Source organism: Sphaeramia orbicularis, chromosome 10, assembly GCF_902148855.1.
Source record: "Sphaeramia orbicularis chromosome 10, fSphaOr1.1, whole genome shotgun sequence".
In the NCBI taxonomy this organism is placed as follows: domain Eukaryota; kingdom Metazoa; phylum Chordata; class Actinopteri; order Kurtiformes; family Apogonidae; genus Sphaeramia; species Sphaeramia orbicularis.
In genome coordinates this window covers 42,278,424-42,350,512 of record NC_043966.1, presented here as the reverse complement: position 1 = coordinate 42,350,512, position 72,089 = coordinate 42,278,424, and the positions used below count along the sequence as shown (strand labels likewise).

General features: G+C 37.7%; 1 long non-coding RNA gene and 2 other non-coding genes across 3 annotated transcripts; all 3 read left to right on the top strand.

Moving 5' to 3' along the window:
• Positions 1 to 26,980: 26,980 nt before the first annotated feature.
• trnastop-uca (transfer RNA opal suppressor (anticodon UCA)) lies at positions 26,981 to 27,062 on the top strand. The gene has a single exon. It is a non-coding gene; the product is annotated as a tRNA-Sec (tRNA).
• A 325-nt stretch (positions 27,063 to 27,387) lies between these two features.
• On the top strand, positions 27,388 to 27,469 carry trnal-uag (transfer RNA leucine (anticodon UAG)). Its single transcript has one exon. It is a non-coding gene; the product is annotated as a tRNA-Leu (tRNA).
• Positions 27,470 to 30,336: 2,867 nt separating this feature from the next.
• Positions 30,337 to 36,518, top strand: LOC115427720 (uncharacterized). The gene is made up of 3 exons (XR_003936537.1): positions 30,337 to 30,453; positions 32,227 to 32,229; positions 36,507 to 36,518. It is a non-coding gene; the product is annotated as an uncharacterized LOC115427720 (long non-coding RNA).
• The last annotated feature ends 35,571 nt before the right edge of the window (positions 36,519 to 72,089 follow it).

Below are 72,089 nucleotides of genomic sequence, written 5' to 3'. Positions count from 1 at the left end.
AAAACATTTATTATAGGTATGTCAGAATAAGTGGAAATATGCTGTTATTTTAATGGAGTTATATGTAGTATTTCTACTTTAAAATATTAAAAAGTCATTCTCCCAAGGGACTGAAAACAAACACCAAGGCTAAGATGGGGATGATGACAGGTAAGAAATAACTTTCAAAGTGAAGGGAAGTGGAAAAAGTTTAAGAAAAAAAATAATAAAGGCACCTCTGTTTTCTCCACTGGGCATAGCTGTGGTTTTTTTTGTTTTGTTTTTTTTTTTTTGAAATGGCAGTGTTTCTTCTACCCTGGGGAGTCTAAAGTTAATATGTTTGCTTTTGTTTGTTGATCCATGGTTCAGACTAAACTGTGTCAGTTCTGACCTTGTTTGGACGATTCCAAACAGATCTTTTGTGCTGCTATTGACAACACAAACTGTACAGAAAACTGGGGTTTTACTGTGGCTGTTTTGTGTAAAAACAGAGCTAAGCTCACAGAGCTAAGCTAACAGAGCTACAATATAAACTATCAGCTGATGCAGCATGTGAGAGATGTTAAGAGAGTGTTATTTTGACTGATCAATTTTATGTTTAAAAGGGAAAAAAATGATGATACTATAACACAGATGTATACTGTGTGACTTTTGCTCTCTTTTGAGAGTTTGAAAATATGAATACTACATATAACCCAGATTCAGTTACCAAAGAATGGAGGTCCTTTAATCACCTGATTTTATAATTCACTATAAAAACAAGTCATTGTATCAATACAACGCTCTTAGGCTACATTCAGACAGTAGGTCTTAATGCACAATTCAGATCTTTTGGTGAAATACGTTTTTTTGTGTGTGCTCGTTCATATTACACATTAAATGTGACTTTTATTCATTTTGAATACGAACTGAATGCGACCCTTAAGTGACCCACATGTGCAAAAGAGGTCCTGATGTAATACATGACCGTGCAGGCACACACTGTGTTTACCGAAGTAACACTCCAGGGACGCAGAATTGTGACGTTTGTCGCATTTCAATAACATAAAGGTCAGATAAATGCGACGTGGCTGTTCAGACTGAAGCTGCATTGTAAAATATCAGATACATATCGGATTTAGGACCACGCATGAAAGTGGCCTGAGTCGGATTGTAAAAATTGAATTTGTAATTTTCGAACCAAGGTTATTATCGTTAACGAAAACTAACGAAATGATGAAAACTAGAATTGAAAAAACATTTTCGTTAATTGAAATAAATAAAAACTACAATTAAAAAAATATATATATTATAATTAACTGAAACTGTATAGTGTGCTGACAAAACTAACTTAAACATATAAAAATTATGGATAAAATACCCTTCGTTTTCGTCTTTTTATCAGCGTCAGACTGATACGAAAGCGATTTATCATGCTCTAGCAATTTTAGCTAGCGGCCCCATACAGTACTTCACAGTCCATCACTTGTCGTCACTTGTCGTTTAGTCGTCTTCCGGTCCCCACTCTACCTAGAAACATGGAGAAAAAAGTTGGGAGAAAGCAGCAGAGTCCTGTCTGGGATTAGTTTGAATACAACGGTGAAGAAGACAAAAGATACGACAAAACTAAAATTAAACTAAAACTAAGCATTTAGGAAAAAACTAATAAAAACAAGCAAACCTGCTCTAAAACAAATTAAAACTAACTGAATTAGAGAAAAAAAAGTCTAAACTAAATAAAACTAAACTATAATGAAAAAAACAAAACTATTATAACCTTGGTTCAAACTGTCTTTACCTGATCGACTACAGGTCACATACAGGCAAAAAAAATCGAATTTGGGCCACTTTTGCCTGCAGTCTAAATGTAGCCTTAGAAATAGCGACATGAGTGAGAAGTCTTACATTCTTGATATATCCACAAAGCTGCAAAATCTTGAACAGCGATGTATGTGAAATGGTTTTAAAGCTGAATTGCATCATTACATCTTTATACTAATAATAAACTTAAACAACTGTCAAATTAAAAGTTCATCTTGTTTAAGGCAAAGAATAAGAACTCAGCATCAATCACAGGGAAAGGAGCTGCATCATGTTTTTGAACCCTCACACTTTGCCAGGGGCATGTACCTGCTTTTTTCCCTTTAAATCACAGGATTCCTACAAATCAGAGCATTTCTGCTGTCAGACCTGTTGACTTGGTTCTGGTGGTGCTACAGATACATCCGTCTCAGGGCAATGCTTGGAAACCAGTTCCTTTGATGTAGTTTTGTTTAAAGCATAACTCCAAGTGTGAACACAATTTGACTTGTTGAAGGGTGTAGGCAGAGATGACATGTCTACCTTGTGAACCTTTTGTTCCTTTACATTCAAGAACTGTTGTACAGTTACTATACTGATCTACATATTACACATACGATACATATATTACACATACAGGGCGGTGCAGTAGAGTAGCGGTTAGCACTTCCAGCCCAATGCTAGAAGGTGTCACCCATCATTAATAATAGGTACATATGGGTTAATTCTCTTGTCAGTGCCATGGTGCTAACAATAATAATAATAATAACAATAATAATAATAATACATCACACTTATATAGCGCCTTTTTGGACACTCAAAGACGCTTCACAAACAAAACAAAAGAACAAAGGGGCTCAAGAAATGCAAGTTTGAACAGGTGAGTTTTGAGTAGTGATTTTAAGTTTTGAATTGAGTCCGAGTTCCTGATATTTTGTGGGAGTGAGTTCCATTAGGTGGGGGTGGCTGCAGCGAAGGCTCGTAATCTAATGTCTACTAGGTGCTAATGCTAGTTGCTAATGCTAAAGCTAGATAAGTACAAAAATCGCTAAGTATAGAGGGTATGCATGTGACGTCAGCGCTAGCAGAAGTCACCGCCGTTACGTCCACTGAGTGGCAGAAAGAAGGAGATGAGTAGCGGCTTTGGCTTGAATACTGCGAAAACTTCAGAACAGTCTAAAAAATGGGGAAGAGCTGATGTGTCATTGATTGCACAAATAGGTTTAAAAAGCACTCAGAGCTATTGTTTTAGCGGCGACCTAAAGCCAAAGACAGAAGAAGCAGATGGATCGCTGCAATTCGAAGAAACAAGTGGAATCCAGGCAACAAAACCTGGATTTGTGGTTGCCATTTCGTGTCAGGTAACGTTAATTTATGCTGTATTCTTGTGTAAAATCATACCTTAAATTACATATCATTTTGGCTAACGTTACATCTTAGTAAACCTCTTAATGTTAGCATCTGTCATTTAGTTCTACATTTGATGACTGAAACGTTTTTGTCTTCAATTGTGTGATTCTGAACCTTGTGCTCTACATGATTTGTAAACTAGCTTAAACTGAGGCTAACCTAGTTTTCCAAATAAGGGGGTACTCTAGCACAAAGCTTTTGTAGCTGTGTAGTGTCAGGTATTTGATGATAACTCTACTTAAATCTCCACAGTACCAGTAGATCATTCACTCACTTGGGTCAACACTAAGGGTTCAACTCCAGTAAATCAGTAGTGAACTGTTAGCACTACTGCTGGGCCTTTACCTTGGCAATCACCACCAAGAAAATACGTCTGCACTGACATAAAACCTCAAAAACAATAGTATGTTGAATTGAAAGCACTCACAAGCTGTAATCCTCTAATTAACGATGACGAGGATGTCAACAACTCTTTGGCTTTTGTATGTTTTCAGCCTTTGCATTGTGTATTTTCCTGGCGTTGAAATCAGGTTCATATAAATGTCAGGATACGTGATTTCCGGCCACATATCAATGTTGGTAGACCACTTGTTGTTTGGTAGCTTGTATGGATCCATGTCCAGTCCAACTGTCTTTAATTTCATGTTATATTCCACATTTTTCCTGGTCTTACTGTAGATACTGCTATGCTCCACCATGTTGAGCCAGTTTGTTTTTGCCACTCAGTCTGACTGAGAGGGGCGTGGCCCAGGGGGGAAGTGATGTATGTGCATTCCCTCTATTCTGTCCTTGCTACTTCCCTGGTGCAGCTAGACAGATGGCTAACTCCTCAGTGATGACACCTGTTGATGATTTGTTCACATGTATTCATCGTGGAGATCACTCACAGGGATGTAAAACTGAAATAACAAACACATAGAAAATAATTGACATGTTTGCCAAACACGAATAAAACCACCATGTCCCTCTAAGATGACATGCAACCATGAGTAGTTAGCGCTAGCATGCTAACATTCGCGGCTAACGCGCTAATCGCTAGCTTAAATGCTAATTAGAAACGAACATCTTTTTAGCATCTTTCATCACACAAATGCACAAATACAAACCAGAAAGGTCCTTACCAAGCACCAAGTGTGCCTTTTTTGCACAGTTGTGGAATAATGTCAAAAAAAATTTTCATACAGTTTGTTTTTAATTCTTTTACACTTTTTTCTATTTAATCAACTTGAGCCGTAAATAAAAATACCAAATACTCAATAATTGTCACATTTTTTAACCCTTTAAATGCCATGTTTGTAATGTAAACAAACCATTTTTTTGGATGCAAAAAACAACAAAAATTTTTTTTTCAATATATGACATCAAAAGTGGATTACATATTATTTGATTTTTTTTCATCCTGGCATATGTCAGTGATTAACTCCAACAGTGGTTAATTTGCATTATTATTTTTGGCGCTAGGTCAAATGTTCAAAAATACTAGCATCTGTCACCAAGTGTGCGTAAAATGCACACCTATAAATCAAACTATTAAATATTATCTATTGATTGATTTTTCTGCTCTAATTTGATTTTATTTTTGTAAATCAAGGCCAGCCTTAATCATACATATCAAATGGAAGAAATAGTGCGTTTTAGGCACACTTGGGAGACATGCTAGTCTTGTCATTTTCTTTTGTTTACAATGTGCAAATTTTAGTTGGAGGTCAGAATTTTAAAGATCATGCAAAAATGAGCAACTTTTGAATTCTAACCTTATTTAAATTGTGAAAAATAATATGAAGTTTTTTTAAAACTAAGTGCAAAGTGTGCCTAAAAGGCGCACCCAGATACCGGAGGGTTAAACAATTTTTTTATTTTTTTTTTAAAATATCATCTCCATGAAGTGAGTAATAACCAGTATTAGACTATGTTAAAATGTGAGAAAACATCAGATTAGGAGCTTTAAAAATGTTTTTATTTCATAGTTTTCACACAGTATATCAGTAAACGAATGTTTCTTTGCTTCTAAAATTAAACGCATGATGTCCAGCTGAGTGGATATTTTTGCAACTCCATGAAATATGGGTTCATAAAAAAATTCAATCGCATATATATATATATATTTTTTTTTTTTTTTTTTTTTTTTTTTTTTTCGTGCCTAAAGACGAATAAAGACACTCAGGAAAAAAATAAATCTTGATTATGGTTCTCATAATTCATGCATGAAAGGGTTAAATAAGTAAGTAAAAGTCGTTTTTAAACTATTCATACAGTGTATTCACTCATTCACAGTTCAATCACGTGACAATGTATTATAAATTTATTTCTCTTTTCTTAAACTGATGTTAAATGAATTTTCTCCAGCATTAATAATATCTGTATCTGAATCTGACAACTGACTAAATCTGTCTGGTTTTTAGGGACCAGTTTCATCGAAACACCCATATAAAAATGTGTGTATTGTGGCTGTTATCATCATGGATTTAGGCAACCAGACACAGTCATTAACTTCGTCGTGGAGTTAGCTAGTACCCCCAGCTCGCAGCACAAACTTCGCACAAGTACACAAACAAGCATCTATCTTCCACATTGAACCTTTAAGTTACAAACAAACAGGAAACAAAAGGCATGGATGTGTTTGTTCCTCTTGCATCATTTGTACTCTACATAGAGCTTCAGGGTGAAACACATAAATATGAGTTGACAGGGGAAGTGCTGTCTTTTCTTGCTTGAGGTCTGCCTCTGCCTCCTACACCGTTAACCCACCCCACATCATATGTCAGGGAGCTTGTATGTCAAAGGAAATGAAAAAAAGATGAAAGATGATAGCGAGGTGAATTTATGCATGGATATATAGAGCACAGCACATATGCACATAAGCGCTATTATGTCTATAGTGTAGGCAATAAGGGGCAGAAGGGTTTTTGTCCAGTGAGAAAGCAGAACAAATCTGTTACTAAACCAAGGTATTCGCTCCCTTCAAGGACCTTAATGTGCATCTGAAGGAAAGTAAAGTGTTGGTGTAATGGATGGTCAATGTCATGGTGGTCTATTGTGTTTGCCTTGTAGGTGATAGCTACAGTGATGGGGTCAAATGAGATGGGAATAGGCAGTGCAATTCCCCCTCCAAGGAAGAGCGTGTGAGCATTTGTGGATGTGAAGCCAGAGAGTGACCTCTACAGCTCATCGGGTTGAAATAAAGAACATTCAACCCCTAACACAGTGGGAAAATATTACTAGTATTCCACGAGGATTAGGGGGATGGACATGACTGAAAAAAAGGTTTAGAAACCAGTACGATGTTAGGGAAAAACCAGGTAGTAATGAATCAGATGTTCAGTTTTCCCTTTAATTAGCAGAGTTGTATAACCAGGGGAGCTAACCTGATGTGTGGAGGCTCAAATATATACCCCAGCAAGTCTTTCCGACATTTAGAACAGCTGCATTTTTAGTCCTTCTAGCCCGCAAGGTCCAATCAGGTTCCTGTGTTTCCCCACTGATGGGTTTGTCTTCAGCCGGACAGGGGATAAGAGACTGATTAGAGCATTACCTGAAGAGTAAATGAACAAAATATTAAAATAAAAATAGGACCAGTGGCCCTGTAGCTTACCGGCCAAATTAAAAGCTTTGGGAAATGTATCCAGATGCCATTTATTAGCACCCAGTTCTGTGTATTTATTATATTACAGAAATAGCCCATGTTTTGGTCATATTCCAATCAGATCTGTGAAAAATTCAAATTCCAACTTGATATCATTGATACTGATTTATTGGATCAATCCACTTCCTATCTGTTATAATGGGAAAATTTATCAAAGTCGCACCAAATCCAGAATCAGACCCGGATCAAAATAATTTCAGTACCTTGTGTTGACATCATCATACAGAAGCTGTATACCAAGTTTGAAGTCAATCAGAACTGTAGTTTTGGAGAAGAAGACGATTGAAATTTTTTCCCCATAAGAGCCCATGTTAAATTTTCCGTAAATTCCCGGATCCAGAAGAAGATCCTGATCAGCATGTGGCCACTATGTTTTGGTCATCTCCCCATCAGGGCTGGACTGTAGAAATTTACACTGGATATCATTTATATTTACTGAGTTATTGCATCGATCCACTTCCTATCTCTTATAATGAGGAAATTTTTCAAAGTGGCACCAAATCCAGAATCAGATCCGGATCCAAATATTTTCACTAACTTTTGTTGACATCATCATAAAGAAGCTGTATACCAAGTTTGAAGTCAATCGGAATTGTAGTTTCGGAGAAGAAGACAATTGAAATTTTTGAAATGGACGACAGACGACGCCGACGCCGACGGACGCCGCATGACGACAATAGCTTACAGCCAGTCGGCCGGTAAGCTAAAAACAAAAAAAACAGTTCACAATCTTCTTGCAAGAAGTAGTTTTGGTCCTTTTATTATCTAGGATGAGAGAGGTCAGCATCTTTTAGAGCTGTGGTTCTCAAATGGGGGTACACGTACCCCTGGGGGTACGTGAAGGTACTCTAGGGGGTACGTGAGATTTTAAAATATATTTAAAAAGTAGCATCCATGCAAAAGTCCTTAAAAAATTATTATTAAATTAATTAAATATTTCAGGAAAATATATAAGTTCATAAAATGATTTTTTTTATTCAATTTGTTCAATTTCATCGTCCTAAAAACCCAGAGTCTCCCCCATACCAGAATGGTTCCACCCAGCCTGTCATATGCCACCTAGCATCACCTGTCAGTCACTTGAAAACTCAAACAATGGAGTCGTGGTTGAAGCGTAATTCCTTTGAAAACACGGAGGGACAAGTGGCAAAGAAGGCCAAACCAGAGCCGGCAAAATTCCACCTGTATCTTGAAGATTATTATGTTCTGTTATGTTTTTCAGAACAGATCTTTACTATGATCCCAAAGGAGGACACTTTGTTGATAATTATTTTTATGTGCACACATCTTGATTCATAATTAAGTTAGTTATTTCTTTATTTTTTTGGTTATATCTTTTTATTTCCAAATAGTTCAAGAGAGACCACTACAAATGGAGTTCCAAAGTTTAATAAGTCAGACACTGATGGCACAGCACTCTGTTTTAAGTCATTTTTTTCAACCAAAAATGCTTTGCGCTGGTTAGGGGGTACTTGGCTGAAAAAATATTTCACAGGGGGTACGTCAATGAAAAAAGGTTGAGAACCACTGTTTTAGAGAGTCTTGTGCCCTGTTTCCACTACGTGGTATCGGCTCGACTTGACTCGACTCAGCTCGGTCTTTTTTGCGTTTCCATTACAAAAAAGGACCTGGAATCTGGTACCTGGTACTAGTTTTTTGGTATCACCTCCGCCAAGGTTCCAGGACTGGGGACCAGATACGAAACACTGCAGACCACTGATTGGTCAGAGAGTTGTCTCTGTGACCCGCCGTTTTGCAAAAAACAGATGCGGAAGTGGACAGTAAATATGGCGGTACATTAATTCACATAATAACAGCCCAAAACTACACCATGGTTGGTCGAGGAGAATCAGTCTTTGGTGGCCGACGTAAAAATTCAGACGAGACAACATGCAATGAGAGAGTTTATCAGCGACTCTCTGAACAGACGACACGGAAGTATCGCGCCGCATCGCTATGATGTCCAGGTACTGTAAAGTCAGTAATATCTTGTAATGGAAACGGTCTCCAGGAATACCGAGTCGAGCTGAGCTGAGCCGAGTTGACCTGGTTCCATGTAGTGGAAACGCGGCATTGGTTAAATAAGAGTTACCTGATTCTGCCTTGGGTCATGTAGAACTTAGTCTAGTAATAATAAAGTAAGTAATAAGTCCTCCAACTTTAATGATCATAACTCAATGAAGAGTTATTTAAGTTCAGATAAAAACACTGCTTGGTTAGTATTAGGAAAAGATTGTGGCTGGGGACACGTGGGTTATGCAACATCATGGACGTCATGATTAAAAGTAGCGGTGGGCGGCTCAATCCAAATATCGATAGTACTGATACTAAGTTGGTATTGGTATCAGATCGATACTAGCGTGGTGAGATCAATACTTTAGTTTCAGTTTTTCTCTTGTATGCATTGCTGTGGTTTCGTCAAAGATGCGACAGTCAGGGTGCCACACTTGCTGCTTCCGTCTTACCTGAAAAATAGGATTTGTTTTAATTTGTTTTCCAGTGATCATTTTGAGCACTTTGTTAATTCAAGAAAAAAATTCCAGACATGACAATGTGTGGGGAAAACTGTTTTGTTACTGTTCTATTGTTTCTGAAAAGACAAAAAAAAAAAAAAATTGATGATAAATTATTTTCTATTTAATTATAAACTTTGCCCTAATTCTGTCCTGGGTTTTAACTATTTAATAATAAAAAAGAAAAAATATCACAAAACACTTAAAGGTCATGAAAATTAATTGAGATTTAGCAATTTGATGATGCGTCCACCTGAATTATTGAAACATATCAGTATCTGTATGGATATCGGTGATACTGGCCCTGTATTTACTTGGTATCTGATCGATAATAACATATGCAGTATTGCACATGACTAGTTAAGATTAACTGCTCTTTTTTTTTTTTTTTTTTTTTTAAATAGGAGATAAACACAATATCAGTCCTGATATCCTATCCCATTTACGTATAATGGGTGAAATTTCAAATGTCTATAAAAACACCAATTTTATTTCAATTTACTTCCAACTTGGCACATATATAGAGGAAATTGATATGCTGACATCAGCACATGCATAGACATGATGACATCAGCTGGATCGATGCCAAAATAAGCTACAATACATGTGAGGGGTGGGGTGTGTTGTGCCTGGAACCACTTGTTTTATTACTATACAGACATTACTTGATGGAAGAACAGGACAAGGTTAAGCAAAACATGTTTGATGTTTTAAGAAACATCCTATCTGAGTTGTAGTCTTTAATGTCTAGTTAAACACTAGCTAAGAACAAAAGTGGAAGCACCTTGTTCAGTTTGAGCAATCTGTCTCCTTGTGTATGTGTTGACTTTTTTTTATACACTTGTTGGCATCATGACAATTGCTGAAAGCTGTAGCAGACACCAACTGCAGAGGCATGACCCGCTGCAAGCACCCCTCCCAGCAAGGAAGATCGTAGCTTCTGTCAGAACAGCAGTGAAGCTGCAACTCCGACTGCGAGTGTCAGCTGGCCTCGTCTGGACAGCACTGAGCGCTGACTGGCAGCTCAAAGTCGACCTACAAACTAATTCCCAGGAAGCACCACAGCTAATGCAGACATGGTGCTAATGACAGAGACGTTAAGGAAGACGCTTTTGTTGAACAGGATGAGAAAGAAGTAGTGAGGGCAAAACACATCCGCAGAAGGGATGGTGTTCATGACTGTTTAACATAAGGCGATTTATGTGTTTAATCTTAACCCATAAAGACCCAGCGCTACTTTTGTGTCAGTTCCCAAATGAATTTTTTTCTATATTTAACCTTTCTTAACTCTTTCCCCCCCCAGAGCATTTTCCAGTGTGTTGGTAGCCAGCTCCAGCCTTTTTGGTCATTTTCTCTAATCTTTGGAGGCTCACTGAAAATGTTGTGTTAGGAGTATGTGAACACTAAAAACATCAAAAGAAAGAACAGAACTTCAACTTTTAAACACAAAAAACAATTTTATTCTATCTTCATTCGTTCGTGAGATATAAACATTTGAATATTGGTCATTTTTAGGAAAAAACTGAATTTTGAGCAAAAAACTGAGAAAATTGCATTTTTTTTCCCCAAAGATATTGACTTTCAAGATAAAATTGATTTCCTATTTACATTTTTGACTCTTTCTTATTTACCAACAGTAACACTGTATTCAAAATCACAAAATAAAATAATAATACCAACAACAGTAACAAACAGCTCTAAGATATCCCATCATTCCACAAAATGTTAGGGGAATCCACACCAAACTTTAGACAAAACATCTTCTAAAGCACCAGGTTCCTTCTAAACTTTACACATTTACATACATCAGTTATAAGTCTAACACATATTAGTTTAGCTTTTTGATATAAACACTTCAAAATTCCTCATTTTCAAGAAAAAAATAAACAAATGCACTAAATACTGTAGATTTCTGGCCTTTCTTTGGCTGCAACCACATCCTCCTGTTGGACCACCTGCTGTGTTTGATCTGGAAATAATTATATGGACATGTAGTTATTTATCTATGTATGAATATATGTATTTATTTATTTCATACTAAAGCCAAATCAAACAGTGTCTTACCTGTGTCCCCGCTGACATTATACAGCTGAATCTGTTCCACTTTAACTTTAATGTTCAAACATGATTTTTAATCTTTGTGGGGTGAAATATACGCTATTAAAAATCTCCGACACAAACAATTAATTTATGCATATCATCGTCAATCCAGCCGAAAAAAAACAGGCGAGGATAAAAAATTCAAATTTCTCTTTTACTTTGTTACAGTTTACTCAGGCAGAGTAATAGATACAATATTTTAGACAATGGGAATAGATTCTGTGAGGTCTGTAAATGTCCATAGACACCAAGAACATCCATATGAACCTTATTATTATAAGTATTATAAGTAATTCTTCATTTACTTTGGGTATGTCTTTTTAGGCGTTTTTCCCCTGAAAATATGGTCAGGGTTAAACAGGTTAAGGCTTTTGAAACTGCGCGCGGTTCCAGCAGAGTCGGCATTTCTTCATTCACAGTGACTGGCGCTGTTTGCGTTGCCATGGGATACGGTGATTCCAGTGCAAAAACGTTATACCCGGTCCTTCATTTTTCCGGAAAAGCTGTTTAATTGTTTGTTTTTGGACTGAGAAAAGTAATTCACACGATCCACAACAGCTCCAACTACAGTATAGCAGTGAAAACACGGATTGACGGAAAATCTCGTCATTAGCGGGAAAAGAGTTAAGTGATAAATAACCATTTATGATATTATCTTCTGTATATTGCGATTTTCCCCTGTGGAAATCAAGCATTTTTCTTTATTTAATTCATTGATCATGTAAATGTTCATAAAAGCTCAGATTAAAGTTGAGAGATACTATATTAGAAACAGAGAAAACTGAAGAAAAAGTAACTTTTTCAGTAAAATATATCATTAACTGATCATAAAACAAGTGTGTCCATCCACTGTCATTGATCCAACTCCATGGGTTTTACTGGTGAATCAATGTTGTAGAAGATGACGGTGTTTCCACGTTCGCTACGGAGCCTCTGAACGTCCAAATGGGTTATATCTGATGACCATGAAAAGACGACAAACTGTATTTTACACCAGTTATTTAAATGTATTGATAGGATTAGTGGATCAGTAGATGGTTTTGGTCACTGGTGGATGTTTGGGTCTTTCTGGGTTAACGTATGTAGATCTGACAGGACTATTAGTGAGCTCTAATCAACAGAGACATCTTTGTTTTCTTCTAATTGGATCTCATGGTGAACAAATAATTCTTTGAGGAGAACTGTTGTAACACAGAAGGGGGTAGTTTATACATCATCTGAGCAACTTTCTACGAGCAAGATGTGTGAAGATGACATTTTTCGTTGCCTGATCTAGTAAAAGTAACAGCAGCGTTGCACTGCAAAAATCTAAATCTTACCAAGTGTATTTTTCTCATTTTAAATCAAAATATGTCATCACACTTAAAATAAGACATAATCACCTAAGAGGAACTTTCCAGTGAGATATACAAACTTATTTTTAGACAATACATCTTGAAAATCTTATTTCAAGAAATCTTATCAAGATTGTTCCATTGGCAGATTTTTTTTGCTTGAGCCATAAGATTATAAATAAATAAATAAATAAATAATAATAATAATTTAAAAATGACCGCTGTGGCCTCTAGGCAAGAAGGTCCTGGGTTCAATTCCAACCAGGGACCTTGGTGTGTGGAGTGTGCATGTTCTCCCTGTGTCTGTGTGGGTTCTGTCCAGGTTCTCCGGCTTCCTTCCACCATCCAAAGACATGCACTGATGGGTTAATTGGTTTATCTAAAATTGTCCATAGGTGTGAATGTGAGAGTGACTGTTTGCCTCTATGGCTGAATCCCAATTCACCCCTAAAGTACCAAAGCCTTTCTATCATTCATTAAGGCCCATTTTAAATATTCCAATAATTTTCACACATTTATTCACAAACTGGATCAGAACCACAGCCAGTCTTTGCTCCTAAAGGACTAGACCTTTCCCAGATACTAGTTTTGTTCCAAACTTTGATTACAATCATCTGTTCCAAATTACAATATTTAATTACTTCTTACTTCCAAGAATTGCCTCTAGAGTTAATTTATCCTGAAATGCAAATCAAATGAAGTCGACCAAAAACACACGACATATATTACGTTCATACTGTTGTGAAATATGAGCCAAAGTACATTATAACATCATTGATTTTCGTTTTAAATATGATTTTCCAAACCACATTGTCATTTTTCTTCTTCGTTTTATTTGGGATGGAATATTGTCAAGACTGAAAATCGACCTGGAATTGGAGCTCCTCGATCGACCTGGCAGCGAAGTGCCAAGAGGCTGTCTGGAGCGCAAATCCATCATGAGCACAGCTAGCACGCACGTATTCAAGCTACAGGCATGGCCAACAAAAAAAAGAGGGAATGGAGGAAGGCATGCTACTGTTTATGCCTGATGGGAAATGAAAGAGTGTGGGGGTCAATGCGTCACTGGGAGATACTATAAAACACATGTGAACACTGGTACCCAGCTGATGACCCTGGAGCGACGAGTCCAAGTGTAGCCGACCAAAGCTAAAGTAGGACTAACAGCAGTGGCGGCTGGTGAAAGTATTTTTTGGTGGTGCAGTATCCGAGTCGGTTTTCAGCTGCACTATAACCACATATCACTACTGGGATACATGTACATGCACCACTATTTTAAAATATTAAATGAAATTAAAAATAAACAGTGTATGTTTTCAGTCATTTATTTTTTATATGTAAATTTAACCCGTCTATCCTTCAAACATGTACATTTTTTCCATGACAAGTGTTAAAATCAGGCAACTTAAGACACTCTAAAGCAGGGGTCTCAAACTCATTTTCTTTCAGGGGCCACATTCAACCCGATTTAATCTAAAGTGGGCCAGACCAGTAAAATAATAACATAATAACCTACAAATAATGACGACTCCAAATTTTTGTTTTTGTTTTAGTGCAAAAAAACCCCATTAAATTAAGAAAATACTTACTTTTATAAACTATCCAAACAACAAAGATGTGAATAACCTGAAAAAACTGCAATTTCTTTAGAAAAATAAGTGCAATTTTAACAATATTAGGCCTCAACTTATCATTTCTACATGTGCATTATGGATCAGATCTACAAAGACACTAAACACTGAGTAACAGGCAGAAAATTGTTAAAATTGTGCTTAATTTTCTTTAGACATTTCAGGTTGTTCATAATTGTTCAGGTTATTCACATTTTTTTTGTTACAGGATAGTTTCTAAACGTAAATATTTTCAGAATTTAATGTTATTTTTTGCACTAAAACAAAGACAAAACATTTGAAGTCATTCATAGACATAATGTAATTTAAATGTTTTCACATAAAATTGAGAAGAAAATAATGAGTCATTATTTTTTGTAGGTTATGCTGTTATTTTGCTGTAGATCATATTGGTCTGTATATGGAACCTGAACTAAAATGAGTTCCACAAAACACCCCAGCGGACTAATGCAGGGTTAAAAAAGAGAAATCGTCAAATCAATTTCAACTCTCCGAGCTGCGCACCTGCGGGCTACCATAGGCTCCTCCTCCTATTCAAATACAGCTGCATGGGGATCACTCATCGTACGTGTTCCCGCACAGATCTGTACCATACTGTCTTCTTCCGATCCGGGTCCAGGTTGTGGGGTCAGCAGCCTCAGCAGAGTAGCCCAGACAGTCCTCTCCAGCCACATCCACCAGCTCCGGGGATATAACCCCCCAAGTGTGTCCTGAAGATCAAATTCAGACTTTCCTTTTTGATGTGGGTCATTGGTCCAATCCCAATTCACCCCTTGGCCCTCCCCCTTGGCCTTTGCACTTGGCACTACCCTTTACAACTCTGTTTCAAGGGGTAGTGATTGAAACATTTCCTCATAAAATGGGACGACCCTTCCAGACCTGTTACGTCATCAGGAGTCATTGATGCCGCTATGAACAGACGTGACAACTTTTTTTTCCCAAATTCCCCATGTCGTCAGCAGCTGCAACTGCCTCTGTTCCATGGGCTTTGGTCGTCTTTTTGCGGCTATCAAACCACAAAAATGTGATCTATAACATATGAAAACAACATTAAGGTGGACGAAGAAAATACATACATTTGTGTGTTTCTTTCATCACACTGCTGTACTTTTTTGCTGTGTTTATCTCCATCTTGCAGATGATTCAAAAAGAATAATGGGAGATTTCTCCTACCCCTCCGTTTGTAGTGAGCTCCTGAAGATTACTAATACTTAGTCTCAGTTTCGAAGGCCGAACAGCCGTCCACCTTAGCCCTTCTCTTCCGATTCATTGAGAAACGGGACACCCCTGCCAAGGTTGTAATAATTTTGGATTTTTCATTATAGTTTAGTTTTATTTCATTTTGACTTTTTTCCTCTAATTCAGTTAGTTTTAATTCGTTTTTAGCGCAAGTTTGCTAGTTAGCTTACCGGCCAACAGACCATAAGCTATTGTCGTCATGCGGCGTCCAGCGGCGTCGTCATCGTCTGTCAACCATTATAAAAATTTCAATCATCATTCAATCAAACTACAATTTTGATTGACTTCAAACTTGGTATACAGCTTCTTTATGATGATATCAACAAAAGTTAGTGAAATTATTTGGATCCAGATCTGATTCTGGATTTGGTGCGACTTTGAAAAATTTCCCCATTGTAAGAGAAAGGAAGTGGATCGATGCCATAACTCAGTAAATATAAATGATATCAAGTTGAAATTTCTACAGTCCAGCCCTGATGGGGGGATGACCAAAACATAATGTCCACATGCTGATCAGGATCTTCTTCTGGATACGGGAACTTACAGAAAATTTGACATGGGCTCTTTTGGGGAAAACATTACAATCGTCTTCTTCTCTGAAACTCCAGTTCTGATTGACTTCAAACTTGGTATACAGCTTCTGTATGATGATGTCAGCACAAGGTATTGTAATTATTTTGATCCGGATCTGATTCTGGATTTGGTGCAACTTTGAAAAATTTCCCCATTATAAGAGATAGGAAGTGGATTGATCCAATAAATCAGTATCAATGATATCAAGTTGGAATTTGAATTTTTGACAGATCTGATTGGAATATGACCAAAACATGGGCTATTTCTGTAATAGAATGAATACACAGAACTGGGTGATAAGAAATGGCATCTGGATACATTTCCCAAAGCTTTTCATTTGGCCGGTAAACTACAGGGCCATTGATCCTATGTTTTTTTTTTTTATTAGTTTTCATTTTTTTCTAAATGCTTAGTTTTAGTTTAGTTTTAGTATTAATTTTAGTTTTGTCATATCTTTTATCTTCTTCGCTGTCATATTCAAATAAATCCCGTACAGGACTCTGCTACTTTCTCTCAACTTTAGTCTCCATGTTTCCAGGTAGAGTGGGGACCAGAAGACGACTCTAAACGACAAGTGACGGACCGTGAAGTACCATATGGTGCCGCTAGCTGAAATTGCTAGAGCAAAATAAATCGCTTTCGTATCAATCCGACATTGACAAAGACGAAAACAAAGGGAATTTTATCCACAACTTTTATACGTTTTAGTTAGTTTTGTAAACACATAATACACTTTCAGTTATCATTTTGTCTTTTAATTATACTTTTTATTTATTTCAGTTAACGAAAATGTTTTTACAATTCTAGTTTTCGTCACTTTGTTAGTTTTCATTAACAATAATAACCTTGACCCCTACCCCTTCACGTGAATGTGCAAAGTGGAGAGGTAGGGGTAAGGGGGCAGGCCAAGGGGTGAATTGGGATTGGGCCCTAGTGTTGGCTCAGGTGAACTATCCTTTATTCTGCTGGTTGACCTCCCATGATGCACTGAGCCTTGTCCCTCTCTCCTTCTCCATGTATTTATCTGCCACCTTATAAGTCAGTAACTGTGGATAATCTCTCTCTGTCTGGTGTTTGCGTTGCCTAGTTGCTCCCCCCCACCCCACCCCACCCCACCCCCAGCCGGTCAAGGCAGATGGCCACTCACTAGAGGTTTTTCCATCCATTAGGGGAGTTTTTTCCCTCCCCGCTGTCACCAAAGGGCGATTGGTAGATGTACAAAGGTTTAAGGTCTTGACCCTACCATGCCTCGACATGTTTTATTTGTTTGTTTTTTTGATTGAACTAAATAGGTGGGACCCGAAGGCTGATCCGGGTGCGTGAACGTACATCTGCTTAGCCTGGCCAGACCATTTATGTTACATTCCTCAATTCCCCTTCCTTTTTCTCGTATTTCCATCCAATGAATGATAAAATACCTCCAGAAATGTTGTAAAACGTCTATTAATTTAAAAAGTTCCCATGTGCTCAGTTAGTGCTGGATAAAATGTATAATACATAAATTAATGCCAGCCAAGGTTGGCCTTATGTTCTTTCACAAACCGCCAATAGATGAAGCCAAATTCCATAAATTAGAATAAGAGAACATTTAGCAGGAACAGTCATTACCCAGCCATACCTCTCTTTTTTTTGTCGTCACATTAACACTTCTATCCTAATCTACACAGAGACTTTGCAGCTTTACTCTCTGTTAGTCTTAACCCTCTGAAAATTCAATTTATTATTTTGAGCAGCCTGAACAAAACCGCTTTCACGCAGTCTAAAACACCAACAAGCACTATAAAGCATTGTTTTTTGAGATCAGATCAAACTAAAACAACAAAACTAGCTAGGGCGCCTTGCACAAACCTTAGAAGGATCTCATGAGAGCGTTCACTGTTTCATCACCAGCTTCATATAGCCTTTCATGCTAATATGAATAAAACTGGAAGGCTGTTATTCTAGTGACAGACTTTAGAGGTTGATGAGATAACAGAGTTTTGATTTGGAGTCAGGATTGATCTATTAAGCTTTTCCTTCAACGCTGACCAATTTAGAACACAACGTGTACAGTACAGTACAGTATTCATAGCTTCTATTTCAAGCCATTCCTTCCTTTCACCTTCGAAAGTGTCCAACTAATTTCCATGAAACCTTAATTGAAATACTCAGAGTCCCACTGTTTTTAAAGTGCTGAGCTGTGGGAGATCTTTTATCGCAGCTTTCTGATATTATTACCTTATATGAGACTTATTCTGAATTATGTTTCTGACTTTCAAACAAAGTAGACACCACATGGGCCCTGAAATAAAAGTGAATCAAGTGTAGTGCCCAGACTTTCATCATCTTTCCTGAATGAAGATTAAGAGAAGAATCCCCCCTTAATCGCTGCATTGTAATTGGTACAGTTTCGATACGGGGAAGTGCCTGACGGGTGTTGAAAGAGGTGTGAGCTCATCTGCTCTTACAAGACTACTCCTTAGATTAGTGTAACAGGGGAGAAGTGGATTTATTCTTTAAATCTTGACTGTCTGCACCTAAAATAGGGAAGCGGTTGATGGAACCGAAAATGGAACTGTCTGAATGAATTGTAAGATGGGGGGGTGTCCGTGCCTTACCTCACAACAAGTACATGCATACCATACAACCGTAAAAGTGAAACTTGAGACACTTTACTAATTCTTTTAAGAATCATAAGACGGGGTGGGGAGGGGGTGTCTTAATAAAACAGGGAAATAATACATAAGAGCTGGGGCTGGGGGAGGGAGTTCTCCATAAGTACCGGGACGTATCTCTCGCTCTCTGAAATTTCACTCTGTACGTATGAGGTACGCACGAGCACCTGCAGGCGCCAGTAGGGATGGGAATTGAGAACCGGTTCTTTTTGAGAACCGGATCCCAGTAGCTCAATTCCTTGGAATCATTTGCCTGCCTGCTTAACGATTCTGCTTATCGATTCCACCATCGTTGTGCATGCGCGATGACGTCATGTGTGCGCTGCATTGTTTTGGTCAGAACGTGGCCAACATAGTGTTGAGGCAGAAACGGTCTAAAATGATGAAACCAGGTGTGCTTGTAACACTTGCAAAGCTTCCATTTCTTCAAAAGGGTGGAATCCCTCCAATCTGCTCAAAAATTTGTCCACAGCATGTGAATCATTTACAGGAATGTCACATACTTGATACGCTACTTAGCGACGCATGTGAATGTAGCGGCAGAGTGAACGCCGGCCCAGTTCTGGCTCTGGTGTGGGCAACAAACGTTGTACCCAAATACAAGTTTCCAAAGGTAGGGGAAAGGAAATGAGGTGTACAACTACGGGAGACGAGCCAAGTCGAACTGGTTCGATGTAGTGGAAATGCAGCAATAGAGGAATTAGTAAAGCGTCTTTAGTTTCACTTTCACTGCACGCCCCAAACTGGGCCTGGTGTCATCTGTTCTTATTATTTGTACATACTCTATATGCTATATTTTCTGTGCAGAGATGGAAATATAAAAGACAGTTAATGCAAACACACCCGCTTGTACTCTTTTTTCCCTCACCAAATGAGAATCGCTAAGAGAATCGATAAGGAATCGGATTGATAAGCAAAACTGATAATGGAATCGGAATCGTTAAATTCTTAACGATTCCCATCCCTAGGCACCAATGGTGCTGGGTTAACTCCATTACTAATGCCGTGTTTCCACTACGTGGAACCAGCTTGACTCGGCTCAGCTCGACTCGGTATTCCTTGAGACCATTTCCATTACAAGATACTACCCACTTCACAGTACCTTGTCGTCATAGCGATTATTTCCGTGTCGTCTGCTCAGAGAGTTACTGATAAACTCGCTTGTTGCGTGTTGTCTCGTCTGAATTTTTACGTCGGCCACCAAAGACTGAATCTTCTCGACCGACCACGGTGTAGTTTTGGGCTGTTATCATGTGAATTAATGTACTGCTATATTTACTGTCCACTGCTGCATCTTTTTTTTGTAAAACAGCGGGTCACAGAGAAAACTCTCTGACCAATCAGTGGTCTGCAGTGTGTACACGTCACATTTTAGTATCTGGTCCCTGGTCCTGGAACCTCGGCGGAGGTGATACCAAAAAACTAGTACCGGGTACCAGATTCCAGATCATTTTTCATAATGGAAACGCAAAAAGGCCGAACCGAGTCGAGTCGAGCCGATACCACGTAGTGGAAACGGAGCATAAGCTAACACTTGGCTAACATTTTGGTATCTCCCTACTGAACATTAATTACCATTAGCTTAAAAACTGGAGTCAGCTAATGTCACGAAGGACCAGCTCTAAAACAAACTGCATATAAGTACATGAGCATGTACATACTGTCCATATTGACCCTTTAATGCAAAAACAATATAAGTTTTGGTACTTTTTTTTGAAATTTTCTTGGCTAAAGCTAGGCTACTTAAATCATTTTTCATACAGTGCTTCAGTTGTTCAGTTGCTTTCCTGCAAAAGAAGGCTAAGTGCTAGAAATATTTTTTGAAAGGAGTAGACTTGCACCGCTTAATCAGCCATGCTCGGAAATTGGCCAATTTTCACGTTATCGGCCATGACCTGCGACTGACCGGTCAGTCTGAAATTGACCGATTTTGAGCACAGGTCAAATTCCTGCAGTGCCAGACCTGAAACTGGTTCCAGATAATCATATATGAGGTGGCAATCAGGAATGTGATTGGGGCACATGCTGCTGACACAGGCGGCGAAAGGGGGGGCATTGCCTATTCTTGCGCCCCCCCCCAAACCAGCCTGGCCAGATCTATGATAATTATGGTATTTGTACAATAATTTTACCCTCTGTACAATGTATTATCAATAATGTAAAAATCCCATAATGTACAATAATTTGACCCCTTCATTACACAAGTAAATGAATTCATGACCAAACACAAATAGGATACGGATCCGTTGCATAGTGCTGCACTTGTTTGTATTCATCCTCTCACGAGCCTCTACTCGTGAGGCTCAGCCCAAAGTGTGTAGACGTTGTAAATGTATAAATGGTGTTCATCTGGTCCATTCAGTGCAGGGGTTCATCCTGTGCTCCACACATGTAGAGTTCTGTTAGATTATTTAAAAGTAAATCTGAGTTACAGCATGTAATATGTCCAGTCTATGATAATGTGTTACTAAAGCAGATGGTCTGAACCATGTCAGAGTAAAACCTGGGTGTGTATGATAATTTTCCTTCAAATATGATAATTTTCAGCTGCTGGTATAATACAGGACTCACTAAAAACAGGTGTTTCAATCAATGCACCTGTTTTCATACTGAAAACCTGGCACCTTTTTGCACACTTTTCTTCTATTTTGAAAAGAAATGTTCTAATGGGAAAGTTACGTTGCAGCATCTGGTGTGTTGTGTTTGGAAAAAATTTGATCGGAATCGGCCAGAATCGGTATCAGCCATCACATACAGACTCTTGTCATAAATGTAAATAAAAATATGCAGTAGAACACCCACCCCCCCCAAAAAAAAAAAAATACAGCAGATAGAGATGGGATGCATAAATTTGCACCCCGAAATACATGTGGATGGATAGCTCAGTAAGTAACATTACGTTCTGCGATGTTTGAATCCCAGCAGGAATGCTTGCATTTTTTTCAACATTTTAAATGTTCAAAAAGGGGGCGTGGCACCAAGGATCCCAGTAGAAAAATCCACAATTGATAAAGAATTCTAACTAGTCATAGAAACTAGGGCTGGGTATCATGGCCAATTTCCATAATCGATTTGATTTCGATTCATAAGTTTCTGAATCGATTAATCACGATTCAATTCGACTCAATATCGATTTGATTCAGTATTAATTGACTGATTCAGAGTAATTTAATGATACCAAAGTACAATTTTGAGTTGTAACCTGTTTATTTAAGTACCGCAGTCACGCAACACATCAATACTGGTATCAATATTGATATTAGAAAGGAAATAAATATGACATTTCAGCAGTAAATTACTGAATGTGCTCTTAAATAATGAAGGGGACAGAAACATTTCCATGTTTTTTACAATGGATCAGAACGGACTTAGTCATCTTTATTCTGTTTTATGGCTGGAGGCTTCTACTCACTGGGGGGGGAGGCACTCTGTGATTGTTGGTTGGAGCGGAGTGGGGCTGGGGGGTGCGCAAGCTCCTGGGTGTTGGTCGGGGGGGTAGTGCAGTGGTCGGACATTGTTGCTTTACTCTTCCTCTAACTCCATACTCAGCCATAGGTGATAGTACGGATCCAAGTTATTATTCCAAGAATGACCGGCTTCCGTGACTCGCCGGGCGGCCTGTTCCTTCACACTGCGGGTTTGAGTTTGAGGCCGGAGGACCTCCAGCGGAGGGGGTTTCCCCACCGCGTCTTTTTTGCGAGACCAAGTCTTCCCCAGGGGTTCACAAGATGGAGTGGCCCGCAGTTCCGCGTACTCCCGGTCCTGCTCTGAAAAATCCATCTCATCCACTATTAATCGATTAAACAAAATTAAAATGAGATCGATCTAAGATCGATTAAATCGATTTTTTTACCCAGCCTTAATAGAAACGTTAGCTTACCTTGTCATTGCTGACCACAGGGATCGTGCTAACTAGCTAATGAGCGTACGTCCACATGACCAATGTAGTGTCTTCTGCCGTCTTCACCCATTGGCTGAACACCAACAGGAAACAGAACTTTACACATACATTTTTGATTCCTTAAGGTGTCACGGTCTTGCTGGGTTTTTTTGTTTGTTTTTTTTTCATTTGAGTAATTCAATTATGGGCGAAAAGTGTGTAGTAATGCAAGCGCTATTGAACATGTACAAGGTAACACATTACTGAAAATTGATTAGTAATGCATTACAACAAAAAGTAATCTGTTACTGTAATGCATTACTTTTGTAACATGTTTCTCCCAACACTGATGGTGAACGTCCTACATTTTTGACTGTACACCAGTAGGCTAATATTGGCTAATTATGGCTGCGTTGTTGGTCATTTCTGCGAAGAATCACTCATTGCAGTGTGAAAATAGCAGTAATGAAACAGAAGGATGTAGAAATGAGAGAGAAAAGAGTCTGAAGAATAAGAAGATGGACTGCAAAGTGAGGTGTGTCACAGGAAAGACATGTTCGCTCTGTGCTTTGTGTTCACCCTGGAACATTAGGAGGCTTGTGTGTGTATGCGTATATATTTCACTATGAACCATGCAATTTTAATCTGTCCAATAAAACTGTTCCTCCGTGCAGCAGCAGATCACTTACAAGCCCGTAAAAATTTGATGCGGCTCTTGTCAGGTTCGATTTAGCATCGTGAGCTGTGTAAATTGACCATCATGGCATTCCGTATAGCAAAGTGCCGATTGCTGGATCTCAATCCTGATTTATTTATCTTTGTCTTATGTCTTCCTGACAAGGCTGCACAGCATGACCTATTTCTGCTCTAGTAGTGCAATATTAAGTATCAGATCCCCTGGTACTTAGGCGATGCCTTGACAAGGAGTACATTTAATCTTTAGGTATAGATGCCTTTAGTACATAGTGTGTAGTTGCTCATTCAATCACGTCAAAGTATTACATTTTCACACTAGTGTCAGGTGTGTGCTATTTCCAATGTTGAAATGAAAAACAAACTAAACCATGTATACCTCCAGTAGGAACTCAATTATCATGATTAGCGTACACCATTTTAATAACCAGGCATTTTACTTTGTGGAATTAGAATTAGAATGATAAAATTAAACTAATCAATTTAATAATAATATTAATTCATTCATTAATGTTCCAAACCACTTGGTCGTTCATAGGGTCATAGGGATGGGGGGACCTAACCAAACGACCACACGGTGAAGGCGGAATGTGTCGCCAGTTCGTCATAGGGTTCACATACGCATGAACAACCATTCACTCTCACATTCACACCTATGGCCGATTTAATTTCCTAATAATAATAGAATTTGTCAAATGTTCACACAGAATTCCTTTCAGGTGTATTTTCTCAGAGCTTCGGCTGACAGAAGATTATAACAAGAAGATTTGTCTAAATTAATGCTAACTTCCTGTGTGACTGTGTAGATTGATGTAGTTACAGTCAGATGGACAGTACATTAGAGTTTGTTTGTTTTTTTTAATTAAAAAAAAAAAAAAAAAGTAGTATGAACAGAGTGGGTTCAGTGCCGTCCAGATGACAAAGGTGTTGCATGCTGAGATGTCCAGTATGTCAAAGAATACCACCAGTGGCCAGCGTAGGGTCCTCCTTTTCCAGCTGTAGGCAGTCACCACTTTGTCCATGTTGTCCACCCCTCCATTTGTGGCTTTATAATCCATAATGATCTCTGGTTTTTGATGCTCCTGAGCACAGATTGTCCCATCCCTGTGCAGTGTACTCATTAGTACCACATTCTTGTCTTTCTTTGCCTTTCCTCACAAGAGGTATGGCTTGAAATTGTACCATAATTGATTATTTATTTTTCAAGTATTTAAATAATGACAGTAGGTAGTGTGGCCAAGTGGTCTAAGGTGCTAGATTAAGGCTCCAGTCTCTTTGAAGGCATTGGTTCAAATCCCACCACCGCCAACAAGACTTAAAAGTTTTCAGCAGATTTTGTGTCAATCTTACTGAATAAATAGTAATTGCATGTCATTACTGACACTGAACTTAAACTCACTATTGAGAACTCTGGAGCAGCAGATGATATCTAGTGGGTCTTGCATTTGACCTCTCTTTGGAGCTGTGGGTTCAAATCCCACCACTGCCAGCAAAGATGAATGAATTCAAACTGCTATCAATAGATTTTCTGTCATCCCTGCTGGAGAGATGGTAATTGCAGTGCAGTACTAACAATGAACTACTTAATCTCAGTGTTGAGAACTTTGTAGCAGCAGATGACATCCGATAGGTCTTGCATTTGTCCACTAGGATCTAGGATCATCAAGGTCTTGGTGGAAGTTGCTCAGTATTTGGGCATCACCATCATCTTTTATGGCTCTGAGAGATGCCACTGTGACATGAACCTGAAACACAATTATTTTGGGTGTGAACCTTATTACAGTTTTTCTCAACTGTTAAAACACATTTCTCAAAATTTTCCTCAATTTTTCCAAAACTCTAAACACAGCACACTTTTCTGAAGCTACACAAACAAAACTACACCTCCTCTCTTCAAAATTCAAACTTTCACTCCAAAACAGCTGCTCAAAGCCTGCAAAAATGTAAAAACTATACACATTATTACACACTACAAAAAAAACAACTGAAAACACAGTGTTCAGTGTGTGAGAATGTTCTTTTTTTCCACAACTGCCAAAGCATATTTTTAGAAACCTTACCGCATCTGTTCTCAGAATATATCACTGTAAAGTAGTGGGCCTTCATAGATGTGTGTTTCATATGAACAGTATGTAAATCTACAGAAAATACAGTATGTACACTACTGTACTGGATCACAACCCTACACAAACACTACAGAGGATCCAGTACACACAACAATACTCACTGAAAACAATGTTCAGGGTGATATTTTTTATTTACAGTATTTATCCCCCACACATACACATATATTATGCAGCATCACGTCGTTGCACTGGGTCAGGCCACAGGACCTCATCTACATCACAGGCAATATTGTCCCTTGCCAGGCAACGTGGGAAAAACACCTTGAGTTAACGTTGTCAGCAATGACTGTCCCTGATTTCTCGGAGTCTGATGGTGTTATTCTCCTGTACCATATCCACAATGAGGGTTTCTTGTGCTGGTGTAAATATGGCAACTCTCCCACTTCCATGTGGCATTCTTTCAACTCTAGAGAAACAAACATGCATTACAGTACTGACTTGTATGTATTCTACTGTAAAAAACATGCATCTACAGGGTGGGGAAGCAAAATTTACAATATTTTGAGGCAGGGATTGAAAGACAGTGTATGACCAATTAGTTTATTGAAAGTCATGAGAATTTATTTGCCACAAGAAAATTGACATAATAGAAAATGTTTTTATTCTATGTGTCCTCCTTCTTTCTCAATCACTGCCTTCACACGCTTCCTGAAACTTGCGCAAGTTTTCCTCAAATATTCGGGTGACAACTTCTCCCATTCTTCTTTAATAGTATCTTCCAGACTTTCTCGTAATAGTTTTGCTCATAGTCATTCTCTTCTTTCCATTATAAACAGTCTTTATGGACACTCCAACTATTTTTGAAATCTCCTTTGGTGTGACGAGTGCATTCAGCAAATCACACACTCTTTGACGTTTGCTTTCCTGATTACTCATATGGGCAAAAGTTTCTGAAAAGGTATGGATAATAGTGTTAGGTATGATTATGACATCAATATATGTTTGGTTTCAAAACAATTGACGTAGTGCCTGCTGAGAAAAAACAACTAAATGTTCATTGTAAATTTTGCTTCCCCACCCTGTACATCAGTAGAAGCATCAATGGACATGCTCTGCAATAAAGCAACTGAGATGAAACCAATTGTACTCCACTATACTGTAAAAATGTATTGTAGTGACCAACACAGCAATACAGAACAATACCTGTTGTGTTCTCTGAATGCTCGGATAATGGTGGCCACTGAGAACCTACTCAGGTTTGGACCAACTCTTAGTCCTGCTTCAGTCATTGTCGTGCCATGGACAATGACATGATCAATGACTGTTGCTCGCATCTCGTCTGTAATGGTGGTGCGAGTTTAGACTAAGACTGGGTTCAAATGAAATCACAAACCAAAGGGTGTGAAAGGCTGGTATAATTGTCTGGATTTCTAAAATGTTACCACTGTTTGGGACCTGAGATGACCCATAAAAACTATCAGTAATAGGTAGTGTGGCTGAGTGGTTCAAGGCACTTGATTTCAGCTCCAGTCCCTTTAGAGGCATGGGTTCAAATCCCATCCCTACCATTTTAGAAAGACAAGCTTCAGTCTTTCTTATCAGAATAAATGCAAGAGATTCTTTTTCTAAGTAATGACAGAAATGTATCAAGTGACCTGGACCAACATTCATGGTCATAACTACTTCTTTATGTGAAAAGGAAAAGTGACTTTAAGAGTTTTGCTTCTACATAAGCAGAGCGCTTTAAGGTACTGTATTTAGGCTCCAGTCTGTTAGGGGGCGTGGGTTCCAATCCCACCATTACCAACTTAAATTAATGAAAACTGTTCTCTACTGAAATATGTCATCCTGACCAGAAAAAATGGAAATGGGGTTTTCAGAACAACTGAACCAGGTAGTGTGGCCGAGTGATCTAAGGTGCTGGATTTAGGCTCCAATCTCTAAGGAGGCGTGGGTTCAAATCCCACCACTGCCATCTTGTATCAAAAAAACATGGAGTCATTTATAGTAGCTAGGTCTGGAACAGTACACATACCACAGCTGTACCGAAACGGCACAGTATGTTGACAAAAAGGAACCAAAGACATCGTTGGATGTGGAACTTTAAATCTGTGCAAGTTTCACATGGACATATTGAAGGAGCGCACATTGACCCAAAATACGAAATAGTAGCTGCCATAAGGTAAAAAAAAACAAAAAACAAATATGATGTGAACCTGGAAGGAAGAGATTGAAGACCCTCCTATTGTTCTCTGCTAAACTTGAGCCTTTTTTTTTTTTTTTAACACATATCTTTATTAAGGTTTTAACACATTACATATATTTTCCGACATGAATTGACAACATTGTGTGGGTCTCCCTTGAACACACAGGTGTGGCCAATACATGTACAAATATTTTCGTCTTTTAAAATTTGGTGGGTGTGGCTTATATTCAGGTGCAGCTCATAGTCCGGAAAGTACGGTATAACAGCTGAATTAGTCAATGAAACTTAACAGACTGCCAGTAAAATCACAAGCACAAGCGTATTTATGTGCGAGGGAGGAGAGAGATATAAAGTGTGATATTTACATTCACTAAGGTGTGAATACGAACTGTCTGTGTTAGGAGAAAACAAGACAGGGCTTTCACAGAAGAATGTTTGCAGGAGTGAATGACTTACAATTATTCAAATGTTTTTCCATGTTTATGCATGTGCTTTGTGTTTCCTCTGGAGCTTTGTGTGTTTCCGATTCAAGATTTTGCGTACTTTTCAGCCAGCATGTGGGTGTTAAGTGTTGTTTATCTCTGATATAACCTCCTGTCTCTCTGGTCTGTTTCAGTTAAAACAGCTGCAGGTGGAATGATACATTATTCCAACACAATTGTTCATTTCTTTCCTTTCCTTCCCTCTTCTCTCTGCTTTATGCTGTATAATACAAATACCGTTTTTTTTTTTTTTTATCATATACTATACTTTATCTTGACATGCACAAGAGAAATAAATATGTTTTAATGAAAGAGATGATGTAAAAAACAAACAAAAAAAAAAAAACTAAATCCCAGTGAAAATGTACAATATAATGATGCCAGTGTTTGTAATGTAAGTGTCACAAGCAAGTGGAAACCTCCACAACTGAGTACTTGGCTTTTTATTGTTAGTGCCTTGTGAATTGTATTAAATGTATAGCCTATTACCAGTGGTGATTTCTCATAGACTGCAAGGGAAGCCCGGCTTCCCCTAAAATTACGAAAATTAAATGGTTAAATATGTACGGTTGTGTTGACATTTCATTGACTACAAATGTGTTAGAGCACGTTCATCTCACAGACGAGTTCGTTCAGAATCAGTTTTATCACAAATCAACAGACTCAATGTTGTTCACTGCTCATACATTCCCGTGTCTCTGTTTTCTCATTCGATCTCTGCTCAGTGCATTTGTCCGTAGACACTCAGCGTCCATGCACTTCAATGGGACTGAGTGGAACAGTTTTTTTCATTGCCTCAAAACTGGACGGTAATTGGATAAATGCCACGATGTTGTCCCGCCCCCGGACGCTCGGCGTCTCTGGGGTTGAATGGAGCTGTGGGCGGAGCTTGGCCGGGCTGGACACTGAGCTTCCAAGTGCTGATTGGAGGATCAGTCGAAAGGCTGAATCCTGTTTGATTGACAGTTAGTTTGAGATATGCTCCTTCACTTGACAGAGTTCAGTTTAATACCGTCGCACATTCTGCTGTGAAATTGAGAGTTAAACCACTATGAAATTACTTGTTCATTTCTTGCACTGTAAATAAAACACACTCATTGCACTTCCTTGTTTCAATTTAACATAATTTCAACGTTTTCTTGTTTAGTTGGTACGATAAGGTCACTGACCATTTTCTTAAAAAGGATCGGAGGAACGAATTTATGTTTAAATAACTTGACTTTTTTTTCTTTTTTTTTTTAATGTAAGCCAACAATGAGCTTCCCCTCTCTAAAAGACGAGCAGCCGCCACTGCCTATTACTGTATGCCTATAATAGAATGTACATGAATAGGTTATATAAGATGATGCCTTTTACATAACCTGTCAGATTGGGCCCATGTTTTCTATATGTATGATTTCATGTAGCTTTAATGAACATGTCTGTTTGATGTACATGCAAATCTTCACCATCTGTTCCTTGCATGACATTTTAGCTTTGATTGACAGCTTTCCCGCTGAATTAGATCACCCCCACACACACACACACACATTCAGCTACTGTGGTTGAAAAGTCGCCTGAAGAATTAGCCATGAAGATTACCAGTGATTACAGTGTCTAGTCCACACCTTGGCTACATTAGCTAATATTACTATTCAGTTTGTCCGTAAACTAGCTTGGTAAGGCCACTTGCTAGTAATTACTACGTCAGTACATGACATATCAAACACAACTGTGTGTGCTGTGTTCAACATGTCAGTGTCAGTGTGATGTGTCAGCAGTGGCTTGGAGTGTTTCAACTCCCATTTATCTCTTCCTCCAACTTATTATCCATATATGGGCACCTCTGTTTCCAAAAAAAAAAATCCATGATAGCAACAAAAGAATATATTTAAAAGAAAATAACAATCTTTTCTCACTTCCTTAATTTCATTTTGCAGTAGTTTTAACAAGGGGATAGGGTCAGGCCAGTCTGGCTCACAGGAAATACACCAGAATATCTCCCAGAATAAAGGTTAATATTTCTTCTGCCCAGTTGCTTCCTTCATCTATCTTTGTAATATTCCTGTGAACATCATCCTCTCTATGTGACAGAACAATTTCTGAGCGGCAATGACAACCTGAAAATTGCAAGTCTTGACTAATGCTGCGTTCCAGAGTCCTGGGAGATGGGAAGTTTCCGACGTCCAACTCGGTCAAATGCATTGGAACGCCTGTCCAAGCCGGAGGTCCTTGTTGCAAAGTGGGGCCAGATCGAAGTACCCCAGCCTCACTGTGAACTACAATGTGACAGTGACAGTGTGCAAGTTCGCAATGAACAAAAAACCTCACAATTTATAATTAGTTCATCCATCATTTCGCCTCTTCCATCTTGTTTGCGTATATGAGAACACTGTACTGTCGACAGTCAAAATGCCTCTTCAGTAACAAAGCAAATAGGAGTTAGATCTGCGATCTCCATGTTTGTTGTTTATGTTCAACGTGGATCGCCTGGAATACTTTGAGCTGGGATGGAGTTAACACCAAGTGAGATATATTCTACCTCCCAGCACTCTGGAAGGCAGCATAATACACACATCTTTCACATCTTTGTGCCATTTTCAATCGGAAGTATTTTAGTCATTTTAATACCTCGATGTGATTCATCATATGCTTATGTTCCACAAAAACTATTTATAATTTATCTTCTGGCACTTTTTTTTTTTGCAAATACTGCCTAAGCTTCCTGCACTGAGCACCACCAAACAACCCAGATACCTTTTACCTCTTTTCCAGAATGACAATGGACCTTCCTACCTTGTAAGAAGCCAATAATGTAATAACAGCCCATAACGTAATAATGGCTGATAACGTAATAAATTTGCCAATTTTAAAATGTAGTAAGCCAATAACGTAATATCTGGCCAACAACGTAATAAAAGTTCTGAACTGATAATGTGATAACATTATAACTTATTGGCTGGTTATTACGTTATTGGCCTGGTAAAAAAAATTCTTTGCGAATGTAATAACTGAGCCAATAACATGATAAGTTATAACATTACTGGCCAAAAGCTATGACGTTATCGGTTCAGGACTTCTATGATGTTATTGGCCAGATATTACGTTATTGGCCTATTACATTTTAAAAATGGCAAATTTATTACGTTATCAGCTGTTATTACATTATTGGCTTCTACATACCTCTTCAGATCATCATACAAAAACTGACAGCCTGTTTCACCTCATCCACCTTCTCTCATGTGTTTTCTTTTCTGTATCTGTCTCTACCTTTTTGCTTGAGTATTTGTTCTTTGTTTGCCCCTTTGTATCTAATTCTGTATCTGTTTTTACCCCATTTGTTGTGTGTTCGTCCCTTGGCTGCTTATTGTAAAGCATCTTTGAGTACTTAGAAAAGTGCTATATAAAACTGATGTATTATTATTATTATTATTATTATTATTATTATTATTATTATTATTATTATTATTATTATCACACTTGCACAATGCTAACATAGAGTGGAAAGGTTCCTGCCATAACAAATATGGACTTGAACCAGTTTTACATGTACATATCAGATCATTTGGAAGACAGCAGTATGATGCTACCACTAATTTGAACTGAACTGTAGTAGAACTGCAGGTGTAGTATTTAGAACAGTGAATGTACCAATGACAGGTTGAATGATTATGTATCTGACCAGAACTGAGACAGTTGCTATGGTTTCCTTACAGTTTTTCCTCTGTTATTTATTTATTTTCTTTTTGAATAAAGCCTAGTTAAAAAAAATAAATAAAAAAAACAATAATTAAAAAAAAGCTGTCGTTATGGTTAATATGCACAGTATGCACAGTATTTAACCTGCCAACATAGAGCTGATAAGGCATGATGTTGAACGAACAGCTTCATTAGAGATAATGATGAAGACTTAAGCTGGAGTGTCACAACTTATCAGCCTCATGTTGGTAAAGATAAATAATGAAAGGGCACATCTTTCTGCAATTTTCCTCTGTTCATTGAATAACCAGAAGCTTACTGACAGAGTAGAAACCTTGTAAGCACCATCTTACAAACACTTAACAGTCAGTAAAGTGTTAGATGTGTAGAAAGGAAAAGCTTCGCCGTTCAGAACTCACAATACAAAGATGACCTTACTGAGAGGAGTTTTTTTTCTTCAACGTTATGTCATAAACCACTTTCTCACAGCCTGTTCAAAGCAGAAATATCTAAACTTTATTTGATCTTGCTTTTCTGTTAGGGGTGCATCAAAACCATGTCTGTGTGTTGTCAGAAACTTTGCAGCAAATCAACATGAACTAAAACACTGCTGTGAATTAGGGAGCCCAGGCTGCTCCTTAGCTTTTGAACCAAAGGGAAAATACCACCACCACTGTTCTGAAAGCAACAGTGGAATATATATATTATACAACTGTTATGACCCTGGGTCATAATTTGTCTATGTCTATGTATATGTATGTGTTTTCTGTTTAGTGTGTGTGTTCTCCCCCGTCCTGTAGGTGTGCTGCGTCCTTTTGTGTCTGTTTGTTTGCAGGTTGCTGATTGGTGGGTCGTGATTGCCTGGCCCCTTTAAAAATGGCCCTGGAGCTTCCATCCATGCTCTCTCTGGCCTCCTTCCAGCTTTCAACCCTGTGTTCGTGTGCTCGTGTGACACTTCGATTGTGCATAGTTGTAAATAGTTTTTTTTTTTTTTTTGTAAATTCATCCTTTTTCTGGTAGGGGAGGTCGGCTCTTTTGTTTTCCTGTTTTCTCCTGTTTTTGGTTAGGTAGTTAGGTAAGTTTTCTGTATTTTATTTCTTGCATTTATTTTGGAGTAGGCAATTTAGTTTAAACTTTACAGAAGATATTTTGTTTGTTGTTTTAGCCGCTCCCTCCCCTAACCCTTCCTTAGCTGTTTCGAAAAAAATAGTTGAAATAAACATTGTGAATTTTAGTTTCTGACTGACGTGTGTGCTTGGGAGCTGGGAGGGGACAAAAGTTGAGCACATTATGTTCGCCCTGGTGAACCCCTAGGCCGGGGCGTAACAACACATTAGATTTCAATGCTGTGTTGTGTTAAGGCGGCCATACACTGTGCGATTTTAGAGATGATTTCTCACTCATCTGACTATATTTGCAATGAGATGAATTAAATGTGTCTATTTGCAATTATCCAGGAAATATGGCAGATTACAATGATCCTGATGGGTTTTTGTTTGTTTTTTTTTTTTAATAATTTGTTATGTCTCATGTTATTTTCTAGCATAGTGATACGAACTTATTCCATTTGACCTGAGACATTGAAAAAAAACAGGAGGGTTCCAAGAGCAGGTCTTTGGACCCCAAAAACAGAACAGCTGATGATAATGCTGCCCTTCTCATAAACAGGTGAACCACCACCCATAAAAAAAAAAAAACATTATTTCATTAGATTGATTATGTTCATTTTGTCATTTTCTTATATTAGATTAGCAATTCTTCTTTGCTCTTGCTGACATGTTTCATCTACATCTGCAGTCTTCCTAGTGATGTGATGTTCACGAACGAATCAAATCTTTTGAACGGCTCTTTGAAGTGAACGAGGGGAACCGAGTCTTTATAAAGAACCGCTCTTTTTTTATTTTTTTTTTTATTTTAAGGAGGGAATGTCCAATTGCCTGTCAATTTAGCGTCACTGGGGAGGCATTGGGCAGGAGGAGAATGTTCGAGCAGAAAAAAAAGAGTGCTGCACACTGCACATGTCTCATGGCAAGAAGTTAGCAAAAAAACAACAGTCTGAACCGTGAGGTGAGCATACTGGAGGAGGCGGAGCTGGAAGACTGGTCGAAACTGGATAAAAGATTGAGAGTGAGTGAGTGACCACCTGTGAGTAATGAGCCAAAGAAAAATGTTATTTTGTAAGAAAATGTTTTATTTTCTTCTTCATTTTTAGGCTACAGACTAGTCCACATAATGTACCATGATGTTTTTGTCCAATTCCAGCATTTGTCTAATGTCACCTCTCATGTCATGTATTTAGCCCACACATTTGAACTAACTATTCTGTTTTACCGTATGATAATATTTACTGCCGCGCCAATTAAACACCTTTAAAATGTAATGTCAATCATCACATGTAGCCTACAGGGGTTGGACAAAATAATGGAAACACCTTAAAACATCAACAAAATATAATTTAATATGGTGTAGGTCCGCATTTTGCGGCAATTACAGCCTCAATTCTCCGAGGTATTGATTCATACAACTTGTGAATTGTTTCCAAAGGAATTTTAAGCCATTCTTCAGTTAGAATACCCTCCAACTCTTTTAGAGACGATGGCGGTGGAAATCGACGTCTTACTTGAATCTCTAAAACTGACCATAAATGCTCAATAATGTTGAGGTCTGGGGACTGTGCCGGCCATACGAGATGCTCAACTTCATTAGAATGTTCCTCATGCCATTCTTTAACAATTCTAGCTGTATGGATTGGGGCATTATCATCCTGAGGTGAAGGTGTTTCCATTATTTTGTCCAACCCCTGTATTTAGTCATTAAAATATTGGTGTTTCAAAATAATGCAAAAAACATAAAAGAATCAGTCTTTTGAACGGCTCTTTACAGTGAATGGCTCCTGATTGAACGGCTCCTTTCAAAGAGCCAAAAGTCCCATCACTAAGTCTTCCTCTGAGCATCATCTGACATGTGATCGTGTCTTTTTATCAAGTAACCGGCCTGACAGATCTATCAGAATCATCATATACAAGTATATGTACATTTAAGAAACCAGAGTCTAGCTCATGCAGAATCACTAACACTGGACACATCTGTTCTGACTGTGATTTCAGTCACATGATGTCTACTGACAACCTTAAAGTGGATGATAGAGCACAGAACAAGGCTGAAGAGTCTAAATTCTACCAGTCACAAAGCTGGTATGACTGGTAGATTCCTAAACAGGTCATAAAGTGAGGGCACATACCACACATGATGTTATTTTAATACAATAAAGAGGATAAAAATCATTGTCAGGCCGGCCATGCCCCCCACCATTCGATGGTCTCTGGAGGACATGTCAGCAAGGTACAACACCCACCCTTACTAACTTCGTCGCAAATAGAATTGCTAATCTACTATATTTCATTGCTTTCTAACACCAGCCGCTGGCAACTTGACAAGCCGAGTCGCAGGCGATGCCATCGACCGGCTGGAGCTGAGATGAAGCCAGATCACAGCGGTGCAGCTTCACCCTGCAATGTTCAAAAACATTTCGTCCTGTCGCATATTCTTTGGTCTGACCTGCTTTAAACCTCAGTATATCATAGTGAAGTATCTCAGAGAAATGAGAGTCTTGGCAAGACCACAGCCATGGAGGGAAGGTCAGAGTATGGACGACGGTCTGGTTCCTGTCTGCTCTCTTGGATAGAAAACCACCCACTAAGGCTAAAGAACACATACCGTGCGTTTCCATGACAACTTTTATTCCTGGTTTAATCTGAATAAACGTTAGATCCTATTTCAGATGCCCATGTAAACACCTTATTCCAGTTGAAAAAGAATAGTTCGGATTAAATTTAAACCTGAATAAAGTCACTGGTTTAATCCCCTTTTTATTCAGAACTAAATTATTCCTCGGACATGTAAACCCTTTATTCCGTTTGGACTTTATTCCTGCCATTCTGCACATGCTCGTTGTCTTGTCCTGTCGCGATGACGCACACATTCTGCGCTGGCGGAAGAATATGCAATGCAGTCTAGTCAACCCAAACCATTCCAGTGGGCTATTCTGATGGGATCTACCAGCCTGGAAAACCCTGAAGGAAGAGTCCACCACTTGTTTTTTTATTAATTCATTTGTCATGCACTAATGAGTTCAATAAATGGGCAAATCAGTTTGCACCGTAATGCACCAATTGCCTTGTTCTCGCAGCCCTTCCATTAGCTTAGCTTAGCATTCCTATGGTCAGACGTAGGTGATTTTTTTTTTATTTATTTTTTTTTTGGAACATTCTTTTTATTGAACATTTTCAAAGTTGTCCAGTCCAGTGCAGTACATACAGGCTGTATGAAATATAAGGCAGATCCAGAATATGTCCACAGCGATGATCTCAAAAGTTCCTATTAAGTCTATTTCAGGTAGTTGCAGTCTGAGTTCCCAGATATTCCAACACTTTTCTAAACTTTGCTGTAAAGACATCCTTCTGATCGTTAATATAAAATCTTAGTCTTTCAAGAGAAATATAGTCTGATATCAAAGACTTCCACAGATGTATTGAAGGAAGTTCTTCTCCAACCCATTTGGTCATAACAGCCTTTTGGCTCAACAGAAACATAAACTGAACGGTATATTTATGTGTTCTCAATGATTCTGGGATACATCCAAATAGACACAATAATGGATTAGACTGTAACTGGTGCTTAATGACCACACTGACCTCAGCACATATGGTTTGCCAAAACTGTTGAATCTTTTCACATTCCCAGAGGTAGTGAAGTCTTGTCCCTAAAACAGTTTTACATTTGGGGCAGTTTGGAGAGGCCCCTGCTGTATATTTACTGAACATATATGGAGATATATAGACATTTTGTAAAATAGAATATTGCATTTCTCTGAATCTGTTACATATGGATATTTTTGAAGGTAAAAGTAAGATTTCCTCCCATACATCAGTATCTATTGTTGTTTTCAGCTGAGTTTCCCACGATTTCCGTAAGAATGATAACTTATCAGTATTCAAATGCTGCAGCTTTGAATAAAATTTGGAGACAAAGTGACTTTGATTTAGACTATCTAAAAGGGTCTTTTCTAATAAACTGAAGTCAACGTAGGTGATCTTTTATAGGTGATTCGTAGTATTTTATGAGTGATTTTGTGAAATTCAGTTCTCCCTAATCATTACTTTAGTCCGCTGGGGTCAATATGATCACAAATTGAGGCTCAAATCATGGCCATGTGACTTAATGCAGTAAGAAAATCTTGGGAAATAAAAACTAATGCAAAGCTAAAATGGTAAAGCAAAGCTAATTTAGCGCATGCATCCCTTCCAACAAAAAGATTTTCCAACTTCCGTCAACACAACTGTCCCAAGGTTGTATGAGTGCAGTAAGTCGCAGATCTAAAGAAATAATTAGGGAGAATCGGATTTCACAAAATCACTTACAAAAGACAACAAATCACCTTTAAAAAACTGGCTACATGTGACCATGGAAATGCAGTCACTATGCTAAGCTAAGCTAACAGAAGGGCTGTGAGAACAAGGCAACGCAAGCACTGCAGTGCAAACCCTTTTGCTCACTTATCGACCTCATTAATACCGCATGTAAACCTTTATTCGGGTTTAACATTTCCATGTAAACAGAAGAGAAAATACTTTAGTTCCAAATTAAATTCTTCTGGAAAAATAAATCGGATTTAGAAAACATCATGTAACCGTACCCATAGATCTCATCAAACTGCCCACTATTGTCTCCACTGGGATACGTGTGCATGATCTATTCAGTAAAAGATTATTATATGTACTCTGTGGACAAGGCAAATGCATTCAAGACAGGCATCGTCAATCTTCTGTACCGAGCAATATGTGTTTTCTTAACTTGTGTTGTCAAATGTCTTTCAAAAATCATCCATACAGTCTCCAGAGTCCTTCTCAGTCTCCATGGAATTCATCTGCACCTGCTCACAGAAAAATACTGAATATTATTGGTCCAATTATGCTTACAGCCTACAGATGTGACTTCTCATTTGTACCATCATGTCATCTTCTTCAATTTACTTTGTGGAAATATGGCTTTCCTCCCTGCTACATTATTTACGGTATGAAATATTTACATTCATCCACTAACACCTCCATTTCTACTCCAGAAAACTCACCCTTCCATTGCCACTCTTAGGTTTATGCTGCTGATTTCTGGGAGAAAAACATGAATACATCCCATAATTATGTTCAAATTGCGGGTAACATACTGTTCCTGTGTGTTTCTATACACACAAATATGGAACTGGGCTAGTTTGTGCTGGTCTTGGTAGATTGCATTGGTCATTACTGAAGTGATTTGAGTGTGTTCATAAAAAAGGAAAAGGCAATGAAAACCAGGTCTTTAACAACATCTAAGCCAGTTCTCAATTATAGGCTAGATAAAAAATAAAATGGCTAAATATCAATCAATCAAATTTAATTTTAGGGATTAACCGATACGACTTTTTTCCAGTACGAGTACATACATTTGAGTACTTGCCGATACCGAGTACTGATACGAGTACTTAATAATAATCCCATTCCAGTTGTTAATTCCTTTTGTAAATGTGCTTTATTGTCGTTGTCATTAGTCTGACTGGAACAAAGTGCTGCTACTGACATTTAATGTGTTGGAATGAGCGTTTGTCAATTAATCCACCAGGGGGCGCCGCTCTGAATTAACCATACTGGACAAATACCATGAAGAAGAGTAAAGTTTTATGAGAAGAAGAAAGTCAGTAATAATAAACATGGAGATGACAGAGGTAACACTAATGTGATACTAATGTTGCAGCGTTTTCGCTGGTAAGGTTTAAAAACTAACCTTCAGCAGGTAGAGAAAAGAGAAATGAGCCATAAGTTTTGTTTTCACTTCCGCTGGCGGCGGCAAAACTACACCATTCAGTCAGGAGATTCAGTCTTTGGTGGGTGACATAAAAACTCAGCATGAATTTGACAAGACAACACGCAACGAGTGAGTCGGCGACTCTCTGAGCAGACGACACGGAAGTAACGCACCGAATCGCTATGATGTCCAGGTACTGTAAAGTCAGTAGTATTCTGTATTGGAAATGGTCTCCCGGAATAGTATCTGGTACCCGAGTTGAGTCCAGCCGAGCCGGTCCCACATAGTGCAAACGCAGCATTTGTGAAAATCTAAATGATCATTATTTTTTAGGAAAATGTATGATTTTCACTGAAAAAACACAAAATAAAGAGGATAATATTACAATAAATGGTGATAAATCACTTAAGAAAGGTTAATTATAGAGACAAATTCACTTGGGAATTGCCACTAAAGTAGCACTGGGTCTTTATGGGTTACTCTTTTGTTAAAATGTGTATTGTAGTGTTAGTGGGTAGGTAGATAAAAGCTGGGTTAATACCCCCTGTATTAATCCATTACATCCATGCGGTTAAATGAAACCCAAAAAGGCCTAATTAGTTTCCTTTGCTACTTTAATTGTACTCCTGCCACTACATCAAATCTTGGAGTCATTTTACAGGCATCAGTCTCAGTTTGTGATCACAGTGTGGTGCCAGATTGTATTCTTGTTTTTCCTTGTTTTCTTCAGAAATGCCTTTCAAAAGAAATAATTTGCATTTTTACATATTATACAGTGTATTAGTAACATGACAGATTCTGTTGGTAAAAATCACAGCATGCTGCTCTGTGTTGATGGGAACAGATTGTATCTGGGAGCTGGAGAGCATTGGAGCAACTAAGTGTGTCTCTAAAAGCTTTCCACTGGCTCCGTCAAAGCAGCTAATTAACAAGACAACGAATAGTGTCTGCAGTAAAGACCAGGATTTATACAGAGGGGATATCATGATCCAGCTAATGTTCAAGTATGGATTGGAATAATTGATTCCATCCTACAGTCATTGATTAGAGATGTCAGTGGCAGTTATCAGGGCTTATTTTAAAATGGGACTGCCCTTTTTAGTGCAGGCTACACACTCGATAGATTGAACGCATAAATCTGTTCACTCTGCTGATCCGTTTTATGAAGCAGGTATTTTACATCCCTTTACATTTCTACCAAACAGACAGCCTCGCATTAGAATATTTAAGGTTTATTCTCACAAAGTTATTGCTCAGAAAAGCTGAGAGGCTTTGTCCGATAACCTGTAGTTAACCCTTTATCGGGTAAGTGACTATTTTTGGTCATTTAAACTTGTTTACCATTATACTTTTCTTAAATGTTCTACTTCTAGATTTCTGAAATGTTTGTCATGCTCTGACCATAGTAACCTTTTTTTTTTTTTTCCTTCAACTCCCACCCAGGAAGAAAAACGAGCCCTTAAACTAAAGGTAATATTAATTTGATGTTTATCACAATAATTATTGACAACAACTGGAGCGAACATTTCCAACATGATATTTCAAATCACTGGATGGGAAATCCTACAAGATGTTGTTGCAATGTGTCCCAGTATTTATGTCTTTATAATATATACAACAGAGGCCTAGATGTTTAGATCTTATAATCTTGAACTGTCATAAACACAGGGTGTTAGCTTGTCATCCAAATAAAAATTCCAGACTTTTTCAAAACTGCTATTTTTTCCCCAGATCTTGACTTTATGTATTTTTATACTTTATGTCTACTTTTTTGGTTGAGATTGTACCTGTTGTGTGTAGTCGAAAAGTTCATTTTGATAAATGTATGAATAAATGAATGAATGGATGCATAATTCGCAGTAAATTACGTTTTACTGACAGAAATGTTTTCAAAACGTATGAAAAACACAAAAGTGAGTGGATATCACACAAATAAGTTTTACTAGAATCATTCCAGTACTGACTGGTTAGTGAAATCATATCAAATTTTTAAATATTTTTTTCTCGTGTATTTCTTAACTTACAAGATTATGTACCTGTGACCATATTCTAAAATTCAACTTTGAGAGAAACTTTTTCCCATACTTTATTAAGACTTTCACACAAAATTCCAAAAAATGTTTCAAAGTTCCGTACTTTTTAAGACTTTCAAGACCTGCACAAACACCCTGTACACAAGGGGAAACAACCCCATTCACCTACTTTCACTTTGGTAAGGCTGATCGTCAGATTATTCAGAGAAAAAAAAAACATTGCACAATGTTAACTCATAAAGACCCAAACGTCCATTGTCGACCAAAAGCATCTCCAGATCTAAACTGTTGATCCGTTAATTCTATCAATACATGTAAATAATTGGTGTAAAATGTAATTTGCCATCTTTTCATGGTCATCAGATATGACCCATTTGGACATTCAGAGGCTCCGTAGTTACCGTGGAAACAGTCATCTTCTACAACATTAGTCGCTTTTCCACCTCAAATTGCACAAATATAACTTGTGCATAAAAATTTACCTAATGAAAAAACGACAATTTCGCTAAAACTCGTTTTTTGATTCAGAGTTTTTTGCGCCAGCAAGAGGTATTTTTTGTGCTAGCGCAAATGGTATATCACGCAAAACTGCAATGAAAAGACCTCTTTCCGCAACTAGAGTCAGGTGAATTAAAAAAAAAAACGTATGTCAACAGACGTTACGAGAAACAGCGCAATATGTGTGGACACACCAGGAAACTGAATTTTTTTTTTTTTAAATTCAGAACAGGATAGAGGGGTAATATATAATAATAATGAATATTTCTGTAAATCAACATGATATTTATGTTCGTCACCATGTTTATGGAATGACTTCTCATGTCATCTTGCAATAACAAACAAATCATTGCATTTGTGACTTAATGGAAAAACCAACATTACGCACTTCTGTTTTTTTTTTTTTTTGTACTTTATTTTTTATTGTTTTAATATACAATACAAAACAAACAGAAACACAGTCACAGGTACATTCAGACATTTACGTACTGTTTACTGTCCACAGATTGAATGAAAAAGTCCAATTTTTTCCAGTGCTTTACACCCTCATACTGTTGTAGGCGGAGATTGTATGTCATCATTTCCATTAAATGGATTTGGTTGACAATTTTTACCAGCAAGGAAATTGAGGGAGGGTCCTTTTTAAGCCAGTATTTGGTGATGGCTTTTTTGCCTGCAGCAAGCAGTATTCTAAATAAATATATGTCACTTTCCTGTAATTCCTCTGGGGGAATGCTAAAAAACAAAGTTTCCAATGACATATCAAAATGAACACCAAAAACTGAATACATCATCTAAATCATCTCTCCCCAGAAGCCAACAATACCAGGACAGGAGCAGAATACATGTGCTTGATCTGCCTCGAGTGAACTGCACTCCCTCCAGCAGGAAAAATGAACTCCAGAAAAATGTGATTTTCATGCAGGTGTAATAAAGAAACGGGCCAGACATTTCCAACAAAAATCCCTCCACGATAGTGAGTTTGTAGTACAGTTTTGAGATTTCCACCCCTCTGACCATATCTCATTTGGTATTTCCTCATGCAGGTCCCTCTCCCATTGATTTTTTGCGTGAAAATATATCTCATTGTCTTTTGAATTCAAAGCTGTATAAATTTTACCAGTGATGTTTTTGTTACTGGAACCTTTATAGGCTTCTGCCAGTATTTGAATTAGATGAGAGGGAGTCTCTGTCATAGAACATTCTATTTCCTTTACAAAGTATTCACGGAGTTGGAGATATGCACTTCTGTTTTTTTGACATTTAGTAAATATTGGTAAAGTTTTGCGCATGTGTCCAATGGAAAAGCAACTAGTGATTCACCAGTAAAACCCATGGAGTTGGATCAATGACAGTGGATGCAGACACTGGATTTATGTTCAGTTAATACTATATTTTACTGAAAAAGTCACCTTTTCTTCATTTTTTTTTCTGTTTTGATATAATAACCTTTGAATTTACTCTGAGCTTTTATAAACATCTACATGATCAATCAATTAATAATAGAAAAATAGATTATTTTCACTGGAAAAAATGCAAAATTCAGAGGATAACATATAATAAATGGTAATAAATCACACTTTGGAAAGGTTAAATAGAAAGAGAAATTCATTTAAGAATTGCCACGAAAGTCACACTATGTCTTTATGGGTTAATAAAGAACACCAGACCTGACATTCATCCAATCTGCCACATCAGGTGTGTTGAACATCTGACATTTTCAGTCACAGCTGAGGAGGCAAATCTTAATGAATCATCAACTGCAGTTCTTGTTTGCAGAAACGAAAATGTGGTGCGTATTTATTGCTGTTACGAATGCATTCACAGCACTAATAAAGTTTTTCTTCTCCCTCCAAATTTGAATGATAGAATCATTAACGGTGGCGATGCCTCTGGTTGTTGTGATAGTTTCTAGTTTTGTTTGGATTTCACACAGTGATGAAGTGACAACACGCGCAGTATTGACTTCAGCATAAATCTGAAGTCTAATCAGCAAAAGTATTCCCATGAAATCCACACAGTAGTTCTGCTCCTGTTAATACATATGTTAGAGTCATAATATGTCTTGCATGTTTAATGAAAATAATATTTATACTGTATATTATTAAATAAATATTATAGAAGAGAGGTAGCATGTCTTCTCTAACAACTTCAATCCTTCGCAATCAATAAAGCATCTGACAGTTTAATGATTTTCATGTTTTAATGATTTCATGTTACGCCGAGGCATTTCCAATTAGGAATGTGTTCAAACTATTTATATACGTTAGCAGAAATATTACATGTGTTTATGGATCTATTTGTCATTTTCAGACACCTGTGTGTGTGTCAGATGCATATATTATTAGATGGGTATCAGTAGATATTACACGAACCACAGTGAAATATAACCACTGGTACTAAATAAGAAATGCATAATCAACAGAGGTTACTGATGCATCGTAGCATTTCATACTTTATCGACTCCTGCTGATGACTAGTATGAAGGAAGTGAATGATGATATTAACCCTTTAGGCGTCGGATTTTTTTTTTTTTGTTCAATATTCAATTTTGATATCAAGATTTCAAAAAGCTGTCGGTTTCTTTCAGTTATGTTGCTTGTCTCAGTATTGCAACTTTAGCGCTCAAGGGGTTAACAGTGGTTGTATGTTCAGGTGTAGGTTTATGCTTTAACCCTTTCATGCATGAATTGTAAGAACCTTAGTCAAGATTTTTTTCTTCAGTGTTTTTATTCCTCCTTAGGCATGAAAAAAACAATGCGAGCAAGTTTTTTTTTCCTATGGAGTTACAAAAATATCCATGCATTTAATTTTTGAAGCAAAGAAACGTGTTTAAAACCCAATATCAGAAAGTGATATGAAAACAATGAAATAAAAACATTTTTAATATTGCTAATCTGATGTCTTCTCACATTTTAACTAGTGCTGGGCAGCGATTAAAATTTTTAATTGCGTGGATTTCTGCGATTAATCGCATAGTTGTGTGTGTGTGTGTGTGTGTGTGTGTGGGGGGGGGGATCAACAGCATGTATTGCCTTTCAGTGATATTTCAGACTGGAAGTACTCCGGTGATAAAAATAATTGCACGTCAGTGCTTCCAAACAACTGTGTCCTTCTCAACCCCACCATCTGAAGACATTTAAAACTAGAAGCACTCGGAGAGCGCAGACCTCCGCCAAGGCTGATCAGTGGCCCCCCCCGTGGGCCCCCCCACCCCCGATCACCACCAAAATTTAATCATTTCTTCCTTATCCCATTTCCAACAAACCCTGAAAATTTCATCAAAATCTGTCCATAACTTTTTGAGTTATGTTGCACACTAACGGACAGACAAACAAACAGACAGACAGACAGACAAACAAACCCTGGCAAAAACATAACCTCCTTGGCGGAGGTAATGAAAATGTCCATCTAAAAAACCACTACTTTTACATGTTTATGTCCCCACCAGTGTATTTACACTTGTGAGTGACTGACAGGAGTCTTAAGCCCACTAATAAGTACTAATACTAATACGCCCAATAATATGTGATGTTGAGTTGTTCAAAGCAAGCAAAAGGGGCCCTGAAGTGGTCAGAATAACTTGCACTAACGTATGTTTTGTCCTTTCAGTGTTACCGTAGTCAGTTCGGACATAAGAACGAACTAACACACTTTTCTTTCACTCTGTTTGTATGGCCCCAAAAACGTTTGCCTGTGAGTATTTTATGTTCAGTTGTCAGAATGAATAGTATAAAATATCTCGGATGTGAACCTTTGTTGCTGGATAAACAGACGTAAATCTTAAATTAAGCTGTAAACGCGAATCGTTAGCATGTCTATGGATTTTCCCATTCAAGTTAGCATCAAGATAAAATGACTGCTAATACAACAATCACATCGTAAATGAGTAAAGGTTAGTTCAAAGTCTGGCATATTATATCTAAACACAACCAATGAATTTACATAAACTTAAGATGAGCCTGCATAAAGAATTAGCGACCCATCTCCGACTGCTAGCATAGACGAATTAGCTTAAACATGTTAATAACACATTGTAATAAACACATCCAAAATAACATCATAAACATGTTTCTAACGGCACGTTTGCATGTGAAATTATTTAGCAAACAACAGAATGATTGATACATACAGGCGTTGAACTGCAGGAGTTACACAAAGTTTGATTCAGCATTACTTGTAAAGTTCGCTCTTTTCTCCTCACAGCACCAGCGTGTGGACCAGCAAAATAAAAGCATGAGTTTCAAAATAAGAGTCTGTATGTATAAATCAACTAAGACTTGGTTGAAAGGCAGAACAACAATAAAACGGCGTTAACATGAGATAAAAAAAATTGTCGGCGTTATTTAATGAATGCGTTAACGCGGTAATAACGCGTTAACTTGCCCAGCCCTAATTTTAACATATTCTAATGCTAGTAATTACTCACTTCATGGAGATAATATGCAAAAAAAAACCTTCTTGTCTAACAAATAACAATTGATTTACACTTAAACATGTTAGTGCAGATCAGGTTTATCAAGAACAGCAAAGTTACAGTAATGGTCTGAATGTCAGTGTGTGGGATGGTGCGTAAGTGTTCACTGTGTTGGCTGATATGGAACTAAAACATCAAAACCCATGAATATACAAGAGAACAGCTGGAGAAGAACTGTCCACTGGAGTGGCCTACACATGAAAGGGTTAAAGGGGACATATTCTGATAAACCGAGGGAGTAGGTTTGATTTTGACATTGGTGGGGACATAAAAGTGCTCCAAGGCAGCACTCCGGAAAGTTGATTTTTTTTTGCATTTGCGATCATAATTTCACATCATGTCGAGCTGATCAAACAAGCAAACAATCATAGTCAGAAAAAAAATTCAGTAATTGACATGTTTATAATGCATATCTGAATATCTAAAGAGAATACAAGAATTTAATGCATTTTGTGATGTTATCCTCGTGATTAACATATCCATTATTATTGAACCTCAACTGTGAATTTTTCTCCTCTACCTCCTCCTCCTCTCTACTGTCTGTCACCTGACATAAATATGCTGATTCATGACATATAAACAGATTCTGGATATAGTGATCATACAGTTTGATTGTACACTTATTGCCTGAGCAAAAAAGGCTTTTACTTTCAATTATTACATGTAATTTATTCCCCCAAAACATGGATAAAATCACATCTAGAATCACATTTAGAATCGAAGGTTTTACTGTATTTTCCTCACAAATTTTCTTTATGTGTATTTTTTTTAAACAGTTGCTCCTCCATAAAAATACATTAAAATAAAAAAGTAACTTTAAAAAGTGTATCTGTTTGGCATTAAATAGTGTCTTTTATTCAATATCTGTGTTGAGCCTCGACAGTTTTATACCCTTGAACTAACTTACACATTGGGTATGGTTACGTGACGTTTTTTAAATCCGATTTGTTTTTCCAGAAGAAATTATTTCGGAACTGAAGTATTTTCTCTTCTGTTTACATGGAAATGTTAAACCCGAATAAAGGTTTACATGAGAAACGTTTATTCGGTTCTCACAGCCCTTCTGTTAGCGTAGCTTAGCATAGTCACTGCATTTCCACGGTCACATGTAGCCAGTTTTTTTTAAAGGTGATTTGTTTTCTTTTGTAAGCGATTTTGTGAAATCCGATTCTCCCTAATTATTTCTTTAGATCTGCGACTTACTGCACTCATACAATCTTGGGACTGTTGTGTTGACGGAAGTTGGAAAATCTTTTTGTTGGAAGGGATGCATGCACTAAATTTGCTTTGCTTTACCGTTTTAGCTTTGCATTAGTTTTTATTTCCCAAGATTTTATTACTGCAGTACGTCACATCGCCATGATTTGAGCCTCAGTTTGTGATCATATTGACCCCACCGGACTAAAGTAATGATTAGGGAGAACTGAATTTCACAAAATCACTCATAAAATACTACGGATCACCCATGAAAGCCTGGCTATGTCTGACCATAGGAAGGAAGTGATTATGCTAAGCTAAGCTTGTGAAGGTCTGAGTACGAAAACTGAACCCACATGCAAGACCCAGAGACAGACGTAAAAGTTCAGTGTTTATTAAACACGCAGTTAACTGACAATTCTGATTATGATATTGAACAGAATCTTGAGAACACAGTCCCAGATTCTTCTCAGGGTTAGTGAACTGGACTGGAGACGAAAACCCACAGTCCGGACCGGTAAAACACGTCGGGAGTCCAACTAGGGGAAAGCAGAGGGAAGTCAGTAGCAGAACCAGGTCATACACGGGCAGGCAGACGGAAAGGCAAAAGGACATAGGGAACAGGCTAGCTCACGTACCGTTAAACAGGCGAATTGGTCCAACACACGTTGAATCGTTGGAGGCTGAGGCACAGAGAAGGGTTAGGCAAAAAGGAGGAGTCAGGGAAGGCAAACCGGGTCAAAAACAGGCAGACAGGATCTAAAAAACCGCTGGTAAGTATAGGCACGGAGGCAAATATGAACTGGCAACAGACAGGAGGAAACACAGGGCTTAAATACACAAGAGGGAGGGAAGACAATGAGACAAAGGTGGAACAAATCAGGGCGGGGACAGGTAATCACACAGGTGACACAGATTAGGAAAGGGAAGCAAAGACACCAGACATGACACATGAGGAGAATTTAACAAAATAAAACAAGAAATGACAGACAAAGACGAACAAGACAGACAAGACCAGACTAACATCTGGTGGCAGATGTGACAAAGCTAACGGAAGGGCTGTGAGAACAAGGCAATCGGTGCACTGCAGTGCAAACTGATTTGCCCACTTATCGAACTCATTAGTGCATAACAAATGAATGAATAAAAAACAAGTGGTGAACTCTTCCTTCAGGGTTCTAGAGGCTGGTAGATCCCATCAGAATAGCCCACTGGAATGGTTTGGGTTGACTAGACTGCATTGCATATTCTTCCGCCAGCGCAGAATGTGTGCGTCATCGCGACAGGACAAGACAACGAGCATGTGCAGAATGGCAGGAATAAAGTCCAAACGGAATAAAGGGTTTACATGTCCGAGGAATAATTTAGTTCAGAATTAAAAGGGGATTAAACCAGTGATTTTATACAGATTTAAATTTATTCTGAACTATTCTTTTTCAACTGGAATAAGGTGTTTACATGGGCATCTGAAATAGGATCTAACGTTTATTCAGATTAAACCAGGAATAAAAGTTGTCATGTAAACGCACGGTTTGACTCCTAAAGAAGTGTCTTCTGTCCATCTTTCTTTTCTTTGACATCCTTTACATCCTAATTACTGAGCACACACACACACACACACACACACACGGGCGTGCGTGCACGCAAACAGACACATGTACAAATGTACATGTAAATGACACCACTGATATTAAAATCTGTCTAGCTGACGTGACCCAGGCAGAACAAATGCCAAACACATTGAAAACTTACGTTTGCGGTCCAACTAGCAGGTTCCGTTTACAAGTAGATGGAGTGACAGCGGGGACGGCCAATCACATGTACATTAGCGAAACCAAAGGGCCAATCGAAGAGTGACATTTACGTTAGAGGCGGGACTTCTAGCAGAGACCGACTATTAACCCTTTGTGTGCCATAATCATTGACTAAACACTATGGACAGCAGTTGCATTGATAGGGACTAAACAGTTGTGGCTGGATACTGGTAGGGACGTGTCCCTAGCATCCCTATGCAATTCTACAACCCTGTCATAAACCCACTTTTATTATTGTTTGGCAGGGTGCAATTTGTTAGGGGGTGATTAGGGGGTCAACCCCCCCCCCCCGGCTTTTACATTCCTACTTCTGCTCAATGAATTTCATCCTTGGGGGGGGGGGGGGACAGTTTTCTTCCACCTATATCCTACATTACTGGCACTAACGTTCACCTGAACTGAACTGTTGGCAGTCTCAGAATTCGCAAACATCCCCATGCACTGGAGTGCCGTAAAGGGGGGGGTAGATGGGACAAATTGGCAGCCATGCTTCTGTCAGTCTGCCCCAGGGCAGCTGTGGATACAAATGTAGTTTACCACCAGCAGAGGGACAATGTGAGAGCGAATGAATAATGGGTCAATGTAAAGCGCTTTGAGTGTCTAGAAAAGCGCTATATAAATCCAATCCATTATTATTATTATTTGAGGGAAACAGAGGAGGAAAAACGGTGCATACGGCAAGAGAAGTTGTTCTACCTGTTATTTTCTGTTATTTGTATATTTGGATACATATTTGGTATTAATTTAATCTTGCACTCATTGGACTGAAAACTAGATAACGCTAGAGTAGCTGCTGATTATGCAGAACATTTGCAGATAAATAATATCAGAGCAATACCTTGTTTTAATAAACAATCTGCATAAACGCCGCATCCATGGGGGCCGCCATTGTTGTTTGACGGGATATGTGACGTCAGAACTCGGAACTGGGAGTACATCCATCTAGTATGAGTTCATGGATGGGAAGTCACAGGTTTGACTGACATTCCAGTGTATTTTCACCAGTAGAGGGTTGGAAAAACACGAGTTACGGGTTGCCTGGAACGCAGGATTACTTACATGATGGACAACACCCCCCCCTTGCTCCGACAAAAAAAATAATCCCCCCCTCTGGTTTTTTGACAAATTGCACCCTGGTCTTTGGTACGTTTGTGTATTTGGACCCTAATAGTTCAATAAGTTTGAATTTGAACCTTCCAGGTGCTGCATAGCTATCTTTATATTCACTGTGGCAAAATTTGAGTGGATTTCAACAACCCATTTTAATTCCTGCTTAATTTGTTACGTCTACAACTAGTTACATCACAACATTTGCATATTTTTAATCACAATCATCAGATCAAGTGGAATAGTAGCCTTTGCTACAAGAGTCTGTCATTTGAAAAGGGAAATATGAATGTATGTAACAAACTGCAACACATAAATATGAAGTTACTCTTTTCCCACATGGTTGTGGGGGGGGGGGATTTCTCTGTATGTCACTCTGTATGGCCAATGAAAACTTTTAAGCATGTGGGCATGAAGAGAAAACCCTCCGCATCAGTGCTTATATAGGCGGTTCAGGAGTCCAGTCACAACACTGGGGAGGGAGAGAGAGAGAGAGAGAGAGAGAGAGAGAGAGAGGAAGACGCCTCTCAGTCACGGCCTCTCAGTCACGGCCTCTCAGCATAGTCCAGTCCTGGTCTAATGGTGATGTGTCACGGGGGGGGCGTAAAGTGGAGGGGGGAAATGGCACCCTGCCCCCCCTGTTCCGGCGCTAATGAAGTACATTAATTCAACTCTTCTGAACTCTAACTGGCGCATCACTACAGAAAGAAGTCGGAGTAAATAGGTTTACAGGCTTTGCTGTTGTCTGTTTTAATCTGCAAATGAGTTTTAGACATTATGTAACAAGCACCATTTGACCTGTACTCTCTCTTATTTGCTGAATAGAGTGGAGAGGCAAAGTGTGAAGCTTTTTTTTTTTTTTACTAATAACTGATAATGGTTGCATAGTAAATGTTTTATATGTTTTTGTTCCGTCATAAGTCGTGCTTCTATAGATGGATGACAGTCTTATATGGCTTGTACAATGGTCCAGATCTGATGTTATTGCTCTGAAACAGCTCAGCCAATCACAGTGAAAGATGACAGCAATGAAGTAAAGACAGACTCCGCTCCAGGAAATCATATCGGGTACAACGGCAAAGAATCATGACCTAAACAACACTAATCTGTCACCTGAGGCAACTTGTGTAGTTTTTACAGGCAGTTAGTACAATGACAGTAAAAAAAAAAAAAAAAAAAAGAGGAGAATAAAAAAATAAATGTTGGTGAAGCCATTTAGAGTTAGAAGATCACATCATGGCTGAGTTAAAACTGCTGAACTGCACATTTGTTTTCCAAGATGATGCAGGAAAAGGGTCCATAAATTCACTGTGTTTGGAACATAACAAATCATGTTTTCTGTTCAACAAAAGACTCAGAGAAGGACAGAGTGGACTGGTGGAAGACTTTGGAACAACGAACAGGAACGTATGCATGTTTCTATCCACTACTGTTCTACAAATACCTGGTAGAGAGTTAGTTTGACAAAAACCTGAACCAAAACACTGGATCATATGATGCTGTTTCACACTCTTCCACACATTTGTCAGACATTCATCAGTCACACTTGAGTAAAAGTACAGGTATGTAGAAGCCAATAATGTAATAACAGCCGATTACGTAATAAATTTGCCAATTTTAAAATGTAATAAGCTAGTAACGTAATATCTGGGACACAATGTAATAAAAGTCCTGAACTGATAACGTAATAACTTTTGGCCAATAACGTTATAACTTATTGGCTAGTTATTACGCTATTGGCCTGGTAAAAAAAAAAAAAAAAATTCTCTGTAAATGTAATAACCAAGCCAATAACTTAATAAGTTATAATGTTATTGGCTAAAAGCTATTACGTTATCGGTTCAGGACTTTTATTACGTTATTGGCCAGATATTATGTTATTTGCCATTTACATTTTAAAAATGGCAAATTTATTGCATTATCAGCTGTTATTACGTTATCGGTTGTTACTACATTACTGGCTTCTACAAGGTACCCTACAAAAAATGACCTTGTACTGGAAAAAATCTAAATCTTACCATGTGTAAAAGTCCTGAACTGATAACGTAATAACTTTTGGCCAATAATGTTATAACTTATTGGCTAGTTATTACGTTACTGGCCTGGTTAAAAAGAAAAAAAAAAAAAATTATCTGTAAATGTAATATCTGAGCCAATAACGTAATAAGTCATAACGTTATTGGCCAAAAGCTATTACGTTATCGGTTCAGGACTTTTATGACGTTATTGGCCAGATATTACGTTATTGGCCTATTACATTTTAAAAATGGCAAATTTATTACATTATCGGCCGTTATTACGTTATCAGTTGTTATTACATTGTTGGCTTCTACAAGGTACCCTACCAAAAATGACCTTGCACTGAAAAAACTCTAAATCTTACCAAGTGTCAAAATATCACTAACTAAAAACAAAAACCTAAAAAACTAACTAAAAATATAAGTAACTATTTTTAGATAATAGATCTTGAAAATGTCATTTCAAGAAATCTTACCAAGATAATTTTCACTTGTTCCATTGACAGATTTTTTTTTTTTTTTTTTGCTTAATTCAAGATTTTTTATTTTATTTATTTATTTATTTGTTTGTTTTTTGCTTAATTCGAGCAACAAAAATCTGCCAATGGAAAGGGCTGAAGATGGACCTGTGGAGTTGAATTGATGAAGAATTCAGACCCAAGCATCGTATTTACAGTTACTGCAGACCACAGGGAAATGTTGAACAATTCATAATTCTGTTCCATTGCAAAAAAGCAAAATATGACCCCTTTAATTTATTTTTTGTAATGAGTAACTTTACCACGCATTACAAATGTATGGGAGGAGAAGTACGCAACTGAGTTAGGAAATGTAGAGAAGGAAAAGTGTAAGTAAACAGAATAAAAAACTACTCAGTAAAGTACAAATTCTTCTAAAACATACTTGAGTACACTAGTGAAGTATTATTATTTTGTTACTATACAACACTGGTCATCATACATGGTATTTGTAGATTTTGATTGAATTAGTTGAGTTCTCCTCCAGTGAAAATACCACCCACTTCTATTGGGAGCTTGATCTCCTGCATCAACACCACAGGACTCTAACAGCGGCACAACCTGACAACCTCACAAATTCAACTTGGTACTGAATCTTGATAGAACATGCCAGTGAGCTGGTCCTATTTTCAGCTTACCGGCTGCCAGGTCGTCTGTCGTCATCATCTGTCGTCGTCTGTTACAAAAATTTCAATCACCTTCTTCACCGAACCTAAAATTCCGATTGACTTCAAACTTGGTATACAGCTTCTTTATGACGATGTCAACAAAAGTTAGTGAAATTATTTGGATCCGGATCTGATTCTGGATTTGGTGCCACTTTGACAAATCTCCCCATTATAAGAGATAGGAAGTGGATCGATGCAATAACTCAGTAAATATAAATGATATCCAGTGTAAATTTCTACAGTCCAGCCCTGATGGGGAGATGACCAAAACATAATGTCCACATGCTGATCAGGATCTTCTTCTGGATCCGGAAACTTACGGAAAATTTAACATGGGCTCTTATGGGGAAAAAATTTCAATCGTCTTCTTCTCCGAAACTACAGTTCTGATTGACTTCAAACTTGGTATACAGCTTCTGTATGATGATGTCAACAACAGTTAGTGAAATTATTTGGATCCGGATCTGATTCTGGATTTGGTGCCACTTTGACAAATATCCCCATTATAAGAGATAGGAAGTGGATCGTTACAATAAATCAGTAAATATCAATGATATCAATTTGGAATTTGAATTTTTTACAGATCTGATTGGAATATGACCAAAACACGGGCTATTTCTGTAATAGAATAAATACACAGAACTGGGTGATAATAAATTTCATCTGGATACATTTCCCAAAGCTTTTAATTTGGCCGGTAAGCTACAGGGCCATTGGTCCTATTTTTTGTAAATACAATAGGTTTGTAAACACAAATACTCAAATTTTCAGACAATTGCTTTTGTGAATATATTAAATGTAAGTGTATGTAATTATCACGCTGATCATATCACATCCTGCCTCATTAAAAACATTTCTGTGTCATCTTAAACTGAAAGTCTTTACGCACTCATCAGAGTGTTTTTAACACATTCTCATTCCTGAATCATCCATCACCTGCTGATGTTCGGTCAGTGTGTCTCAAAGTGTCACATCTCAACACACAAGAATCCCCAGGAGCGTAATTTTTTCTGACGTGTGCACGAGGTGAGACAAACCCACAGTTATGTTTTCACTAGGGTTTAGGCATTTCAGTGGAAGAACTGAAATAAAAATAAAGACAGAACAAAAGAAAGCGCACAGATAACACACATACATTAGCACTATAACTCCAAATGTATCATATTTGACACGAGTTTTGAAAGCTTCTACATGATCATGATGTTAGTTCCTTTGGGATTGCACAAGAATAATGTTATAATGTTTGTTATGAACTAATAAAATATGAACATTTGAACAGGATCTTAATCTGTAGTGTGTGTAAAACGTAATTGAAGTTTTAACAGAGTAACATTTTGTGATATAGCATTAGATCCTGTTGTGATCAAATAAAAACATGTTTAGTATTTGTGCATATTTCGGGTGTAGTTACATTCTTCCAGGAAATATTTTTTTAAAAAGAAACAAAAAATTGCATTTGTAACAGTATCAAGATATATTGTGGTATACCGTATCATGATCCTAGTGTTGTGAAATGTATCGTATCGCCAGATTCTTGCCAACACACACCCTTTGTAACCAGAAGGGGTCTTCATGTCGATATTGTGGCTTTCATCCCACACACATAAACTTTAAGTATCCATGTATATGATATATAGATACACCCTAAATATCTACACAGAGGTGTCTAATCATAATATACACACATGCATACAAAAGGTATGTGATCATTGTCTTTTCAGTGTGAATCCCCTTAGCCTTTAGTTTTTGAGATCTAAAGATTCCAGGTATTTGCACTTCCCTTTTATAATATAGATAATGTGAAACAGAACATGCATAATGGTCCCACCCCAAACACCTCCTCTGGGTTTTGCCACTTAACAACATCACTTGGACCATGTTGCCATATCCCAGTATTAATCCTACATGTGTTCATCCTAATTTAGTTTTCACCAGTTTTCATGCAGTGGTTCTCAACCTTTTTTGTCTCCTGACTTCATTTTAACATCACAAATTTCTGGCGACCCCAGACATTCAAAACTGAGACTTTTTTTTTTTTTTTTTTAGCAAACATTAATTTGTTTTTGATTATGTAATAGTTTGCTATACTATGTTGCAAATAAACGTTAACTTTAGATGACATTTAGTCTATATAATGTATGTGTCAGGGTAGAGACTGCGATCTGGTAGGATCGGCGATTCTACCAGTAGAGACTCCGATCGTAGTCTCTACCAGTAGAAACTCCGATCAGAGTCTCTGACCCTAACCCTAACCCTAACCCAATCGGAGTTTCTACTGGTAGAATCGCCGATCCTACCAGATCGCAGTCTCTACCCTGATATATGTTATTATGGACGGAGGCAGAAAAGCCAGGTGTAGATTACTGCACAAAGGGACAATTTTATTTTCCTTGGTCAGGATATGTACAGTCAGTCCAGCTTGGATTTACAAGGCTGACAATTAATACTGAAAAAACAATAACTCAAACAATGAATTATGAAAGAGCTGCTGCATCTGAAACCGACCAAAATGAACATTTGACAGATAAACAGTACTACAGTGCTTCAGTTTCAGCTTCAGTTTGTCATGTCTTTTATGTATTGGGATTGTCTCTCTCAACTCACCACATACTTTTTATTAGTAAGTTTTTAGTTTTTATTTTCATCAATTACTAGAAATTTCAGGCGACCCCATTTGAATTACAGATGACCCCACATGGGATCTCGACCCCAAGGTTGAAAAACCCTGCCCTAATATATTTGTTTTTTTGTAGATGACTGCAGACTATCCGAAAATCCACTCAAAAGTTTTTCAGAGAAAAAAGTAGTTACCTTACTTAACCTTAAAAACAAAAAAAGAAAATTTAATCATTTGTATGTTACATTTAGGAACAAATCTGTTTGTGTTGGTTGTGCATCTGGTGGATATTAAAAACAGATTTAAGTCAACTTGAGAAACAACTGATGATTAAAAGGAGAAAGAGGAGGAGTGTGTGTGTGTGTGTGTGTGTGTTTGGAGCATATTAACCGGACTGTTTGACAATTGTCTGTTTCATTTCAGAAGGTCATCAGAGGTCATCCTTTTAGAGGGTGGTCAGTGACACCATTTAGATTGTGCTTTAACCTTTGGCAGTGGTTAAACCCTGACACACAAACAGTACATGTCAACATGCTCTCCTTAACTTCACCGTGACTTCCTTCTTCCTTCCCTCTTTCTTTTCTACTTTTGCTCCTGTCAGAAAAATAAATAAATATCTGTCATAGTTCTTAACAGGGTATCACACATCATAAAACTCACACAAATTATTTAAAAATAAAATCATGTTATTTTATCTATTTAATTTTTTAGCCCATAAAGACCAAGTACTACTTTAGTGGCAAATGAACCGTTCGTAAGTAATTTATCATTTATCAATTTATTACAGTTATTCTCTGCATTTTGCTTTTCTTTCCCATTTAAAATCATATATTTTCCCATATGGGTGCTTCTATGAAACTGGTCCCTAAAAACAGGACATGGGGGCTAAAAATTCAAACCAGATGTAGACTAATGTTATGTAGCAAGTTTGGAAGCACTTTGGGTCTGTTTTAAAATTAAGTATTTACTGAGATAAAAGGGACACTATTTTTCAGATAGAACATATTTTCATATTATTTTACATTATATTTAATTCAAAAATCTGTATGTAACACGGTCAAAAGGACATGAAAATTACACGCTACTATTTTTTTTTTTTTTTAAATATCTCTTTATTCTCTCACAGGTACATTTTTGGAATTGAACTAATTATCCAAGGCAGAATGTTTCACAAAAATGACCGCTGTTGCAAAATAATTTGTGATTTATGAGCGTTTAGCTGGGCAGGTTCTGCATGTAACGCAAGTGGACACGATGGGCTACATACAAAACCTGGAAAACCACTAGAATCATCAAATTTGACACAGTGTCTTTATTTATAGTCTATATAAGACCATTTACAGCCATGTTTTCAAGATAAAATGCACTGATACCTAGGTATGTTTTCATGTCCCAATTTTGGTTGTATTTTTGGCCCTAATATTTTATTAAAAATTCATTAATTTTGGGATGGCTCAGAGCAAGAGTATAATTTTTTTTGCATTTATCTGAGGTCATCATTAGGTACATCCTGGGGGGGAAATATGTCTATGTTTACCTTTTATTATTGAGTCTAAAAAGCTGGTAAAGTGCCAGGTACCAAAATAAACTCAGTTTCATAGAAGCACCCATATTTAATTCACTGATCACGTAGATCAGGGGTGTCAAACTCATTTTTTTTCAGGGGCCACATTCGGCCCAATTTAATCTCTAGAGGGCCGGACCAGTAAAATACTGACATAGTAACCTGTAAATAATGCCAACTCCATTTTTTTTAAATGCAAAAAATAACATTAAATTACGAAAAACATTTACATTTTAGAAATTATCCAAACAAAAAGGATGTGAATAACCTGTTAAAAATGAAATTTCTGAAGAAAAATAAGAAATAATAATAAGAAAAATTGCATTACAGATCAGATCTACCAAGGCACGAAACAGGCAGAATATTGTTAAAATTGCACTTACTTCTCTTTAGACATTTACGGTTGTTCATATTTGTTCAGATTATTGACGTTTTATTATTAAAGGTTATCAGAATTTAATGTTCTTTGCAATAAATCAAAGAGAAAAAATTGGTGTTGACATTATTTATAGGCGTAACGTCATATTATTTTTTCCCATTAAACCAAGAAGAAAATTTGAAGTCATTATTTTTAGGTTATTATGCTGTTATTTTCGAGTTTGATGCCCTTGACTGTTAACATCTTCTACACTTTGCAAATTCATCGTGCGGGCCAGATTGGACCCTTTGGTGGGCCGGTTTTGGCCCCCGGGCTGCATGTTTGACACCTGTGACGTAGATGTTCATAAAAGCTCAGATTACAGTTGAAGTTTATCATATCAGAAACAGACAATTGAAGAAAAAGTGACTTTTACAGAAAAATACATCATTAACTGAACATAAACAAAATGTGTCCATCCACTGTCATTGATCCAACTCCATGGGTTTTACTGGTGAATCAATGTTGTCGAAAATGACGGTGTTTCCACGGTAACTACAGAGCCTCTGAACATCCAAATGGGTCATATCTGACGACCATAAAAAGATGATAAACTGCATTTCACACCAGTTATTTACATGGATTGACAGAATTAGTGGATCAACAGGTATTAAACAGTTTGTATCAGTAGATGCTTGTGTTCACCAGTGCCTGTTTGGGTCTTTAAGGGTTAAATGTGGTGCCGTCTTGACTCATTCTCCCCAGTTGCTTCAAACAAATCACATCTTGATTCCTGTAGCTTTGACCCGACTGCCCTCATACGACTCACTCCGGTGACTTACATGTGTGAGATGATGGTGTGAACGTTCCTGAGAGGTGCAAACAAAGTCACAAACAAGTCAGTCGAACAAATAAAGCCCAGAGGAGCGGAGTGGAAGTGTTCCACCCTCAAGCATCCGGTCATTCCTCTGCCTTCTACAGTGTGTTCATAACTCATCCATCACATGTTGATGGATTTCTGTTGTTTCTCTGTACAATGACTGGTATTGGACTGAATGAGCAGCCAGACTCCCACAATGTAACACAATCTATAATCCTCCATAATTACTCATTCCTAACCTTTTTTGGCTTGTGGACGTTTGTAATGAATCAGTGCCCAGACATGGATCCCCATCACAGCTTCATTTTTGGATTCTTCCTTCAGACAGACTTTAGAGATTGATTGAATGAATGAATGAATGAATTTATTTTGGTTTGTACATCAACCATTGCACCCAGTACAATAATCACAATAAACATAAATAGGCTAGAAGTAAAAGCTTATTTTTTTTGCCGATCCTTTTCACCTAATACACTGCTTACATTAAATTAAATGTGTACAACAGTGTTTTTCAACCTTGGGGTTGGGTCCCTACGTGAGGTCGCCTGGAATTCAAATGAGGTCACCTGAAATTTCTTGTAATTGAAAAAAAAAAAAACAATAAAACAAAACTTACTAATAAAAAAATATATGGTGAGCTGACAACCATAAAAGACATGACAAACTCTGAAGCTGGAATTGAAGCACTGTGGTTCTGTTTATCTTTCAAATGTTCATTGTGGTCAGTTTCAGATGCTGCAGCTCTTTCATAATTCATTGTTTGAGTTATTGCTTTTTCAGTATTAATTGTCAGCCTTGTAAATCCAATCTGGACTGACTGTACATATCCTGACCAAGGAAAATCAAATTCTACCGTTGTGCAGTAATCTACACCTGGCTTTTCTGCCTCCATCCATAATAATATACATTATATAGACTAAATGTCATCTAAAATTAACATTTATTTGCAACATAATATAGCAAACTATGACATGATCAAAAACTAATTAATTTTTGCAAAAAAAAAAAAAAAAGTCTCCGTTTTGAATGTCTGGGGTCACCAGAAATTTGTGATGTTAAAATGGGGTCACGAGACAAAAAAGGTTTGGAACCACTGATATAAGTGTTTTCTTAAGATGCATATCATCGTGCATTCAGACTGAGAAGTTTAGGATCTAGACCAGGGGTCTGCAACCTTTATTGTCAAAAGAGCCATTTTGCCCCCTCTTCCGCCAAAAAAAAAAAAAAAAAAAGTCTGGAGCTGTAAAAAAATAACAGAGCTTATAAACTTTTAAAAGTTTTAATCTTTTTTTTTTTTTTTACATTTTATCTGTTACAACCACTGAATACAACAAACAGAAGTGCAGTGTGTCTGAAAGCCTATTTCAAACAAAAAAACAAACACTTTTGGAGCTTGGAAGGGAATCTGGAGTATGATTACTCCAAAAGTACACAGTAAAAGTAGTTCATAGTATTTGTGCTAATAGTATATGAAGGACTAATCCCAAATATACCAAATTCATGATGTACTTATTGGGAAAAATAATTTTATTCATCACTGAATTTAGTCTTAAAGCCTATTTCAGATGAAAAACAAACTTGTAGCTTGGAAGGGAATCTGTCGTAGGATTGCCCCAAAAGTACACAGTACTCATACTCTTACAGTCGCTCTATGAAAAGTATCACTATTTATGGAAATGATTCTCTTCAAAACTAAACACTGCCTCCGCAGTTCCCAGTTGTACTGCTCCATATTCTCCCAGAAAACAGACAGAATTACGAGAGTAATATAGAAAGGATGGACAGAACCCTCTGTCCGTCTGTGTCTTTAACGTAGGGCATAAATGAGCCCTTACTTTGGTTGTATGGAAGGCACATTCACTCCATGCAGCTCATCTACCATAACTGTCAAATGGGTAGTGCTAGGGCTGCACGATTTTGGCAAAAAATAAAATTCTGATTTTTTTCCTCTAAAAACTCGATTTTCGATTTCAATTTTTGGGTAAAACTACAAAAGACGACAGAAGTCTGCATGTCATTTTTGTGAGCAGCGCACAATGCAAGCCACTGCTCCCTACCTCAAATCTGTGACAGTATCACGACATGGGCCCAGAGAAATTTTATTTATTTATTTATTTAATTAAATCTTTATTGAATGGAGTATACAAACAATCTATACAACAAGAAAATGACATAGCAAGTTTGCCAGTCATACACTACAATATAATGTCCAAATCAGAGCAAGTACTGATGGTTTTTATAGCATTTTTGTTTCCAGATTTATCTTACAGCTTTAAATAAAGTTCAACATCTTTCAAAAAATAAATAATATTTGGTTTTATGTTACAGAACTTACATTTGTGAATGAAAAATTTAACAAGGGAAATAAATGAATTATATATACAAATTTTTTTTTTTTTTTTCTTTTTGGGGTATCTGGGCCCACAGAAGTGATACCACTGTAAGACAAGCATCAGCCGTGGACCACATAATATGAGTGATCCCCATGCGGTTACATTTAAACTGGAGAATCCATGTGTGGAAGAGACCGACCCAGGACACGTTGGAGGGATTATATCCCCGGAGCTGGCAGACGTGTCTGGGCAGAGGGCTGTCTGAGCTCCTCTGCTGAGGCTGCTGACCCTGCAACCCGGATTGGAAGAAGACGATATGGTACGGATACGGGACAACATAAGATAAGTGATCCCCATGCAGCTATATTTCAATTGCGGGATCCGTGCGTGAAACCACGGCTTACATTGGTATCACTACTGCGGGCTCATTAACAGATTAAAAGTCCGGTCATTACACGGAGTTCTGTGAAAGACCGCTGTCACAGATAGGAGGAGGAGCCTACAGTAGCCCGCGGGTGCGCGTCCCAGAGGCGTGCGGCCGGGAGGCATAAGAGAGATTTAATCGATTTGATGATTTCTCGATTTTAAAAAATTAATTAAACTAATTAATTAATTTAAAAAATCCAATTTCGATTTAAAATGGATTATTCGTGCAGCCCTAAGTAGTACATAAGAAAAACTCTAACGGCTGGCTTGACCATGCAGAGAAGAATCGCGGCTGGCTTGAACGCAGATAAGGGAGCCACAACAAGGAGGATGAAGAGCCGCATGCGGCTCCGGAGCCACAGATTGCTAACTCCTGATCTAGACAGTTAAAGTACTCTGGGATTTTTGATAATTAATGTTACAAAATGAGTTATTGACATGTTTTTTTTTTATTGAAAGATTCTGATGAATCTTGTGGAATCAGATGATTCAAACATAGATGGTGAAGATGAGTACATTCCATGTCCCATGGACGAAAGCACCGACAGTCATAGCAGTTTAGAATTAACCCTGGAAGATAAAAGAAAGAACAAAGGTGCATCTAGTGAGAGCAGAAGCAATTCCTCCAGTCAGAGCAAGTTTAAACCCAGGGAGAGTGGAAGTGAGTCCTCCAGGCAGAGAAGAAGCAAATCATCTGGTCAGAGCAAGTTTAAGCCCAGGGAAAGTGGAAGTAAGTCCTCCAGGCAAAGAACAAGCAAGTCTTCCAGTCAGAACACAAGTGAGGCTTCCAGTAGAGCCCGCTTGATTTAAGCCAGAAGAGACCCATTGAAACAAGTCATGACCCCACACAAAAATTTCCAAGTAGCAGAGTTGATGGGAATGAAAAGAAAATAGTGGCAACATATTCTAAAATGGATGTGAGTGTTTCAATACCTGTGGAAGAAGAGCAGTTTATCTGTGTCAGTTCAGTTTTAAAGAAGGAGGATGGATCTAGAAGCTATAATAAGAAACATTTCTGCTGTTACTGTTGAAAGTTTGTCCAAAAAATGTTGAAACACTTGTGGCATAAACACAAACATGAAAATGATGTTGCAAAAACACTCAGTTTGTCAAAGAAGTCAAAAGAAAGGAGACTGCAGTCAGACTGTATACGAAATAAAGGGAACTTTGAGCACAACAGTCAAGTTTTGGAGTCACAAAAAGGCAAACCCATACCATGGACACCACCACCGAAAAAATCTGAGGGACAGAATTTTGCACATTGTGTGCACTGCTATGGCTTGTTCTTAAGAAGAACGATGTGGCGGCATTTCCAGGTGTGCAGCTTCAAACCTGAAAATAAAAAAACAGGTAAAACTAGAGTTCAGGCTTTATGTGCTTTTGCTGAACCTGCTCCACCTGGATTTAATGATGCTTATTGGAAGTTCTTGAGCGTTATGAATCAAGACATGATTGCAGTTGCTATTAAACAAGACGCCTGCGTTCTCAAGTATGGTTACAGACTGTTCAAAAAGAATGAGAATATAGTCAGTCAGCACCAACACATTCGTCAAAAACTGAGAGAGTTTGGCAGGCTGTTATTAGAAGCAAGAAAAGTTACACCTGTGGAGACCATCCAAGAACTGATAAAACCAGAACAGTACTGTCAGGTTGTCACTGCTGCAAAGAACCTATCTGGATTCAGTGAGGAAACTGGCAAATACCAACATCCATCTCTTGCTCGTCGAGCATTCACACCATAAAAAGAAAAAAAAAAAACAAGCAATGCAACATGCAACAATGAGTAATTAGCGCTAGCATGCTAATACTCGCGGCTAACGCACTAATCGCTAGCTTAATGCTAATTATAAACGAACGTCTTTTAGCGTCTTTCACAAAACAAATACACAAATAATAACCCCACTAACTTTAACAAGACTACACATAACACACAGAACGTTTTCTCACACTTACAGACTGTGCTTGGACCAGAACACAGAGCTGCAGACATTTTCAGACGGCACTTGGTCAAGACGCTAAAACAGGAAGTGCTTCGCGTAACATCCGGTTTGCCTTTCACATTAAAAACGTAAAACTTAAAACTCTTCCAAAGTAAAACACACAGCTCTGAAAATATATAAGAACACAAAAATAAATCCTGGATGCCTCTTAAGGAGCCAGAACAATAATAGCTTTATTTATAGAGAGAAGAGCACAGCAGCAGGACACAAGATGCAAGTAAAGACACTAAAACAGAAGCAACACAATAAATGACATATAGTCAGCAAACGCAAAAACATGACGCTTCAAATAAATTAAATGAATCGGAGTAAAGAGGGCAGGGATAATATGATGCTGTCAAATCAATGTAAAAATGAAGGAGTGAGATAAAACAACACCATGTATGAGAATATAAATTAATAACCAAACAGGTTAAAATTCAAATTTAAACAATTAAAATTAAAAAGGGACAGACATCACTTAACGGCAAGTCCATAAAAATGTGTTTTATAAATTAAATTAAATAACATTATCCATATCCTGGCAGAAAAAATACCAATACAAACATAGAAAATACCTACAAGTAATTACTCTGACTGTACTTTTAACACAAATCTATGCACGTTATAATCTCACGAAGTTTATAATTATAGTTGTTTTGTTCAGACACTCTCCTGGCATCGTAATTCCCTAGTAAGCATTGTGCATGACCAGACTGGCCCAGTCACTGGGGCTAAAAGAAAACTAGTGATATACGGTGAAAGAAGAAGAAGAAGAACAATAATTTGGAAAAAGACTTGACATAAATCAAGAGAAAAGTTGAATCTAATTAAACTTTTACAGGAATGTGAGTTGGCACATTAGAAGCAATAATTTGGTAAAAGGGTGTCTTCTACCTCTGTTTTTAATGATAATGCTGCTTATTGGATTGAAGTGTATTCTTTATATTTTCAAGATTTTAACTAGGGCTGGGCAAGTTAACGTGTTATTACCGTGTTAACGCATTCATTAAATAACGCCGACAATTTTTTTTTATCTCACGTTAATGCTGTTTTATTCTAACTCACATTCTTCTGCCCCTGCTTGTGTGCTTGTAGCGATTAGCTCGGCAGATAGACAACAGGTTTCCCAAGAAAAGCAGGGCGCCCAAAACTTCTTTCCAAATCTTTTACTTGAGACTCACTGTAAAACTGCAACATACAAACAAAATATGTCTTAGTTCTGTTCATTGCCTTAGTACATTTACAAGGCATTATACATTTAAATGAATGGGAAAAAGATCGCTAGCTCGATGCTAACTTGAATGGGAAAATCCATAGACACACTAACGATTAGCATTTACAGATTAATGTAAGATTTACAACATTTTTTTGTCCAGCAACAAAGGTTCACATCAGAGATATTTTATACTATTCATTCTTACAACTGAACATAAAATACTCACAGGCAAACGTTTTTCGGGCCATACAAACAGAGTGAAAGAAACGTGTCAGTTAGTTCCATCTTATGTCCGAACTGGCTACGGGAACACCGCAAATAGAAAACATACGTTAGTGCAACTGATTCTGACCACTAGAGGACCCCCTTTGCTTGCTTTTAACAACTGAACATCACATATTGCTGGGCTTATTAGTATTAGTACTTATTAGTGGGCTTAAGACTCCTGTCAATCACTCACAACTGGAAATAAACTAGTGTGGACATAAACATGGGGAAAAGAATCGGTCTTTTAGATGGACATTTTCATTTTAAATGTCTTCAGATGGTGGGGGTGAGAAGGACACAGTTGTTTGTAAGCACTGCAATGTGGAATTATTTTGTATCACCGGAGTACTTCCAGTCTGAAATATCACTTAAAGGCAATACACGCTGTTGATGCCAGCATCACCACCCCTCCATAAAACTATGTGATTAATCGTGATTAATTGCAGTAATACACGATTAACTGCGATTAAAAATTTTAATCGCTGCCCAGCACTAATTTTGACACATCACCATGTATCCATCTCCAAATGACCTACATTTTGACCTACTCTACTGCAGGTCATACACACCTATATATATATATATATATATATATATATATATATATATATATATATATATATATATGTATATATATATATATGTATATGTATATATATATATATGTATATGTATATATATATATATATATATATACACACACACTTTTTTTTTTTAATATTCTGAATTCAGTTACTCAAAAAAATGTTTTTTAATTCAATATTCTCAAATACAATGTGTTTCAAATTCAATATAAAAAATTAAATATATCACAGACAAAAAAAGAAAAATCACCACAAGACTGCAAATAACAGGAAAAACAGGAAAAACATAGATTTTCATAGTGACTCGATCTCATTCACTGCTCTGTGTTTTCCCCCTGATAAACAGGTGGTGGGGGTGCACTGAACATGCTCAGATCTCAGTGGAAAAAACGAGGTCTATTCCATCAGCATGGTTTGAAATGTTTTGAATTGAGCAAACGGTTGAATTCCAATGAATATTTCAAATAAATCATACATTCAGAATGCTCACCACAGACACGTCAGGGGTTAAAGGGTTAAAGAAGCCCCATCACCTCTACGGCACCTTGACAGTCACAGGGACCTTTAATCATCTCCAGTGTTAAAACTCCCAGTCTGAATGGAGTTTAATCAGCTTTTGTGTCGCGTCTCGACCAAAAGGGCAGTCACAAAGATCTTCCATCTCATTCAGACCCTGGTCTAGACAGCAGCAGAGTCAAGGATCCTCCACCAGAGTTACAAAATGACTGTTTTTTTTGTTCCTCAGAAGATTCCATCAATGACAAAACACTAACATTAAAATCATAAAAATCAGTTTTCAATGCGCTTAAATAAATTCTGTAATAATTTTATTTAGTTTAATGTCTGTTGTTGCTCACACCATTTGTGTAAATAGTCTAAGGAGCTCATAAGAAATTAATGTGTTAGATTCATTGCCTTTTTTTTTTTTTTTCCAAAGAAACCTTTTAACACTTTCAGTGCCATGGGCCGATTAAATCGGCTTTACGAAAACAACCTTTAAAGTGCCACGGGCCGATCAGATTGGCTTTGGAGAACACGCCACATTTGTGTACAAACAAACCATCCACCCCCATTTCTTTCTCACATTTCGATGACGTTCTTTCTGTGTCCCCCTTTTGAGACCAAGCAGACGGGAATTTGAGGTCACGCGACCGAATAATATTTTTTATATCTTTTTAATGTTTCTTATTCTCCGGTGTTTCATCAGAGGGAGCCCTCCATGCCGGGGGGCGGCTGTGGACTCCAGGGGCTGTGGCGCCTTCTCTCACTGGGGTCCGCTCCTTTCTGGTGGGTGGGGGTCCCAGTTGGCCCTCTCCCACTAGTTGGGATGCGGGGCTGTGTTGCTGGTGCCTGGTCGCCGGGGTCGGCGGCTGCATCCTGGTGCGGATGGCTCTTTGAGACAGCGCCTCCTAAATTGATGTTTTACTTTTACTTGTACATTTTTGTTCTGGTCTACCCGTGCTCAGTCAGTCTTCTTAAGTATGTGTGAGCTTGTGGGTTTGCATGTGCATGTGTGTGTGTGTGTGCGCGGGTGAGTGGGTGGGTGTGGGTGGGGGGCGGTACTGATTTTTAAACTGATATGTAAAACACTTTGTGCTACAGTTTTTAATGTATGAAAAGTGCTATATAAATAAAGATTATTATTATTATTATTATTATTATTATTATTATTATTATAAATTATGCAAATTACAATCAATAATGAATCGGCTGCGTCTGGTGCGTTTGGATCTAATCAGCAATCGGTCGGATGTTACCGAGCGGTTTCCTGCAGGATTCTTCAAATATTATGAAAACGACGCGAAATACTGAAAAACGGCCAAATTCTGTGGCACTTTTAAGGCGTATTAGCCCCTTAACTGTCTGGCACTTAAAGAGTTAAACATTATTACATTTTATTTAAATGCTACAATATTGTTTTAAGCCATAAAGATCCAGCGCTACTTTGGTGTCAGTTCCCAAATGATTTTTTCTCTATTTCAAACTTTTCCTACATGATTGATCACCATTTATTCTAATATTATGCTTAGTATTTTGCATTCCTAAGTAAAATCACTTATTCTTAATTAATCAATGATTATGATTGACGTCCATAAAAGCTCAGATTAAAGTTGAGGGTTATTATGTCAATAACAGAGAAAATAGGACAAAAAGTTTCCGATCTATTATTATCTGAACATAAACAAAGTGTGTCCATCCACTGTCATTGATCCAACTCCATGGGTTTTACATGTGAATCAATGTTGTAGAAGATGACGGTGTTTTCACGGTAACTACAGAGCCTCTGAATGTCCAAATGGGTCATATCTGATGACCATGAAAAGATGAATAACTCTATTTTACATCAATTAATAACATGTATTGACAGAATTAGTGGATCAACAGGGATTCAACTTTTTATGTTGGTAAATGATTTTGGTTGCCAGTGGATGTTTGGGTTTTTATGGGTTAAACTGATGTTTTAAACTACAAAAAAATTCTTGGAAGTAATACATAAAAAGAATGAGTACAATACATACATTTTCTTGGACTTTCATCATTAATAAATCAAATTCATCTTTATAATTGTTGAAACTACCTTTAGTTTTATTTAATCCAGTGTTTTAAATTTATTTTATGTTTTATTTTAACCCAGTCTCACCACTTATAGTGAATATATTGCACTTAATATTTTGTTTTACGATAAGACACATTTTATCGTCCCCTTAATAGATAGATTTTCCTAGAGTCACACCATAAAACTTTTCATAAGTGATGGTGGTGAAAAGAATATCTCCCATGATCCTTTGGTGCTTTACACTTCATCGTTTGTAATTGTATGTATTGCCTTGATTAAGAGACCCCTAGTGTCAGAACGTATATACTGCAGTCAATTTAATTGTAATTTCCAGAGTTTTGAAATATTTTATTGAATGCTTGAACAATATGTTTATTTATTTTTCTAATATAGTTGAGACAGATAAATTTTATCAACGAAATCCAAGTAAATATGGTTATTTTTTGTTTTTCACAACACAACAGTGAAATCCTCTATCCAACCATTTCTTGTAGTTGTTTATATTTTGCAGGGTCATGGAGGATTGGAGGTGATCCCGGCTGACACTGGATAAAAGCAAAAATAAATATGTATTTTAGCTGAGGTGTAAGTCAAACAGTTCGTATTTTTGTTTCGTGTCTTTGTGGTGAAAGTGAGTTCACGGTCTTTCTGTTTCACTTGGTTTATTAGAACAGAAATGATATCTTTGGCTGGTGTTTCTTTGCTTTAGGGGAAAAATAAAGCTCTTGTGGATTCCAAAGAGGTTTGTTTAAGTGAATACTGATTTGTCTTAGATTAAAAAAAAAAAAAAAAAAAAAGAAAGAAAGAAAGAAATAACAAAATGTAAAGCAGTGGCCAGTAAAACCAAAGCACAGATCTGAGGTGTTAGAGGAAGCTCAGGGACATCATTTGAAATCATAGTCAGTACAGATTTCACTCAAATTTGCATCATTTCTACTAGAACACGAGATAAACCAGATCTGTTATAGCAGGGGTGTCAAACTCATTTTAGTTCAGGGGCCACAGCCTAATATGATCTAAAGTGGACCGGACCAGTAAAATAATATAAATAATAGGATAAGAACTTTTAAATAATGTCAACTCCAAAGTTTTTTTCTGTGTTTTTGAGTGAAAAAAAGTCCAATTCCGTAATGATACCGTAATCTACAAACTGTACTTGAACATAACAAACAAATATGAAGTATGTGGAATTGTACCAATATTCTGCCTCTTACTAAATGTTGTGTGTATTTATAGATCCACTTTGATCTGTAAGTTGTGATGTACATGTATAAATGATAAACTAAGGCGTAGTATTGTTCAAATTGCACTGATTTGTCTGAAGAATTTTCAGGTAATTCACATTTTTTGTAAAAGGCTAGTCTGTAAATGTAAACATTTTTGTGTAATTTGACTTTTTTTTAACACTACAACAAAGAGAAAAACTTGTAGTTTTCATTAGAGGTTATTATGATAGTATTTTACTGATCTGACCCACCTGAGATTGAATTGACCTAAAGTGATTCTAACATCCTTGACTGTTAATATCGTCAGTGTAATTTCTGCATTTCACAAATTCATCCTAGGGGCCAGATTGGACCCTTTGGCGGGCCCCCAGGCCGCATGTTTGACACCTGTGCATTTTAGTATTAAAATGTAGTTTAAAGCTATACCGTATGATGTGGCATTTTTACACTTTTCTTTTGTCATCTTAAAATGCTCCTAATAAGCATGTGTCAAACTAAAATATAAAAGAAATCCACCAGGTTTTGAAACTCAAAAATGTTTAATTCTCATATAGTTCTGATAAAAGTCTGACCAATCATTTTAGTCGGTCTGAATGAAATAATTGGTCGAACCTGGCTGAGCCTCCTGTCAATCATCCATTACGGCCGTTCAGCATCCGATCCATTATCGCGCTCCGCATCTGATATGTGTACCTCTGAATCTGACGCTTCACTGTCGCTGCTCCTCCTGTCACTGACCACAGTCTACTGTCTATGATGTGTATGGATAAAACTCAAATGCACATGTGGAAGGAAAAAACGGATTTATTAACAGAAACAACAACTGAGGGGAACAAACAGGAGTCTGATGAATGAAGGATGGAGATAAAAGTCCGGAAGTCAGCTGTACTGGACTGAACAGATAGGTCTGCAGGAAGCTCAGCTTTGATGACCGCAGTACTGATTCAGGTACATGTACTTGGTGTCACACAATGTAGGATTATGTAAGATGATAAATGTATGGACTATGAAACCTCAAATGTCCACAGAAAATTCGCAGAGGTGCTGGGCACCTCATCAGCTGAAGACACTGGCCCAGTACTGCACAGACCAGACCCTTAAATTCAGGGTCTACTGATGGAACAGGGGCCGCGGCAGGTGGATGATGGATCTGATTACTGAGGGAGGGGTCCACGGACACGCTGAAGTGGACCGAACCTCCACTTCCACCTCCGCTTCCATCACGCGCACCAGGTAAGAGGAAAGCGTCAGAGCTCAATGACATTGAGGGATTTACATGCAGTTCTATCAGGCTGCCCTCCGCGTCGAAATCCGACGCAGAAGGGGTACCCCCTGTGTCAAATAGTGCCGAACGAGGCTCTGACCATGCGTCCATTTCTGACGACTTGGGATGAGCGGGCGGGGCTTTGGAGGGAGGCGGGTTGTTCATGTTCAAACTTTTACTAAGTGCTGTGAGAAATGCCACATCGGTAGGTATAGCTTTAATGTATACTTATTTACATATTAAAAATGCATGGGTCAGAATAATATGTATATTTGGAGATATATTAAACTAATTGGTTTGGGGTTACCTTCCAGAGGTGATTTCTCATAGACTGCAAGGGAAGCTCGGCTTCCCCTAAAATTTTGAAAATTAAATGGTTAAAAGGTACGGTTGTGTTGACATTTCATTGACTACAAATTCATTGACTTAGAACGCGTTCATCTCACAGACGAGTTCGTTCAGAATCAGCTTTATCATAAATCAACAGACTCGATGTTGTTCACTTCTCATACATTCCCGTTGCGCTGTTTTCTCATTCGATCTCTGCTCAGTGCATTTGCCCGTAGACGCTCAGCGTCCATGCACTTCAATGGGACTGAGTGGAACAGTTTTTTTCATTGCCTCAAAACTGGATGGTAATTGGATAAATGCCACAATGTTGTCCCGCCCCCGGACGCTCAACGTCTCTGGGGGTGAATGGAGCTGTGGGCGGAGCTTGGCTGGGCTGGACGCCAGGCTTCCATGTGCTGATTGGAGGATCAGTGGAAAGGCTGAATCCCATTTGATTGACAGCTATTTTGAGATCTACTCCTTCACTGACACAGTTCAGTTTAATACCGTCACACATTCTGCTGTGAAATCGAGAGAGAAACCACTACGAAATTACTTGTTCATTTCTTGCACTGTAAATAAAACACACTCATTGTACTTGTTTCAATTTAACATCATTTCAACATTTTCTTGTTTAGTTGGTATGATAAGGTCACTGACCATTTTCTTAAAAAGGAACGGAGGGACAAATTTATGTTTAAATAACTTGACTTTTTTTTTTTTTTTTTTTTTTTTTTTTTTATGTAAGCCGACACTGAGCTTCCCCTCTCTGAAAGACGAGCAGCCACCACTGTTACCTTCATATTAAAGAGGAAAGCATTGGTCATTAGAGAATAAACAACTAAACACGTTTATTCCCTCACTGAATACAGGTACTCAGAAACTGAAAGTGTCATCATTCAATATCAGGTGTGTCCACCTCTGGCTTCCAAACAAGCAGTGCAGTGACAACGCATGGAACTGACAAGTCTCATGATCCTGTCCTGTGGGGTCTGATCCGATTCGATCCGATCTGGCACCGTTGTGGTACTCAGATGACTGATTGTACTGCGATGACAGCGCCGACAACAAGCAACTTCACCACAGCTCACACTTGTTCATTGTATTTAGAACTGGCAAAAACATTTGGGCATTTTCTTTGCTGCCTTTATATCAGCTATTGACCACACCTAAAGTTTCCAATCAAACATGATTCTGCACAAGAGATTCGACTCAGTGTCTGACATTAAGGGATTAGTCCAGTGTTTTTCAACCATGGGGTCGGGACCCCACGTGGGGTCGCCTGGAATTCAAATGGGGTCACCTGAAATTTCTATTAATTGATAAAAAGCAAAAAAACAAACAATCAAAAAAACTAACAAACAAACAAACAAAAAAAAGTACGAATAAAAAATATATGGTGAGTTGACAGAGACAATCCCAATCCATAAAAGACATGACAAACTGTGAAGCTGA